This window comes from Elaeis guineensis, chromosome 11 (assembly GCF_000442705.2).
Source record: "Elaeis guineensis isolate ETL-2024a chromosome 11, EG11, whole genome shotgun sequence".
Taxonomy (NCBI): domain Eukaryota; kingdom Viridiplantae; phylum Streptophyta; class Magnoliopsida; order Arecales; family Arecaceae; genus Elaeis; species Elaeis guineensis.
The window spans coordinates 118,582,766-118,654,243 of record NC_026003.2 but is presented as its reverse complement, the minus strand read 5'-3'; the positions used below and the strand labels follow the sequence as shown (position 1 = coordinate 118,654,243).

The 71,478-nt window shown below is 42.7% G+C and overlaps 5 protein-coding genes and 1 non-coding gene across 8 annotated transcripts in view; 2 read left to right on the top strand and 4 right to left on the bottom strand.

Moving 5' to 3' along the window:
* Positions 1-18,582: 18,582 nt before the first annotated feature.
* On the bottom strand, positions 18,583-27,677 carry LOC105053844 (uncharacterized). 2 transcript variants are annotated; one of them, XM_010935157.2, is made up of 7 exons: positions 27,389-27,677; positions 27,196-27,297; positions 26,999-27,113; positions 25,272-25,387; positions 24,164-24,349; positions 21,949-22,091; positions 18,583-19,005 (listed from the first exon to the last, which is right to left on the bottom strand). In XM_010935157.2, exons 1-7 carry the CDS (start codon positions 27,511-27,513, stop codon positions 18,824-18,826), a joined length of 969 nt encoding a protein of 322 aa, XP_010933459.1. In that variant the 5' UTR covers positions 27,514-27,677; the 3' UTR covers positions 18,583-18,823. The 2 variants fall into 2 exon arrangements, with proteins under 2 accessions (XP_010933459.1, XP_029123142.1); XM_029267309.2 differs by having other exon boundaries at positions 18,779-19,001; positions 27,389-27,662.
* Positions 27,678-34,719: 7,042 nt separating this feature from the next.
* On the bottom strand, positions 34,720-36,587 carry LOC105054312 (protein HAIKU1). Its single transcript, XM_073245554.1, has one exon. It carries the CDS (start codon positions 36,001-36,003, stop codon positions 35,104-35,106), a length of 900 nt encoding a protein of 299 aa, XP_073101655.1. The 5' UTR covers positions 36,004-36,587; the 3' UTR covers positions 34,720-35,103.
* Positions 36,588-42,732: 6,145 nt separating this feature from the next.
* TRNAM-CAU (transfer RNA methionine (anticodon CAU)) lies at positions 42,733-42,817 on the bottom strand. Its single transcript is given in 2 exon segments — positions 42,733-42,768; positions 42,780-42,817. It is a non-coding gene; the product is annotated as a tRNA-Met (tRNA).
* Positions 42,818-42,925: 108 nt separating this feature from the next.
* LOC105053845 (uncharacterized) lies at positions 42,926-46,989 on the top strand. Its single transcript, XM_010935159.3, has 3 exons — positions 42,926-43,116; positions 45,735-45,895; positions 46,183-46,989. The coding sequence occupies exons 2-3, from the start codon at positions 45,836-45,838 to the stop codon at positions 46,663-46,665; spliced, it is 543 nt and encodes a 180-aa protein (XP_010933461.1). The 5' UTR covers positions 42,926-43,116; positions 45,735-45,835; the 3' UTR covers positions 46,666-46,989.
* A 1,811-nt stretch (positions 46,990-48,800) lies between these two features.
* On the bottom strand, positions 48,801-51,391 carry LOC105053846 (transcription factor MYC2). The gene has a single exon (XM_010935160.4). The coding sequence runs from the start codon at positions 51,140-51,142 to the stop codon at positions 49,109-49,111; it is 2,034 nt and encodes a 677-aa protein (XP_010933462.1). The 5' UTR covers positions 51,143-51,391; the 3' UTR covers positions 48,801-49,108.
* A 10,309-nt stretch (positions 51,392-61,700) lies between these two features.
* Positions 61,701-71,478, top strand: part of LOC105053848 (exosome complex exonuclease RRP46 homolog) — a 14,974-nt gene continuing 5,196 nt past the window's right edge. The window contains exons 1-5 of one of the 2 annotated variants that reach the window (XM_010935162.4): positions 61,701-61,946; positions 62,049-62,181; positions 65,003-65,116; positions 66,437-66,537; positions 70,500-70,520. In XM_010935162.4, the coding sequence (XP_010933464.1) occupies positions 62,076-62,181; positions 65,003-65,116; positions 66,437-66,537; positions 70,500-70,520 (342 nt within the window). In that variant the 5' untranslated portion in view covers positions 61,701-61,946; positions 62,049-62,075. The remainder of the gene's footprint in view (positions 61,947-62,048; positions 62,182-65,002; positions 65,117-66,436; positions 66,538-70,499; positions 70,521-71,478) is intronic. The other variant, XM_010935161.3, reaches the window with a different exon arrangement.

Here is a 71,478-nt window from a genome sequence, read left to right as displayed (position 1 = left end):
CTTGAGGTTTTAAATGACCGATCGATTTCGTGCTTGCATCAGAATCACGACAATACTGTGCGGAGTCGATTCATTGCCAATTCTGAAATCTAGCAAGCCCATGACATTTGAACGTCTGCATGTGTGGAATTGACGACAAAGTCCACGAAGTTTATGATGGCATGCACCTGACGTGTTTCTCACGAGCAATTGATGTGAGATATCCCGGTTCATGCACCTCTATTCCCTTTGGGTTGGTTGTCCATTGTGAGGCGCCACCATACATCCTGGTAGGAACTGGTAACCGTCAGCCCAAAAATGAAGGTCAGGCCAGTAACCTCGAGGGACCGGTAGTGAAATGATTCTCAAATACGTGGAAAGAAGAATAATATTCCAATAGGATTAATATTCTAATACCTGCAAGGAAGAATAATATGTGCAACCTTCTGATAATTCGATACATCCTGATGCATTATTGGAACGGGAATAAGCGGGACAGAAGAAAGCCAATGATTCAAAAAGAGCAGAAATTTTTGAATCAACCTCAATAGGCCGCTTAATGTTGGGTTGAATGAGAACCATCAATTGGCACAGCTCCTTCTCTCTCTCTCTCTCTCTTTTTTTTTTGATACGTACCGACGACCATACCACTCTAGTATGAGTACAGCTCAAAAATTTGCATACCTCTTTCAAGTGCTGGAATATTAATCCTTTGGCACCGTTGGTTGAGACGGGGATCGAGTTGGAGAATCCATACTTGGCATGCACCACGGATATCCAAAAAGATTAATAGGTTGTAAGATGACTTGAGAGGAATTCTCGCCAGTAGCTAATTAAGAATCAAATGACGTGCACCATATGTACTTCTCTTCACTCTGGACTAGATGGGGATCTAAATCGGATCTTGAGTGGAGAGGATGACATCATCCAAGCAAGTGATTGGTGATTTTTCTGAGAAAATGGTGGTTATTCATCGCCACTCGAGTTTGAGCATGAGATTTATTACTTACAAAGAGAGATACCAATGCGCTAAGCTAACCTATCTTGGTAGCAAGCACTTAGGTGGCAACCTTTAGTTCTCTTTTTAGTTTTAGCCACATGAATTTCAATGAAAAAGTTGACTTTTAAGCACAAAGAGAATCTTTCATGGAAACTATTTTTTTGGATAGTAAAAGAAAATTCATATTTGCCAAAAACTTTTTATAGACTAGGTTGCATCAATATTAGTTGTAAACTACTTCCATTTAAGACCATAAAGTAATTAGTTGATTCAAGTTAAGCTCTAGTTAGAAGCAGGGCCATAGAGCCAACCTAAATTGGCTTTGGGTTTAAGATTTACGCCGTCATGCATGGATCAAATATGTCACTTGATTCGGATTTGGATCAGGTTGTCTTTAAATTAGATTTTAGATTTAATGCTATGTTTGATTTTTTTTTTTTTGATGGAATGTAAAGGAAGTAAGATATTTTTTTCACTTAATTTAATTGATTTAAAATAAGTTGTTGGATGGATGTCTGACCAAGACACCACCTCCCAAGATTCTTTCAGTACCACGCGATGCAGCAGGAAGAAAGAAGAAACAAAACAAAAGGAAAAAACAATCAAAATACGTGGATCAGCCACAAAAGGGCTCGCCTCCACGGGGCATGCAAACTTTACTATGAAAAAAAAATTTTACAAGAGGAGACCTCACCCTCAACCCTTGTACACCCAATTCTCTCTCTTCTCGGATTCGTACGGCTCCGTACGATGCGAAAAAACCGAACCACACACACCTCTGTTTCGTCACAGGCCTTTTTAAATGCTTAAACAGAGTTTAAACCTAATCTAATTAGGTTTAAGAGTCCTAAACAAGCCAAATCAGCGTCCCAGACCGTCGGATCAAACCCGGGAGCCACCTGGGCCGTTGGATCGCGCTCCGGTCCACGGAATAGTGCCGTGGACCGCGAGAAACGCGTGGGAAACGCCCACGCGGTCCACAGGCAGCGCCGTGGACCGCCCGGTCCACGGTGGACCGGGGCAAGGGGGCCAGTAGGCCATGGGCCTGGGCCGGCCCGCGCCTGCGCGCGCCTGGGCCGCGCGCCCGACTGGGCTACGCGCCCGCCTGGGCCGCGCGCCCCGCTGGGCCGCGCGCCCACCTGGGCCGTGGGCCTGGGTCGCGCGTCCCGCGCACCGCCGCCTGCGGCCACGCCGCTGCCGCCCGCCGCCGGTTGCCGGCGGTCCTCCACCGCTTCGATTCTCGTGCCAACTTCAAAAGCTCGTATCTCCTCCATCCGAGCTCCGTTTCGAGTGATCTTGGTCTCGTTGGACTCCGTTTTTCGCCGCAAACCTCGCTGTGGGCTCAATATGGGCTGAATCTCGAGGCATCAAATCCTAACAATCTCCACCTCGACTCGATATTCGGCCTCCTCCAAACTCCGAGAGCTTCTGGATCTCCTCGCCCCCATGCCCTGGGGCAATCGCCTGCTGATCATGGATGGGCAAAAATGGGAGTCGAGCCAGGCTGCTCGATCCCATCTCCATCGTATGCTGTGCTCCTCCTGACCTGAGACCTGCTCGGGGCATCATCCTGCGGCAATAGGAATCTCACCTTGCGACGTCGCCTCTCATCCTCCCGAGTCTCCTGTCTCGTGCCCGATCCGCCTCCTGGAGCTCCATCTCGCTCTGGGCTCCACCTGGCTCCCGATGCTCCACCTCGCACTGGGCTCCCTGCCAGATAATAATGTCCTCTGCTCCCCTTCTTCCCCTCCAGCACAATCCTATCGCCGCGTAACACCCTCAGGATTCCTCCACCAGCTACCGTCCCGTAGCCTCTCGAATCCAGTCTGCTAAGTGAGATAAGATTCTGCCTGAAATCGGGTATGTATCGGACCTCCCCCAATCTCTTCACTGCACCGTCATGTGTCCTCCAGCTGACCGTCCCAATGCCTCTGATCGCACAGCTCGATCCATCCGGCAGATATACAGTGCCCTCACTGTTCTCCAGGGAGTCAAACTGCTCCTCTCTGCAACATACATGATAGGGGCATGCAGAATCTAATATCCACTGCTGGGAAGAAGTAGATACCTCGTCAGATATCTCCAGGACATCTCCATCTGAATCGCTGCCGGCCGTCGCTACAGCAGCCACCGTCCGATTTTTCAGTTGAGGGCAATCTCTGGCTAGATGCCCCAACTCTTCACACCGGTAACATCTGGTTTTGCTTAAGTCCCTCCTGGACTTGGACCGCCCTCGTTACGATCTCCTGTCGCTCTGTCTACCGCCTTCTGCTCCTCCAGAAGCCACCAAAGCTGAGCTACCGCCACCTGAGCTTGAAGCTGGATTCTCCCTCCTGAGAACCTCGTTCTGGAGTATCGCCGCGGTGACCTCGTCCATCTTGATAGTGCTCTTCCCCACTAGAAGAGCAGTCACCAAGGACTCGTACGAAGGGGGAAGCGACGCCAGCAAAACCAGCGCCCTGATCTTCTCCTCAACGTTCTCGCCAACGCTGAGAAGGTCGGTGAGGATCTTCTGGAAGTGGCTGAGATGCTCCTGCACGCTTTGTCCCTTAGTCATACGTAGTTGGTAAAACTGCCTCCAGAGGAAAAGAGTGTTGGTGAGAGACTTCGCCATGTACAACTCCTCGAGCTTCGACCACAGCACCGTCGGAAAAGTCTCGCTCAGCACATGGATCACTACCTCATCCGCCAGGTACATGCGGATGGTACTCACCGCCTGCATCTGTAGCCGTTTTCAATCCCGCACCTCCATGGTGGTCGGCTTCTCATCGCACAAGAGAGCATCGATCAACCCCTGTTGGATGAGCACGCCCTTCACCCTTGCCTGCCACAAGGAGAAATTGCTCTTACCATCGAACTTGTTGATCTCCATCTTGATTGTTCCTGTTTTCTCCATCTTCAGTCTTGCTCACCACCACTGCAATCTGCGTCCTTGTACCAATCTGGCTCTGATACCACTTGTTGGGTGGATGTCTGGCCAGGACACCACCTCCCAAGATCCTTTCAGTACCACGCGATGCAGCAGGAAGAAAGAAGAAACAAAACAAAAGGAAAAAACAATCAAAATACGTGGATCAGCCACAAAAGGGCTCGCCTCCACGGGGCATGCAAACTTCACTATGAAAAAAAAATTTTACAAGAGGAGACCTTACCTTCAACCCTTGTACACCCAATTCTCTCTCATCTGAAGTTTCCCTCACAAAAGCTCTCTCTCTCTTGGAAACCCCCCTGAACCCCTGAAGAGCCTGGCGACCGCTGTCCAGGAGCCTCCTGCTCCTTCTCTCACAGCGCTCTCGCCTCTCTCTCTCTTCTCGGATTCGTACGGCGCGAGAAACCAACCCTCTGCCTTCTCTGTTCGTCTCAGGTAAAGGGTTAAACAGAGCTTAAAACCTGTTTAGAGAGGGATTAGGAGTCCTAAACAAGCCAAATCAGCGTCCCAGACCGTCGGATCAAGACCGGGAGCCACCTGGGCCGTTGGATCGCGCTCCGATCCACGGAATAGTGCCGTGGACCACGAGAAATGCGTGGGAAATGCCCACGCGGTCCACAGGCCGCGCCGTGGACCGCCCGGTCCACGGTGGATCGGGGCAAGGGGCCAGCAGGCCATGGGCTTGGGCCGGCCTGTGCCTGCGCGCGGGCCCGCGCGCCCCGCTGGGCCGCGCGCCCGCCTGGGCTGCGGGCCTGGGTCGCGCGTCCCGTGCGGTCTTGGGTCACGCGTCCCGCGCGCCGCCGCCTGCGGCCGCGCCGCTGCCGCCCGCCGCCGGTCGCCGGCGGTCCTCCGCCGCATCGATTCTCGTGGCGACTTCAAAAGCTCGTATCTCCTCCATCCGAGCTCCGTTTCGGGTGATCTTGGTCTCGTTGGACTCCGTTTTTCGCCGCGAACCTCGTTGTGGGCTCAATGTGGGCTGAATATCAAGGCGTCAAATCCTAACATAAGTATATGCACAAAAGCAAAAAAAATTTGAAATAAGAGAAGAGAAAAAGAAATTAAGATGAAGCTAAAAAGATATATAAGTCCAAATACGGCGATATCCTTCAATCAAGATGTTTTCATAGATGAAAAGAGTGGATAGTCCTTTGCAAAATCAAAAAAATAAATATTTGTCGATGAAGAAAGATTCTTTTGTTCTTCTCGAACAAAATATATAAACATAGAAGCATCAATAATTAGTTTCATGCTTTGCATGAGCTTGGTTGAATATATTTTTTTCTCTAAGACATTCACAAGATGTGAAGATTAGATAGCCATTCCCTAACATTTAGATAAGATCTCAAAATATTTTAAAAATTCTTAATGAATGGATATCTAATGAGAAGATGAGAGATAGATCCTGCATTACAATTATATTACTGTAGTCAACGTTGCTTTGTTAGAAAATAGAAATAACAAAAGGATCTCAGTGTTTTGATTATTTGTTTCTGTTAAATAAATCTATCAGTCAAATAAATTCTAATAATTACAGCGTCGGCTTGCTCGTAGCCTCGTACGTGAAAAACGCGACAACGAAGGGTGGCTTGATCAGCCTATTCCTGACCAGTGTATTTGGCCTATTTGACTGTCCTTTTCGGAAAGGAAGGCTGAGGGGAGAAGTAATACCCTTGCACAACGTCTGGTGCCGCGCGTACCGTCCCGCATCACACTATAAGTACACCCTCCAGGAATTCAGTCAAAGGCCATCAGATGTATCGATCTACTCGTAATTTTCTTCTTCTTCCTCCTCCTCTTCTTCTTCTTCCAAGCTGTGCTTCTGGAAGGCATGGATGAGTCATTGCAATGCCTCGTCGAGAGGGTTAAGGAACGGGTTTTCTTTCCCTCCTCTGACGTGCACGCCTTCTTGCCATCGTCTGCCTACGAGACTGCATGGGTAGCCATGATCCCCATCCTGAACGCCGTCGTCGTCCAATGTTCCCAAACTGTTTAGTTTGGGTGCTCCACAACCAGAACCATGGCGGGTCATGGGGAGACCTTGATCTCACCATAGACCACCTCACCGCCACTCTGGCCTGTGTTATTACGCTTAAGACCTGGAACGTTGGGTCCATAAATATAGATGAAGGTAACACTATGTCGCGCGTCTTCGTTGCTTTCATTCTTCAATGGTTCGGACTGACATTCATTGACAGAAAAAGTGCAAAAATTGAAAAAGAAATATAGTCTAATTCCCACCCCTCCTCCACGTATACGGAGGTTCGCTCCTCAAAAGTAAATAATTAAATAAATAAAGGATCTTCGGAGTTGGATCAAATGTTATTGTTTTCTATTTACTCTACATAATTCTATTAGCTGATGCTCCCATTGTTATTATTCTCATAAGATGAAAAACTGTCACATCATTTCACTTTTTCAGAATTTGAATTTCTTGTTGCTACGGTGAATACAAAAATTACACGCACACACATATATGTTGCGGCCAATCGCCTCGTCGCCCGATCGCCGGGAAGCGTGCACCTGCAAAAAAAGTCCGCACTGACCGGAGGCGGCTCCGGCGGGGACCCTCCGACGGTCAAGTCAGAGAGGTGACTGGGCAACAGTGAAATGCAGACAGAGAGCTCTGAGAAAGAGAGAGGGAGAGAGAGAGAGAGAGGAGCGAGCCTGCGTATGTGGGAGAGACGGGCGGATCGATCCCTTGCACTGTTGCCTTCCCCGGTATATATAGTGGAGCACGGTATGGCGCCATCATTAATGGCGCGGACAAGTGAGGAACTGTCAACTCACTGTAGACTGTCAGAGCCGCCGTGAAAATGTCATGTCGCCGTGTAGCCGTCTAATCACCAGGGTTGACCCGGCTCTCGACGGGACAATGCCCCTAGGTAACTGTGCCGCATGTCCGTGTCAGAGCTGACAACGTCTGGCGGCCGTACGGTGGTTGGTGGAGTCTGCCGACCCAAGGTCGGTGGCCAGCAGAGTGGCGTCGGACTCCTCCGTCGGTCGGCGAGCTTTATGTGGGTCGGCTACCGGACCTCTGGGTTTAGTCGGTCGGGAATGGACCGTGGAATGGCCGCAGTTAGCCGCTGATGGCGTCCGTCGGCCTGTCGCCCGACTTACGATCGGCCAGTCAGAGTCGTCCGTCGGGCCGTTGGTTAGTCGGTCGGGCTGCCAGCCGGTCGGGTCCTCCGATAGTCGGTCGGTCGATCGGGCCGCCAGCCGGTCGGGCCCTCCGATAGTCAGTCGGTCGGTCGGGCCGCCAGCCGGTCGGGCCCTCCGATAGTCGGTCGGTCGGTCGGTGGGTATCCCCCAACAGTTGCCCCCCTCCACTCCTAAGTCGGGTGGAGAGCTGGCCGATGCCTTCATTCGGGTAGCAAGACCGGGCGACTGGGAGTGGATTTGTCGCATGTGCAGATCCGACCGTACCGCCGGACTGATCCGTTGTCTGACACCTCACGAATCCCAAGTGATCCGAACGTCTAGTCGATGCCAGAAGTCGCGCCGGCGTCAGGTGTCAGATGCCACGTCTTGTCGTCGTCATCGTCACGTCGGTGTCAGAAGATCGGGCGCCGGACGATACGGCGTCAGTCGATCGGATATTCGGCGTCGATCGTGGGTGAGGCGTCCCATCGGGAACGCGGACCGGCGCGGGCGGCCGACTGCGGAGCCAACCCCCGCGCGCCGCGTGTCATGGTAGTTGGCCGACGTCCGCTCCGGCATTTAATGAGGGCGGTGCGGGCGTCCCGGGACGAAGTGCGCCGAATCCTCAGCCAACCGGCGGGCGCCACGCGTCGCGCATCTGGAGGTCTTTGGTCGGCGCGGGAGCATCTCGGCCGTCGGTCGGCCCTATATATATAGGACCTCCCGGACCCGACCCACACTCGCCATTTGCTGGGGAAACTCTGTCCGGGCGATTTCTGGTCGTCGCGGGCAGAGCTCTTCTCTACTTCCGGAGGGTCCATCGGGTTCGTGGTCCCCTCTTCTCCTTCCTCTTCCCTTTCTGCTCTTTTGGTTCCTGCATAATGACCAGGAAACCGACCCAAGGAGCTCGGTCGGGGAACCCGACCGACGACTCCCGATCGGCTCCGGAAGATGAGGCTTCCTCGCTTTCGGGGCCGAATGTCGATCAGCTTCGGGAGCACTATCGCATCCCGGAGCAGTTTCGGCTCTCCGCTCCAGGGGCCGGCGGTCGGGTCAACAACCCTCCGCCTGGCGACCTGGCGCTATATGTCGAAGACCTTCGCGCGGGTCTTCGGCTCCGATTCCGGAGTTCGTCCGGAATCTGCTTGATTACTACGGACTCTGTCCGGCGCAGCTGGCGCCGAACTCTGTCCGTCTGATAATCTCCTTCGCGCTGTTGTGTCAGCTTTGCCGACCAACCCTCGCGTTTCCCTCTTCCGGGTTCTTTGTGCTCCGACCCCACCCTAAAGCCCGAGGGTGGTGGCTCTTCAACCCCCGGAAGGGTCTTGCTTCATAACCGGTCTTCCATCGTCCATTCATGGATGGAAGAACCAGTTTTTTCATTTCTTCTCTTCTTCTTGGGGCTTTCCTTCCGCTGGGGTGTACCCCGAACTGAGGCCAACGACAACAGTCGGGTCGACGTGGACGACCGGGAGGACTTCCACCGACTCAAAGACATGTCGGTCCCGAAGCAGAGGGAGCTTGTTACCGAGCAAGCTCTCTATGATGCCGGCCTGAGTCTGGTCCCCCGAATAGGTATCGCCCGATCCCCAGCTTTTCTTTTTGTTCGGCTTTAGGGTAGTTCTGGTCCGGCCTTTGACACTGGTCGGTTTTGCAGGGACACCGCCGAGGATGAGGCCGACCGATGCCGAGATTCGTCAGTTTGCCGCCGCGAGGAAGAGGCCAGCGTCGGGGGCTGGCCCTTCGCGCCCTTCCAAGAGACCAGCCCCAGTCCCGCCGACCGTGGAAGCGTCGGCGACCGAGGGGTCGGAGCCGATCATAGCCCTCGCGGCTCCGACTGTCCGAGTCGAGGAGAGGCCGACCGAGGAAGTGGCCGAAGGAGTGTCAGCGGTTTCGCCGCCGCGGGTGGAGCCGGATGTCGTTCGGGAAGCCGAACATCGTCCGGAGGCGTCCGCTGGCGCAACGGGGGGCGCCGGGTCGAACTCCAGCATCCCATCCTGCCAGCCCCTCGGTCGGGGCAGCTGATCGGGGGAAAGCCCCGATGGAGCCCTCGGAGGAGGAGAGATCAATGCCCCCCAGCGCATACTACCCTGAGGGTGCATCGGCCTTAGCCGACCACAACCTTGCGAGGAGGTTGTGCCAGGGGATCCTCCTCCCTACCGACGTTCAGTCGTTGCGGTCTCGGCAGGTGACCGAGATGCTGTCGCGGTTCTACCCGACAATGGTGGAGGTAAGCTTCGCGTCACCTTTTTCCTTAGAAGAATTTTTGCTTGCCACATAATTCTGACAAAGCTTTTTTCCGTCGGCAGCTGATCTTCACCATGTCCGAGTTGGAGGCCGGATACCGAAGGTTCGGCGACGTTCGGGCAGCCTTCAAGGAAAGGTCGGCGGCGGCCGAGGCCGAAAGAGCGAGGCTGGTCGACCAACTGCAGGAGTCGGTCGACCGGGAGGCCAAGTTGACGGACGAGGTCTCCCGGCTTATGGCCGAACTGAAGTCGGCCAAGAAGGAGGCCAAGCACAAAGGTCGGGTCGTGCGTCGTCTTCGACGCGAACGGGACGGTGCCACCTCCGAACTCCAAGGGGAACGCGAGCAACTTCGGGCCAGCCTGGGGAAGCTCGCGGAAGCCGAAGAGGATTGTCCATCGCCCAGATCGACGCCGAAATTGCTAGGGCCGAGGCGGAGTTGGCGAGGGAGGAGCTGGCCCACACTGAGGACGAGGCACGGTCGGCGAGGGAGTCGGCCGATCGTGCGGTTGAGGACTTCCGGGCCTCCGACCGGTACAAGGAGGAGATGCTCGAGTCGGGCTTCGCCTCCTACCGGGTCGGGTTCGAGGACGGTCGGGATGCCGTCCATGCCTTGTACCCGGAGGTGGACGTCAGCCGAGTCGTCCCGCTACTCGCCGAAGAGGAGGGAACCGAAGAGGAGGCCGACCATCTGTCGGGAGGCGTCATCCCAGCGGAGGAAGCCGTCCCGGAGCAGGAGCCGACCGAAGGTCCCTTGCCGACTGAAGGACATCCTTCTGCCGTTGACCCAGCGCCGCTCACGGTCGAGACGCCGATTCTTCCCGATCCTCCGTCGGTCGAAGAGATAACCAGGACGAATGATCGGTCCAGCCGACCGTCTTCCTTTTGTTTCTTCTTGAAATACATGTAATCGGGCTTCGGCCCGACTTTGTAATTTCCTTTGATCAATGAATGAAATTGTCTTTTCTTGTGTCTTTTGTTTGAAATGTTTCTTATCGCTATAATGTCGAACCCTAGTCACCAACTTAGAGAAGTCGCCAACTCGGGTAAGTCGGTAGGACTTAACCGGCTTGCACAGCTCCGAAGTAGCTTGTGTCCCGACTTTAGGTCGGTTTCCAATAATTGTAGTCGCCGTTCGGGCGCATCTGTTAAGTCGGGAGCCGACCGAACCTGGTAAAGGTTCGGCAGCCGGACCTCCGTAGATGCACTTAGTCGATCATCGTCCGGCGAGTGTCGGGGGCATGATAGTAAGTCGGGTCCCCATGCTCTTGCGTCGGGTTTCATGTCCTTTGACAGACGGTGGCAAGCCGAGTGTCGTTCAGCCGGCCGTAGGTCGGTCGGCGAGTAGTGGGTGCGACTAAGGTCGCATCATGTGATAGACGGTGGTAAGCCGAATATCCCTCGACCGGCCGTAGCCTGGTCGGAAGTCGCGGCAATAGCCGCGTGGGCTTTTAGCCTTTCTTCGGTCGGGGCCCGATCGGCCAGTCGGCCGATGGATTCTGCCCGAAAATTCGACCGTAGAAGGAGTATGAACTCCCGTCATCGTAGATGCATCGGTCCGTGTAAGGGGCCGATGTGTCGTCGGTGCCAGGTCCGCGTCGATGCGTCGGGGCTGAGCGCCGATCAGTAGTCGAAGAGTTAGAACTCCGATTTTTCAAACTGAACTTGTATTCCGACGATTGAATTACAGAATTCACTGGTAATACAGCTTCAAGTTGTCGGCGTTCCAAGTCCGGGGAATGGGTTTCCCCTCAAGGGTCTCCAGCCGGTAGGCCCTCGGCCCGAAGGTGTCAGCAACCTTGTAGGGTCCTTCCCAGTTGGGAGTCAGCTTCCCTGGTCCAAGGGCTTCGACACTTCTGCCTTCCTCAAGACTAGGTCGCCAGGCTTAAAGAGCTTTGGTCTGACCTTGGCGTTGTAATACCGGGCGACCCTCTGTCGGTATGAGGCCATTCGGATTTGAGCCTCATCTCGCAGTTCGGGGAGAAGGTCTAGGTCGCCCTCCGGCTTTCGGAGTTGTCCGGCTCGCGGTACTGCTCGACCCTTGAAGATGGCAGGCCAATCTCGAGCGGGATCATGGCTTCTGTCCCGTAGGCCAAACTGAACGGCGACTCTCCGGTTGGGACGCGGGGGGTCGTTCGGTAAGCCCACAGGACGGAGCCCAGCTCGTCGACCCAGAGGCCTTTGGCTTCGTTCAGTCGGGTCTTGAGTCCATGGAGCAGGGTTCGGTTCGTCACCTCAACCTCGCCGTTGGATTGTGGGTGCCCGACTGAAGTTAGTCGATGACGGATGTGGAACCTGGCGCAGAAGTCCTTGAAGTCTTGGTTGTCGAATTGCCGTCCGTTGTCGGTGATGATGGTGTGCGGCAATCCGAACCTGAAGATGATGGACTTTTGGACGAAGTCCTCCATCTTCCGCTCGGTGATCTGCGCCAAGGGCTCGGCCTCGACCCACTTCGTGAAGTAGTCGATGGCGACAACGATGAACTTCCTTTGGCCCGACGCCGGTGGGAAGGGGCCGAGAATATCGACTCCCCACTGAGCGAAGGGCCATGGAGCGACAATGGGAGCGATTTGGCTGGCCGGTTGGTGCTGAATATTGGCATACTTCTGGCATGGCTCGCACCTTCGGACCAACTCTGCCGCATCCTTCCTCATGGTCGGCCAGTAGTAGCCCTGTCGTAAGACCTTGAAGGCTAAGGACTTGCCCCCCAAGTGATTCCCACAAATTCCTTCGTGAACCTCTCGGAGGGCGTAGTCAGCGTCGGTCAGTCCCAAGCACCTGAGCAGAGGGAGGGAGAACGACCTCTTGTAGAGTCGGCCGTCCATGATCACATATTGCGACGCCGACCATCGGAGTCGCTTGGCCTCCGCGGGATCTTCGGGACTGGTCCCGTCGGACAGGTACCGGACGATCGGGTCCATCCAACTTGGTTCAGACGTTAGCTGCTGTACTTCTTCGACCCGATCGATGCTCGGCTGTTGGAGGTTTTCGACAAACGTCCGACCCAAAGAATCATAGGCCGACGTTGCCAATCTGGAGAGAGCGTCGGCACGGGCGTTCTCCGTCCTGGGGATGTGGGAGATCTCGAAATGCCCGAGCGGGCCACGAGATCCTTTACCTTCTGAAGATACTTGATCATGGTCGGATCTCGCGCCTCGAAGTCGCCCTTGACCTGCCCCACGATCAGCTGAGAGTCGGAGAATGCCCGGAGGCTGTCGACGCCCAGTTCCTTCGCCATCCTCAAGCCCGCGAGGAGTGCCTCGTATTCGGCTTGATTGTTGGAGGCCTTGAAGTCGAACCGGAGGGCGTATTCGGTGACTACCCCATCCGAGTTCGTGAGCAGGAGCCCGGCCCCGCTTCCCTGAGCGTTGGAGGCTCCGTCGATGTGAAGTACCCAGGTGGAGATCGGGTCTGGCTCAGAGGCCGAATCTCGTCCCGGGCCTTCAGCTCCCGACCTTCGGTCGATCGTCGGGCATTCAGCGATGAAGTCGGCCAAGACCTGAGCCTTCAAGGCAGGCCTCGGTCGGTACTGAATGTCAAACTCGCTAAGCTTCATCGCCCACTTAGCGAGTCGTCCGGATGTGTCGGGTCGGCGCAGTACGGCCCTCAGGGGCTGGTTGGTGAGTACCACGATGGCGTGGGCCTGGAAGTATGGTCGGAGCCGCTGCGCGGAGACGGTCAGGGCGAAAACCATCTTTTCCGTCTCTGAGTATCTGGCTTCGGCGCCGTGGAGCACTTTGCTGGTGTAGTAGATGGGCTGATGGGTTCGGCACTCGTTTTTCCGAACGAGCACCGAACTGATCGCCTCAGAAGATGTGGCCAAGTAGAGATACAAGGTCTCCCCGACCTGCGGCTTTACGAGCAGCGGCGGGGAAGCCAGGTACCTTTTCAGGTCTTCAAAGGCCTGTTCGCATTCATCCGACCAAGAGAAACCGTTCGCCTGGCGCAGGGTCTTGAAGAACGGGAGGCACCTTTCAGCTGATCGGGAAATGAATCGGCTAAGAGCGATGATTCTTCCGTTCAGTTGTTGGACCTCCTTCTTGGTGTTCGGATGACGCATGTCGAGGATCGCCTTTATCTTCTCAGGGTTGGCCTCGATCCCTCTCTGAGAAACGAGGAATCCGAGGAACTTCCCCGAGGTCACCTCGAAGGCGCATTTGGTCAGGTTGAGCTTCATTCGGTGTCGTCGAAGGGTGTGGAAGGTCTCCTCGAGATCCTGAACATGGTCCGGGATCTGCGTGCTCTTTACCAGCATGTCGTCCACGTATACCTCCATGTTGCGCCCGATCTGGTCTTTGAAGACCTTATTGACGAGTCGCTGGTAGGTGGCGCCGGCATTCTTCAATCCAAAGGGCATCACCCGATAACAGTAGAGGCCCTTGGGGGTCACGAACGCGGTGTGCTCCTCATCTTCAGGCGCCATCCGGATCTGATTGTACCCGGCGAAGGCGTCCATGAAGCTGAGCAGTCGAAATCCGGACGTCGCATCCACCAGCTGGTCGATCTTCGGGAGTGGAAAGCTATCCTTCGGGCATGCTCGGTTGAGGTCGGTATAGTCGATGCAGATCCTCCACTTCCCGTTGGCTTTCTTGACCATGACGACATTGGCGAGCCAATCGGGATACGTGGATTCCCGAATGAAGCCTGCTTCGAGCAGCTTGTCCACTTCTTCGTCAATGGCCTTCTGCCTTTCTGGGGCGAAGGACCTTTTCTTCTGCCTCACCGGCTTCATTGTCGGGTCGATGTTGAGTCGGTGAGTAATTGTTTCTGGAGGGATGCCCGACATATCTGCTGCCGACCATGCGAATATGTCGGCGTTGGCCGTCAGCAGCTCTGCCAGTCGGTGGCGTTCGGTGTCGGGCAATTGAGACCCGATCCAAACTTTTCTGTCGGGATTTTCTCCTATCGGGATCGCCTCGAGCTGCTCGGCCGGCGAACCCCGCTCTTCCTCCTCCCGTTGATCCAGTTTGTCGATTGTCAGGGGATCCTTTGTCTCGTCGCTTTGGGCGGAGATTTGGAAGCATCGTTGGGCGAGCTGTTGACCTCCGCGCATCTCTCCGACTCCGTTTTTGGTCGGGAATCGAACAAGGAGATGGTACGTCGAGACGATCGCCCTGAGGGCGTTCAGTCCGGGTCGCCCGAGTATGGCATTGTAGGCCGAAGGAACTTGGACGACCGCGAAAATGAGGGAGACTGTGCTTTGCCGTGGTTCGGTACCGACCGTCACGGGCAGGGTGATTTCTCCTTCTGTCGTGACGGTGTCTCCGGCAAAGCCGATCAAGGGCGTGGAGACCCCACTAAGTCGATCAGTCGGTAGTCGCATTCGGGAGAAGGTCGAGTAAAACAAAACATTTGTCGAACTTCCATTATCAACAAAAATTCGTTTTACATCATAATTGGCTATTGTCGCCGACACAACAACAGCGTCGTCGTGGGGAGTCTGGATGCCCCGAACGTCGTCTTCTGAGAAGGTAATCACGTCGTCCGGGCGTGGCTTTTTCGTCGGCTCCCCCCCTGTAGACGTCCCCGATCCCAGCCGCTTGGAGATCATGTTGATGACTCCAGCCGTCGGCTGGTTAGTCGGCGCCCCTTCAGTCGGCTGGGGGCGTCGATCGGCAGTCGGTCGGGTCGGCGGACCCTTTCGAAATTTGCCGAGATACCCCCGACGGATGAGATTTTCGATCTCATCCTTCAACTGGATGCATCGCTCGGTGTCGTGGCCGTGGCTCCGATGGAACCGACAGTACTTCCGATGGTCGAGGCCCTTTGCCTTCAGAGGCGGAGGCCGTCGCAGGTATTCTTCCCCTTCGATCTCCATCAAGATCTGCGCACGGGGAGCGGAGAGAGGAGTGTAGGAGTCATACCTGGGACGCACCGACCTCGGAGTCTGTCGGCGGGGTGATTTTTGGATCTGTCGGGGGGGAGAAAGCCGACTATCGGCCGGGGGCCTGCTTGGTTCGGCGGGCTCCCGACCTTTTCTTCGCTTCTCCTTCGGACCCCTGGGCTCGACCAAGCATCGGTCGGACGCTCCTTCGTCCGCGCGCATATACTTGTATGCGCGCTCCAGTAGCTCGGCGTATGTTCAGGGGAGGGTCTTGTCCAGAGAATAAGTAAATCGGGACGACCTCAGGCCCCGCTTCATGGCTGAAACCGCCATGTCTTCGTTGAGGTCCCGGACCTCGAGCGTGGCCGCGTTGAATCGCGCCACGAAGTGTCGGAGCGTCTCGTTTTCCCCCTGCTTGAGGGAGAAAAGGCTATCCGACGTTCGCGGCGGCTTTCGGCTGGTGCTGAAATGGGCCACGAACGAGTGCTCGAGCTGCGCGAAGGAATGGATACTGCCCGATCGAAGACCGGAGTACCAAGCCTTGGCAGCCTTGCGAAGTGTAGCGGGGAAGTCGATGCAAAAAAGAGCGTCGGTTGCCCCTTGAATCGTCATGAGAGCTTTATAGCTCTCGAGGTGGTCGACTGGGTCGGTGGAGCCGTCGTATGGCTCCACGTTCGGCATTTTGAACCGACTGGGAATCGGCTCATCGAGGACCAGTCGAGAGAGAGGCTGGGCAGTCTGGAAGTCGACGTCGTTCGAAGACTTCTGGCCGTCCATCTGCAGTTGGGCGAGCCGGCGGTCGATCTCCTCAAACCGTCGCTCGTAGTCGTCCGCTCGTCGATGCTGGGAGACCCCAGGAGTGGAGCCTCCGGAGGATTCTGAAAGAGAGGCCGACGGTGTGCGCGGCCGCTTTTCCTTCCTCGCCCGTTCCAACGGGGAAGGAGAGGGCCGCTGAGACCGTCGGTCGTCGCGCCGTGGTCGCCCCTCCTCCTCTCCGTGGGAGCGCTGTTGAGAGCGCTCGCATGGAGGCGACAGGGGTCGGCGCGGCCGTCGGCGGCTGCTCCTGGAAGGCATAGGTCGGGCCGCCGGTTGTTGCTGGAGGCTTTTGACTGCGTCGGTCAGTACGGTCATCTGCCGTACGATGGCCGCAATCTGGGCCTCCGTGGTCACTGCAGGGTGCGGAGAGCTAGGCTCCGCCGCCGGTGGTGGTGGAGAGGCCTCTTCCCGGCGGGAAGAGCGCCTTGCCGACCCAGTGACTCTCGATCGTTGAGCTCTTGTCTTTGTCATGCTGTCCCCTACCTGGCGCGCCAATCTGTTGCGGCCAATCGCCTCGTCGCCCGATCGCCGGGAAGCGTGCACCTGCAAAAGGAAGTCCGCACTGACCGGAGGCGGCTCCGGCGGGGACCCTCCGACGGTCAAGTCAGAGAGGTGACTGGGCAACAGTGAAATGCAGACAGAGAGCTCTGAGAAGGAGAGAGGGAGAGGAAGAGAGGAGCGAGCCTGCGTATGTGGGAGAGACGGGCGGATCGATCCCTTGCACTGTTGCCTTCCCCGGTATATATAGTGGAGCGCGGTATGGCGCCATCATTAATGGCGCGGACAAGTGAGGAACTGTCAACTCACTGTAGGCTGTCAGAGCTGCCGTGAGGATGTCACATCGCCGCGGGGGCTGTCAAATCATCAGGGTTGACAATGCCTCTGGCAGGACAATGCCCCAAAATGGTCATGCCGCATGTCCGTGTCAGAGCTGACAACGTCTGGCGGCCGTACGGTGGTTGGTGGAGTCGGCCGACCCAAGGTCGGTGGCCAGCAGAGTGGCGTCGGACTCCTCCGTCGGTCGGCGAGCTCCATGTGGGTCGGCTACCGGGCCTCTGGGTTTAGTCGGTCGGGAATGGACCGTGGAGTGGCCGCAGTTAGCCGCTGATGGCGTCCGTCGGCCTGTCGCCCGACTTACGATCGGCCAGTCAGAGTCGTCCGTCGGACCGTTGGTTAGTCGGTCGGGCTGCCAGCCGGTCGGGTCCTCCGATAGTCGGTCGGTCGGTCGGGCCGCCAGCCGGTCGGGCCCTCCGATAGTCGGTCGGTCGGTGGGTATCCCCCAACACAACCAATTCCAAGAACTTTGTGGTTGTGAAGTAGCCATAGAAAATAATGGCATTTTGAAGGACTGAAGCCCTAAGAGGAATCGTGTGGTAAGCTCGTGAAGCCAAACCCATCGACTCGCAGCCGGTTTCCTCACTTGGTTCCAAGTACGATCTTGATGAATTCTCTACTATGCATAAATTATGACTTGTGTTGGGATATACCGATCGATCTTGATGCCGACTCACCAACGTCGACTCACCGACGGATCACGATGCCGACTCATCCTCTCACGCCGACTCACTGTCGGGCCCGCCTGACCAACGTCCAACTCTGCCGACCGACGACTGTCGACACCGACCGACCGAGTATACGTCGGACGGACAAACCTCCTCCGCTCTCGACTGGTTGGACTGCGGAGCTCGGTATCCGACTTTTGCAAGACACCCGACTAGCCAGACTGGGGAGCCTAATATCCGACTCTCGCAAGGCGCCCGACTAGCCAGACTAGGGAGCCTAATATCCGACTCTCGCAGCACCCCCGATTATCCTTCGGAGGGCACCTGGGCTGTCACCCAGCATCCTTCGATCAGACCCCGACATACAGTCGGCCGACTCCTTCAAACGCCGTACGACCACCGGAGGCTGTCTGTCCTGACAGCAGCGTGCGGCTTAGCCGCCCTGGGGTGTTGCCCCACCTAAGACATGGATTAACCCTAGCGATTTGACAGCTCCACGGCGATTTGACAATCTTCGGCGATTTGATAATTCTCCTATTGCCGGCGCCATTAATGACGGTGCCATGCTGCGCCCCACTATAAAACGGGAAAGGCAACAGTGCTGAAGAGGTCCCTTCGAAACCCCTAACTCTCTCTCTCTCTCTTTTTCGCTGAGCTCCTTGATTCTTTTCTACTGTTGCCTAATTTTTTCTCTGACTTGATCGTCGGAAGATCCCCGCCGGAGATACTTCCGATCAGTGTGGACTTCTTTCGCAGGCGCTCGTTCCCGACGACCAGACGATGAGAAGATTGACCGCAACAACTTGCAAGTGGCTTGAACAACCAAGATAAAAAATTGACTGGGGAAATGTTTATCTGAAAGACGATCATTCTCAAGGCGATAATATTTAAGGGGCACCAACGAACGATCATCGCTTTTGCAAGTTGGTAGCTACAGAAGTATATGACGAACTGCAGTGCATCCGAACTCCACAGATAACAACAGTAAGAATTGGCACCGGCACCACGGGGAGAGTCGTTTCTTTTTCCAAGATGACCATACCACATGCACTCACAGGATCCCCTACGATGAATGTGATTATCGTGAAGTAGTAGTGCACTGTACTGCTTCTAATTAATTCAAAATATGCAATTTGCAGGAGAGACAAAATTATGCAAATTTTGGTCTTTTCTTACATGGAAAGTTTGCCTGATCCAATGATCCGTTGGAATCCAGGCTAGTTATGTTTTCAGATGGTATGATTGCTTGACATTCTGGAGCATGGAAAATGAAGCATTACACAGTTTTTGGGGATATGCATATACAGAAACAAGAGAAGCCGGGAAATTTAAGTTCATGGGGGTTGTCCAAACTAGCATGTTTTTTTTTAACTCCCAAAACTTTGACGGTACTAGGCACTGAGTGTCAATGAGACAGCACTTGAAAGCTTGAACTTCCGAGGTTTTTTGGAGTTCAGTGGCTGAAACAAAAACTCAGTATTTGGCTTCACAGCGACCTCCTTCCATTCTGAAGCTGAAGCCCCTTCACTCCGAAAATCACGGGGTGAATACAAGAGCTGGAGCCTTGATCTACCTGCCATATTATGATATAAGTTAAAGATGGTAAAAACAACAATAATACTAGCATCCAGTTCGCCTCTAACCTACAAATAAAATTTGATAACCATTGTCCATATTAAATTTGTGATTTGATTGGCATATTACATCTATAATATGAGCTTCATCTAATGAGATGTTCAGATACCTCTCAGAAGGTTGTCGCCTTTAATGGTGCCTCAAATTGTACCAAGAGAAATAGCTGAGGCTATGGATGGATCATCACTGCTTAATGTAGTTATTTATTATATATTTAAACTTCTCTTTGAATGTCATGAAGTGATTGAGGGTGCCAACTGGCTCAGTTGGTAAAGTTACTGGGTATTGATACCAGTGACCTGGATTTAGGGAGTGTTTCATTGGGGGGAATGGAGGTCTGGAATCAGAATCGGAATGGATGACTCCTATTTCAATCGTTTGGTTGGGAGGAGTTTCATTCCGATTCCGATTCTGGAGTAGAATGGGAATGGGTCAATCTATATAGAACTCAATCCTTACACTCCTCTATGGATTCAATTTTCCATTCCAATTCCGATTCCGATTCCGATCACAAACCAAACGCTTCAGGGGATTTGATCATTCCGATTCCGATTCCAAGCCATTCCAATTTCCATTTCCATTCTGATTCCAGTTACAAACCAAACGCCCTCTTAAATCCTACCCACATCCGATTTCAACTGGGCTTCCTCCTTTTTCAACAAATGAAAAAGGAGGAAAAAATCGATGGAGAGTAATGAAGTGATTCTATCAAAAAGAAAATCGCTACAAAAATCATAACACTAAATAACCTGGTCCACCAATCTAGAAGCAATAGTTCATGAATTTATGACTGCTGGTGACATTATAACTATGACCAGTGTAAGAAGCTATTTCAGAGGATTTCTCCATAAACATTCCCTCTAATCTTAATATAATTGTTATGTTACATGTTCTCCTAGGAAATTTGATCTGATGCCGAATCAAAATCTTTTCAGCTGTGTGCTGCTATTGAACATAAGCATGAAACTTGACCTGGTTGGACCATAATAATGATTTCATCTATCCAGTATTCTGCTTGTGAAGTAACCATTATTTGAACCTTTGAAAACTATGAGGCATTAAAGGCGAGGCTTGAAGTATCAGATGTAAGCACAATTCTAGTCAATGACTGCATGGTATGCATGTCTTACAAATCGTGCCAAGGCTAGACATGCACCAAAAGAAAAGGTAAACAAGATAGAAGAAAGTTGCACAACCCGATTATAATTTCATTAAAATTAGCATTTTGCTTGTGGAGGTATCATTCCTTGACCCTCTGAAAACTCTTAAGGTGTTAAAGACAAGACTTAAAATGTAAGATATTAATTCAGGTCAAGGGCTGCATGGTACATGTACCTTACAACATCATGCCAAGGTTTGATATGCATTGAAAGAAAAGATAAACAAATTGCAGAAAGACGCACCACAAACAGAGAAAGATGTCCAGGATTCCCAAACATGTTTCATAACTACCATAATCAAACTACTATCTTAAAACATGTTAAAGGCACCTATTGAGTGCTGATAGAAATGATATGTTTGACATAGGCCCATGAGAAGAGTCTTGTTTCTGTTCTGGACAAACCAAAGCTCCCTGAGTTACATAGGCCCAAGCAAGTGACACGTTACATGTCAACCAACTTCTAAAGCAAGACTAGCAACAACTGAAGGGGCTACCGGTTGCTTTCTTGAGAATTCGAACGCCCAAGTTATGTAATGGATGCAAAATTGTCATTGCATATTGGACCAAAAGCTAGATAAATCCATATTATCTCAATGCTTTATACACTTCAAAAATTAAATCATGCTTAACTTTAAAATCCAATTGCACTTGGAAATTGAATAAACAAATGCCATGAGAGGCATAAGGGGTCCAGGTTCTCAAGGTCTTCTGGAAGAAATTCAAAGAACACTCTACTATGAAGAGTCATTGGATGATTTAGATAAAATCAGATCTGTTAATAGTGACAAACTGCAAGATGCAATATGCAATAAGTTTTCCTACATTTCCACCATCATTTCATCATGGCTTTCTATAATCATGTGGTTTGCCATCCCATATAGATGGAGTCAAATCCAACATCCTTTGGATATGGATGGCTCTTTAAGGTTGAGTTTCAAAGCCTCGAGACTAGCATATGCTCAATGGATATGCATTAGCCTCATGCTGCTATGGCTACTGTTATTCATACAACACTCGTATTGTGGGGGTTGCCATACTTAAGTGGATGGTAGTGCTCCATAATCATCAAAAATGTTGTGAGCCAATGAAATCATGAGACAGTAACAAAATTGGTGACTATAAGAACTTCCCACAGTACTGACAAGTGAACTACCTGTGTATTGTTCATGAGAAACATATTGATATGGATGACTGTGAATTTAAAGCTTATTTGTATCATCAAGTGGCAAGAGTAGTTTCATACTGTTAGCACATGTCGAGTATCAATTAGCAGAGATTGTGAAAATGATTAACACATCATTGGTTTAAAATTTAGTTTATTTGTTATGCATAACAAGGTTATACATTATATCAAGCAGTTAATGGTGGTCTAAGCTAAAAAGACATTGAACAAAATAGTGTATCTTTTGACAAACATACATATATGTTTGCAGGAGTGCATTCAAAGTCTCATAAGTACAACATGGAATGTGCATCTTGCTGGCATGGGGAGGATATGTAGTGCTTTAATATTTTTTTTTCAATAATAGCTAGAAATGCAAACAGTTTCTAGTGAAAGTTATTACTTATAAAATATTTTTTGGCATTTTATTATGCCTTATTATTGGTACCGAGTAACCTAGATTATGCTTGCCAATTATGGTTGCATATGCCTTCTAACTGCCTGATATTCTAGTTCTTATAGAAATATAATGGCCAATGAGATGGTTGAGAAATTACCAAAACCTAACATAGTTGGCTTTTGGATGATGAATTGGCTAACTTTCGATCTCTTCAAATTGCTCAAAGCTAGCATGTCATCATGGTTTCCTTTGAATTCAATGAACTCACCAAGAATGTTTCTATCGCCTCTGAGTTCTAAGCTGCACAGCATGCAGAATATAATCTGATTAGAATTTTTCTCTTCAAGCATGGCATTGGCAGATAGAAAAAAACAAGATTTGTAAAAGTCATGTTACATGTCAACGGAATGAGAAATGGAAGTAAGATGAGACATTAAAAATTTCCCAAGGCTAGAAATTAAAGGACATCAGCTATGAATGCATATGTGGCAGCACAAATAAAAAATAAATGAATTGTCAGCACAAACTAAAGTATAAAGTAAATCTACAATAATAAATGATAAATTAGGTAATGCATAACCAGATATCCATTTGGAAAGTATGTTACAAAACTTCCAAGTGATATTTAAGCAAACTAAACATTTTGATGCACACCTAATATGCTCACACCAATAGGTTCTATACAGTGTGCAGGTAAACACTTGAAGTTAAGTTGTCATTTTCCTGAAAAAACATATGAATCTCTGATATAATGTTAGGCCCCACAGTCATGCTTCAATGACTACTAAATTTATTCGACTGGTCAGACAACAATGACTTTTAGAACAAAAACAGTGAAAAATGGTTGAGCAATCTCTGATGGCTAAATACCTTGAACACTAGTGGGAATTTTGTTTGATACAATTAAGGTACAAAATAAGATTGAATTAGATTAGGAATGAAGCAACAGATCTTATATGTCTTGATGTTCGTAAGCAATTCCAAATATGTTTTGTAAGTATAATTTCTCTTTGGTCTAAAAATTTGCTGAACAAGAAAACATATGAAGCATACATATACTAGAGCCTGAAATCTTATTGAGAAGATTAAGCTATAGATAAGTATGGGATTACCAAAACCTCTGAGTTGAGAAATTATAGTAGAAATTTCTTGGTTAGGTTAAAATCCTGCTAACTTACTGTAACTGACTTCTTTATCTAGATGAAAGAAACACGTGAAGACAGTCTTTCTAAGTACCTTGGTGCTTGCCATCTAAAGGAGATAAAACCTACTACAATTGATCTTTAGTTGTTAAATTATTGTCCATATGTTAACCTATCTTAGTTTGCCATAGACGGAAAAATTCCTACAAGCTCATTGCATTTTTTTAGCTGGGGTTTGGAGCCTCAGACCTAGTTGTGGCTGTGGGTTCAAGGTTTTGAAAACCTATCTCGATCAGTCCCTGCAATACCATCTTCTTGTGAGTGAGATAACGAATAAACAATTTACTTCATTATACTAAACTCAACTTCAATTGCCTGCAGTTTTAATACAATGTGGAGCAATGTCTTTGCTTGTTTAGCTCTTTCTTCTTTGTCTCAAGAAAGCAAGAACCCAGCCCTTGGATTCAAATCCAAAACATTTTATTAAGAAGAATGGGTACTAATAGCTCACTCAGCCAGTGACAAAATGCATGGGTATGAAGTAATCCTAAGTAAATCCATAGTTGTTTCCATGTGAAGCATGTCTACTATTAATAATCATGTATCTCTTGTTCATTCATTTAATTAGCTTTCTTGGATTCTTCCACAAATCAGTGTGGGTTATTATATAATTAGTGAAATAATTGCTGTTTCCCCTCCCTAAAAATCTGATCTTTGGCAATGATCAAACCGGCAGACCAAGATCTTTTCTGTCTCAGTGTTTAAATTGATATGTTTCAATCTGCACACTCCCAGAAATCTACCATTCGTACACTAACATGCATACTGCAGGCACACTTTTTTATGCAACCTTTATGCACTCACATAGTAGCATGTAATTGGAAGCAGTCTTCAAAATGAAGTGGTATCCAAACTCTGAGGACTGCTTCCAATCAAATGCTGTCCTGCCACCACATTAAGGAACTGTGCATGGGCAGGATATGCTTCATTACAAATACATGCAGTCAGACAAATTGAAAAAATTAAAGCATATTGACACACTGACATAAATTCTAAAGCTGAAATATGAACATAACTATAAAATATAACAATTAAAGCAAATAATTACGTAAAAATGCAACAGTACAAAAGACACGCAGAATAACCATCACCATACTCAGAAAAATAATCTCCAAGCTCCTTTGACAACATCAAATAAAAAATAGGAATAGACATGTCATAGAAATGTACCGGTCCCACATTGGCGATGAACCAAGAATAAAAATAAGCTTCTGATGGTCATCCTGCATCTCAGTCTTGCTTCCATGAATTGCATCTTTAATCCAACTAGACACTCCACCTTTTGATTCCGGCTTGAGCTCTCTCCATTTGTCAAAAGAAATGATCTCTGGTTGAACAGCAATAGAATAGGCAGGCCTAAAGAATGACACAACTTGAAGCATGAGCCTGAGTAAACTACAGGAGTAATATATAACACCAACTATTAATTATGATTGACTTGCTAACAGAGAAAATGTATACCAAGTAAATTTATTTCAATTTTTTACTCCTAATTCTCTCAGTTTTAAGTCATAAAATCATATTAAAATGAGAACCCATAAATTTAAGCAGCTTGTCACAAAGCATATATGCATTTCAAGAGTTCAACTGCACCCAATTACCCCAAAACAACAGCTACATACATCAAATCATATCATAAGCATTCAGTATCACACCAACCCAAGCATGGTTTTTAAAGCATTTTACTGACATCACATGGTTCCCCTGGAGGACACAAAACTGGTCAAACTCTGCAATATAAAACGATAATCAAAGTTGCCAGATAGGAAAATGCAAGACAAAAACTGAAAACTAGATCTGGGGTAAAAAAAGGTGCCTGAACAATCCAGGTGTAGAGAAAGGGGCATCCTTGAAGATATATGCAATAAAGCATATCTAAAATATTTGTGAAAGTTGTGGGAGAAAAGAAAATGCCTTAGTGTAGTGTTTAGTGGTCATTTTGACCTGATTTATGAACTTCTTGGCCAAGGACAATAATATGTGTGTACATGCTGGTACACATATTGGTAAGCTCGTCAGAGTAAGAAAGTATGTGCTGTAGAGTATATATACACAATCTTAGGTTGTTGCACTAGATTTTGAATATTTGGACATAACATGATCTAGAAAACAATAATTTATTTTCCTGAGATATATCATGTTAAAAAAAAGGTTCCAGTTCTGCTCAAAATAACAGAATCATATAAAAAAAAGATACATATGGAAAATAGAAAATATGCATGTGAGAACAGAACATGATGCCATCAAAACATCAGTGTTGATTCATGTTCATAAACACCTGCAATTTGGATTTGGGAGTACAACTTTGCCAATCATGTGGCCCTTGAGCAAAGGTACCCCTCTTTGCTCCAAGTATGATTGAAGAATTTCAGCTTGTCTGCCAACTTCAAGCACCTGAATACAGAGTTATTTTAATCTACTATGATCAACAAGAGTGAAGAAGAAAAGGTAATCAAAGAATAGTAATTTGCAATCTAATTTTCAATACTTGAACAAAGTTACAAACATGTAAATCGACCATGATCATGTGGAGCATGCAAGATTCCTATGATTTCATATCATTTGAAACTTAAATAGCATGCATACCAAAGGAAAAGCAGTGGACAAAAGCAAATATGTTCCAAACTTTTTGATTCCTCTTCAATTCTTAGTGTTAAGACAAGTTAGGAAATGGCAAATATTGCTTTTCAAGGTTCGAGTTTTTATCAATTCTAGATCAAAACCAATATATCTTGTTCATTTCATTGATCAAAAGGCCTGACAATATCCTAAAACCATTTCAAAAATGTTATTTCATGTATCCGGTGATTTTGGTTTTTTAATTTAGTTTGTTACTTGGTGGGTTTTATTTTTCCAAAAAGGAGTGAAAAGAAATAAATGGAAACATTTGGTGTAATGTTCATAGCAAAAGGGTTTTCCAATTAAGTGTGGTTGCAATAATGCTGGACCTAAATGGAGTTTGGAAACAATTGAAATTTAGTAGAAATTAGATTTCATATTAGGTGTACCATTCTAGTTAGGTGACATTAGCTACTAATAGGCAAAACGGTGAAGCTAAAGATGTTGTTTAATGTGGATGGTCGATTATATGTTGATACCAGTCACATTGAGAATCTCAAATTCTGAAATAGGCCCTTGAAATTATGATAACAGAGGATGGCAGAAAAAGCATCTAGGATGGTAGTGCCATATGCAGCAAATAAGTGAGAAGCCATCAGCAAGGATAAAGCATAGGCTTTTGTGAAAGGGTAGAAAAAAAGTTGAGGGTGAGTTGAGATGACATAGATGGAAGTTGTGCAAAAGGATTTGTGAAAAGTTTGTGCAGACAGAGGATGTAGCACTTCAATGAATGTTGCAAAGAAGAAATCGGCTAGTAGATCACGATAGCTAGGATAAGGATGGTCAATGACTATAAAGTTAAGCTAACCATCCTTTTGGACTCACTTCACTTGGATTTTCCAATTATGAAATTAATTGAAATGTAACTATTCATCTATTGCCTTGCGCTTCATCTCACTTTAAGGTCTAGGGAAGCAGGCACTGATGTTCAACCAATATCCATGCAACCTAGCTTACGAGCACGAAAGCAGGGTCAGCAAGTAAAAACCTCTTTAGCTATCACCAGAGTTCATTGGCCACTGAAATTTCTTTCCAGTTTATAACTGCCATCAACATAGGATTCTGAAATGCTTCCATTGGAGTTGTAAAATTATAGCAATCAAGTTTACTTCTTTCAGTGAAGCAACTGAATGGGAAAGTGTTCGGAGTAATGTTAGATATGATCTAGCAGCTCTAAATTCCAGCATACATATAGATTGAAATTTGAAATCTTAAGACTTAGAACATGACATAGTGCCTGTTCATACAGATTTCAGATGTGTTTGGTGCATAACTTTTAGAAAACCAAACGAAAATTCAAGAATCCCTCCAAGACACAAGCCCAGCTCCCATCCAAGAAACGAATGCACAAGATGATGCAAAAATTCAAGAAACGAGAATGCATACAGGATCCGGATAGGTTTCCGCCTTATGTTTCTTGTCGCCAATACAAACCCAGCTCCCATCCTTCCCAACCTCCACAAACCCAGAAAAGTTCCTCACCGCCACCACCATCACTTCCCTGCAGCCATAAGTTTAGCCTCTTTCCTTCCTCCACCAAAGAAATTAGAAGTTATAAATAGCAACAAAGAGCCGGAACTAACCTTTTGGTGACAAGAACTACGTCAATGTGCTGCCGGAAGCCGGCGTCAGGATCGGGGATTCGAAGCCCCACGAATGCCTTCCCACCATAGAGCTTCTCCAACCTGGAAGAAGTCAAAGATCAAATGAGCTATTCGGCTACGTTAGGGTTAGGTTTTCGAAGGGGGTGAGCGAAAGATGAGAAGAGTTGGGGACCTGGCGGCGACGGCGAAGCACGCGTTGGAATCGGAGCTTTCGACGTCCGGTACGGCGTCGTCGCCGTAGAAGAGTATCCAGAGAAGCGTGAAGACGACCAGGCCGCAGATGATCTCCAACCACATGGCGATCGCCGGCTCTTCTCCGCAGATTTTTGGGCTCCGGTTGGATCGTTTTGTTGATGCTGGGAGTCGGAAACCGGAAGCGAGTCTGGAAAGATCAACTGAGGAGGAGAATTCGATGCCGACTTCCTAATCGCGGTTCACAGACGAAGTACTTGTGCTGGGTCCTTAACCAAGAAGCAAAATAAATTTGTAACAAATTTAATATATTTCTTGTTTTAATTCGTATAAAATTTAATAATCAATTTATTTGAAAACCTACGGATGGTGTAAAAGGACAGTATATTTTCTTATCAAAAAGGAGAGTATATTTATGATAGCATCTAAAGAATGCGTATCACGGGATCATGGGCCAGAATTCCCAGTTTCATGGTGGCTTTGGATTTTGTAATGGGTTGGGCTAAGTAAGGTTTGGGTTGCTTGGTGAATATAGCATTATGAGGCAGTCTAGCTCACTGATTAGTTTGATTGATGGGCTAAAGCAGTAGTAAATACTATGATGTTGGTTTGTGTTGATGGATTCCGCTAAAGAAAAGTTGTCATTCTCCTGCTGTGGGTGATTAATGTGGTTCTGAAGGATGTTAATTTGTTGGATCTGAAAATTTTCTAGGGAAGCCTTTCTGACAGGATTTTCATAAAATGAAGATTTTTCGGGAGGTATGAAAGGAAATCCTTACAGTTGCTTTTAACCCTAATTTATCGCTTCCATCAAGGTGATCAAGTCATTACATGATGAATTTAAGATGCTTATGAAGACTTTGTTTCAATTATGAGATCCCAATGGAGTCAAGTTGGATGGGCATTGTTTTACTCGGTCTTGTAAGTAATGTGTGTCGAGCCTGTGCTTCAGAACTAGAGCATTCACACAAATCTGATATGTATACAACAAAAAAGATCAGAAAACAAAATATTACCGTATGGTCATCTCATTCAATTCCAAAGAGGTTTATTACAACTAGTGGCACATATGAATTTCAACTTATAATTTATATGTGATTGTGATGTAGATTATACATTTTAAATTTTTTTAACATAGCTAGGTCCTATTAACATTCCTTTTTTTTTTTTTTTTCCCTCAAGAAGAAAGGCTCCATATCCATCCTAACGAGTTGGTCTGGACTTCGATCCTTCCACCAAGTAACATAATGTCAGCAGTTATGCACCTGGCATAGCAAAGCAGCATGGTAAGAGATCCAAGATGTCCATCCATGTCCTGCCCATGGGAGGCCAATGTACAAGGATGGGAGTGAAGCATGTCAGGTCATCGGCCTGCATGATTTTGGTCCTCAAAGCAGCTGCAAAATTCTTCCTCTGGAGATGGTAGAGATTTTTCTCCGGTTAATCATGACGCAGACTTTTTCAAAGCAATGCATGGGTGCTCAAGAATCGTAAACAGAAGCAGTAGCAATGGCCATACACAATCACGATATTGCTGCGTATGTGCTAAATTAAGCTGCCGATTACTATAGCATTTTAGGCTTGTGGGATCGTGATGAGATTCTGCTGACTTAATCTGGGGATTTTATTGTCTGTGTGATATAGAAGGCCAGAAAGGAGATCAAAGTGCTGTGGGGTGGCAAGTCAAGGAGGCAACATCAGGTGACGTGGTAGAATTTGTGGATGATTTGTTGAGAGACATCCCTGGTTGCATGGACGCGTCAGTTTGATGCTCCTCGCAAAGATAGTCTCGCTATGTTCAGGCGAGAGGTGGTAAGAGGTGGTTTTCTGAGTCACTGACATTCAAATAGTTCCCTTATTCATGTGATTTTGCTTTTAGAATCCTAATTGTGATGTAGGGTACATGAAGTACGATATAATCTTCTTAAGTCAGCATTATACTTGTTCTTTAGGATATATGTTAAAAGGTGCAAAGCTTGACCTTCGCAGTTTTCTCCTTGTTGATCTGTGTCCAAATGATACTATTTTTAACAAAAATCTGATCCTGTTATGTTTTGTTTTGTTTTAACATAACCCATATAGTAAAAAATTAGTCTTTTTATATAAGCAAGTCAATGGTCTCCTCCAAGAACATATTTTACTCACGAGTCTCGTAAAAAATTTTTGGAAAAAGCCTACAGTCCTATCCACACCAGAATGTCAAATTCACCTGATGTTTCCACAGGCTTCCAAGCATGTGGGATGGAAGTCTTGGTTGCGGGATACTGTTTGTACGATCTAAATTAGATGTGATAATTGAATCAGATCGAATCATAAATAGATCGAATTATAAATAGATTGGATTAAAAAATCGTCGATCCAAATCCGATCTGTTTATTAAACGGATCAAAAATTCAAATCTAAATCCGTCCTGTTTATTAAACAGGTAATCCAATCCATTTAATCTATTTATTAAATAGATCAAATTAAGTTAAACAGATTAAATAGATTAAATAGATCGAATTATATGGATCAAAAATATGTTAAACAAATTTTAAACAGATTAAACGGATCTTGAATAGATTAAACAGGTCAGGTTAAATGGATCAGAAATAAGTTAAACAGATTAAATAAGTTAAATAAAATATCTGACTCAATTTGATTTGAATATTAAATAAATTAAATAAATTAATCTATTTATGATCTAAATTTATTTAATTTAAATTTAAATTTATTTATAATAAATTAAATATAAATTAAATTAATGAATCGAATCATATTTTGTTAGCTTTAGGCCTAATAGATAGTGATGCAGCGCAATGGTTCGAGAAAATGGTGATGCATGGGAATTGGGGTCTTTGCCTGGGTTTTACGCCAAACCTCGTCCCCCTAAAGAGACGTTTCTGTGCCTAGCGGTACGTTCTTGGCTAGAGATGGTCCGGTCACAAGTACAACAGCGGAATAACATGTCAGTAGGTTCGATGATAGAGTCAAATATTTTTAATCACTATTAGGTTGGTTGACGTTTTAATGACATAAGTTGGAAGGTAGAAAAGTGCTGTTTGGGAATTACAGATTACAAAAAACGATTTTTCCAAACAGGCTTTGCCCCTCCCTTTCAATAATTTTTTTATTAAAAAAAAAAAGATTTTTCCAAACAGAGAAATCCTGTTATATGTTCACTGTAAGATACAAGAGGCTGCTTGTGTATTTCATTATCTCGATAAACTCATGGTGGGATTCTTACCAACAAAAAGAAAAAAAAAACTCATGGTGGGATTCCCCCTCCATTTCATTTCAAAATATTTGCATGACGACGGTCCCCATTATCTTTCAGCATTATGCTGAATGAGCTCTTTTCCACAACTTCTGCAAATATAAGTTAACAAACATAACCAGCAGACCCATTGTAAACAATATCAACCTCTTTTGTCACAATCTGCCCATCAGCTATATATTTGCAAGTTGGGACAGTATGGGTTCTTTTACGCCATGATAATTTTATTTAGAAAAGCCCCCTATACCATAATAGAGTGAGCCAAGCAATCGACACTTAGACCAGTATGACAGGTTCTTGTCCGAATGTGTTTTCATTTCAAACAACCAGCCAATATCATAGTATCTTTTCTTTCGGTTAATGTCAAATACTTAAGATTCATAATCCAGGCCAGAGTCACCCCAAAACGATCTGGATCTCATCCTTGGATCAAGAACAGTTAGGATTGTAAGATCCAATTTATATTACATGTCACACAATGATCACAAGATCCAACTCGATCCAATAACGGCCAATAACTTTTCATGAAATAAAATTGTTACATATTTTTTCTCAATAGACCTAACTCCAAATTTCTTTCAAAAGCAAGACATATATCAAATAAGTCTACCCCAAATCTCAGTAGCCGGAATCTTCTACCTAGGGTGATGCACCAACTTCGAAACCTTCTCAGAATCTCGAAAGCAGACCTACTTCCTAAGCACTTCCTTGCTAAAAGCATTTCTAATGTATCCACTCCACGCCTGCTCGCCCAACCCCACCCAAACCCGCTCCTAACCCCGGCAACTAATTCCCAAACAACAAATATCCAAATATTCCCCGAGAAACATCTTTAAAAGCTTGAACAAATTTACAAATTAATACAAATGAAAAATAATCAATAATGGAAAGAAAGATGTGATACCACTCATGCTATTGCTTATGAAGCATGTTATACTTGCAAGTGTTTTTGGATGCCCCGTTTATCCAAAGGATATCTTGCATCTTCATGGGAGAAACATTTAAGGGCATCATATTTAAGTTAAAGTTATTGTCATGGATTACATCCGTACATGGAATATAATCCATTTAAAGGTGATCTTTGATATCTCAAAAGTTTTGGCCTAAGGAATCAAAGACAGTGCCAATCTCTCTTCTCCTTGGCAAAATGGAAAGCTCTATGTTGTATCATATGGAAACAATCATCAAGCATCTAACAACCCCATAAGGTGTTCCCATGTACCTTCATAAACATGTATCACTACTTAAAGTCTAGCACGCTGATAATGATATTCAAAAAAAAAAAAAAAAAAAAAAAAAAAAAATCAATTCACCATGAGAATGGAATCACATCATCTAATGCATACAAAGAATGGCATATGCTCAACCCTCCTCCCCTTTAGAAGCAAGAAGACCTACATTCAGAACCCGTCCTGCAATTTACCCTTGACACCTTTAACAGATACAAAATTTGTTCTCATGACATCTTCCAAGTAGTAAACTGCAAATTTTTCACCGTGATGCACAAAAAAAAAAGTCCTAGTAACACACCTTAAAATAGTTAATACCCAAACCACATATCATCTTCAATCTCCCCACCCAGTCACCTACCCACAAACTGAAAACACCCCCAAGATACAAAGTTTGCACACTTCCTCATTTTGCAACCGGTACCATAGCCTCTTTAAACACTACGTGCCTCCACCTTCCATGGAGAAAAGTAAAGGCATCAAATTTGTTACTTTTAAATCCTATTCTTTTCATAGATATATGTTCTTTTCCATCCAAAAATAACCCTTTCGTTATCCAGTTATTGCTTGCAAATCTGAGACTTTCCAAGGCATCCAGTGGTCTCTATGACATGTCACCACCATATCTAATCTTATAACGAACCTTAAATTTATCTTATTAGGTTGTCAAATCTAATCTAGTTTAAAATATTTGCCATCAAATCCAACCCAGTTTGCAATATTTGCTGCAACATATAATCGGCCATCTGTGAGGGGTATTTCCACCTTCTAGTTACCTACCAAAAGCTGACTCACTGATCATTGAGGATGGACCGCATTATAGTGTGCACATTCTCCACATATTGTTCCTCTTTCCTTTTTCACCCTCTCAACTTTTTCCCTGCTTTTACTTCTTCCAGTAGAATCTTAATCATATCTTCCATTATTCTTTGCATTTGCAAATATTGAAAACAACCAGTAATAATTAATAACCACAACTAGCAAGCTTAATGGTCATCCACATGTATTTCCCAGTGCTCAAAGAAAAACCAAAACTCATCCATCTCAAATTTCAATTAGAGATTTAGAGAATATATATATATATATATATATTCCAAATAATTGAAAGTCAAATCCATATTTTATGTCTTCTGGGTTCCTAAAAGTTCGTGTTGGCATGCAGCTGAGCTAGTTTAGCATTCTTAGCTTTCTTCTGCTTGTTAGCTAACATGACCTTACCTTTATTATGTAAAATGATTTTCAGGAGCTCCACTAATTAACATAACACTTCTCTTCTTCCATTTTAAACAGCACAAAATGACTCCCAACTATATATATATATATATTCCAAATAATTGAAAGTCAAATCCATATTTTATGTCTTCTAGGTTCCTAAAAGTTCGTGTTGGCATGCAGCTGAGCTAGTTTAGCATTCTTAGCTTTCTTCTGCTTGTTAGCTAACATGACCTTACCTTTATTATGTAAAATGATTTTCAGGAGCTCCACTAATTAACATAACACTTCTCTTCTTCCATTTTAAACAGCACAAAATGACTCCCAACTATGTTGTACAGGCTCATATTAGTCACTACCTATTTATTTATAAAAGACTTCAGGAAAAGACTGGCAATTTAAGCAGATATTGAAGTATCACAAGACTGTTGCATCCCCACCTACAGGGACCTATCATGAGCAACCAATCTGCACTACAGATCTTAAAAGTCCCTTCTTGTTATGATGCCATCATAATAAGAAAAGAACAGGCGCTCCTCATGCATCAAAACTATGCCTTTTTGCACAAATGGCCTTCCAACTGGATATAGAAAGACATCAAGCACCTGCAGTTTATTTGAAGAAAACCCCTAGAACATAAAAACCAAGTATTTCTAGAAAAATACTAATAGACCTACATTTGATACTCCATGAAACTGGAAACTAAAATACTGAGCACCAATGTGTATAATAATAATGGTCACATATACTTCAATTTGTTAGTGAACCTGGTCACATACACCTCAATTTCTTACTAACAGCACATTTCTCAAACAGCATCAAAATATATGTTTGTTTAGGAGCATGCTCCAATCATAAATTCATAAAATCATTATAATTTAAATTCACTGACTAATAATAACCACCAGGCAAAACTTATCTATGTCATAGATACACCAAAAGATATTAATAACAAAACAAGGTGAGCATGCGCGCATCTAAGTTCTAAGATGATACATGAATCACTACAAAGTTCATTAGTACCAAATTTATGGTTTACCATTATCATAAATTCCAACTATACTGTATTACCCCAAGCACCTCCTTAGTCAAGCTACTCCAAGTAATCAGTCAATGCTAGAAGAAAAGATATAGCAACAGATTCCAAAGCAAGCTCCATAGCAGGTTATTAATTAGTTATCTAAAGCTAACCACAATTAGCACCCTGAAATGTATTAAACAAAAAATGCCTGTACCAACACTTGCATATCTCAAGTAAGGATGAAGCTGCATCAAAACAAAAATTCCCATCAATGGTCATCCACGAAAAAGAGAAAGCAGATTCACTCTGCAATTATTACCACAAATCAAAACAACAATTGCTACCTTGACATCTATTTCAGGTGATCACGAAGAATGTGAAATCAACAAAACCAGACTGAGTGAAGGTTTCTCCTTCATGTCATTTAGATTAAATACAAAAACAACAAAACCGGTGTTTTATCACTTTCTTCGCATGCCAATAGCCATTTTCTAATTTAAAGAACAGTTCTATGTCAAGTAGCAGTGGACTCAGCATCGTTGCAATCAAAATGACGACCATAAATAACCTGATCCCAGACATTATGGAAAGGATAGACAAGTGAAAATCACATTACAACATTTATGGTCTTCAAGTGAATGAAATCAATATATCCAGGAACAGAGTTACATACAAGCATTTAGCGACAGACTTCAGAAATTAAAAGGAACTAAACGTATACAGCACGGCACCTACCTCGATTCCCGCTGTACCTCCATGGAACTGAACACCCAGAAGGCCACCTACTACTCCAGAGAGAGAGAGAGAAATGAACACCTGCTTTCGTAAACAAATAGTTACCTTCTATCTTTGTTTCATAATTTTTCTTGGGATATTAGTCAAAGCATAAGACACTTGTATTGTTACACCATCCACAATTGGATACAGGAAGGAAGTCTTGCTATCGTAACAGAGGGAGGAGAGAAGTCTGTCAACTGCTACATGTCCCTCCATCTCGGGCTCAGGATGGGGAGGAACCCCGAGGGCGACTGCGGGAAAAAGAGCCCTGGAGATGGCGGTGGCTGCGGCCCGGGCCCCAATATCCCCGCCTGGCCCATGGGCGAGAACGCGAAGTTGGGGGTCAGCAGTGGAGGGTACTGGAACCCGGGGGACAGCAGCGGGTAGGGCGACTTGGGCGACAGCATGTTCAGGAAAGCGGTCGGCGACGGCGCTACGAACTGCGACCCCGGCGACGGCAGCAGGGGCGGCGGGGCGTTGGCTCTCGGGGATGGGAAGGCGGGGAAGGGCGGGGAAGGGAGGAGGCCAGGGGATGGGAAGGGAGGAGGCTGGGGCTGGGGCTGCCGGGGTGTGTCGGAGCTCTCGAGGTAGCGCATGTAGGCGGTGACCGGGGAGTCGGCCCAGGCGGGGCCGGCGCCGCTGGCGGAGGGGAATGGCCGAGGGAAGAAGGCGGGGTTATTGGGATTGGAATTGGGGTTGGGTTGGACCTGGGGGTTGTGGTAGGGAATTTGGGGGGCGAGATGCGGAGGAGGAGGACGGGCGATGGGGGTGAGGGGAGGGGGGCGGATCTTCTGGAGACGCGTGCTGGGGGGCTTGGGGTAGGGGGGCCGGGGGGGTGGGGGAGGGTTGGAGGGGGGAGCGGGGTTGCTACCGGCGGGGGGGTCGCGGGAGGGGGTGCCAGTGAGCTGCTGGACGATGCTGCGGAAGTCTTTCTTGCTGATGTTGTACACCTGGGGCTGCGGAGCGGGCGGCGCCTGCTGCTGCGGATATTGCGGCTTTGCGTTCGCGGCGAAGCTGGGCTGGTGGAGGGGGCTCTTGCGGATGTTCTTGCCCAGCTTGTTAACGCCCAGATGTTGACTGTGATTCTTCGAGTGATCCATTCTCCAACAGTATGGATTTAGATAGATATTGTTTTTCTTCCTTTTTTTTTTTTTTCTATTGAATTTTTCTTTCTGGAGAGGAAGGATGGGGAGAGGGATGGATGGGAATGGGTTGTTTCATGTCATCCCATGGTTAGCATGAGGTGGGATTTTGGAGATGGAGAGGGTGAATAAAGAAGGGGACTTTGAGGAGTATTGACTTCTGAGAGTGAGGGGATCTGGACACCGGAGCATGCGGAGGTGAGGATGGGAGGAATGGGAAAACCTAGGAGGCGAATCGTCAGACGGCCTGGAGGGCGTGGAATTTCTTTGTGGGCGGGGTGAGAGAGAGAGAGAGGGGAGGGAGGGCCAGTGATGGGATGCTTACGTGGGTTTAATTAGTTTCAGGGACTATTGCCTGGTTCCGGTGCCTGGCTACTTTGCTCGGCTTTGGTTTTGCTACAGCTACTTTGGGTACCAGACATGGTGGAGCTCGCTTGTCCGGTCCAAATGGGAAAAAGAGAAGGGAAAAGAGCACGGACAAAGTCTGCTGCACCTGCAACTGGAAACTTCGCTTGGAAATTTAAGAGAGAACGGAGCAATTGAGGAAAACGCTTCATCCTCCTATTTTTGTTTTTAAACTGATTTTTACTTGTTTGGACCAATTAATATTTTTTATTTTGGATTCTTCATATATTTATATATTTTTGATCAATCATATTTATTTTATTATTTGATATGATGGATATTTGATCGAAATAGAGCTATCTTCATAAAAAAATAAATAAAATAAAATTATATAGATACAGATTTGACGTAGGACAATATTATTATCTGCATCTAATCCAAATTATTTCAGATATTTTTTTTTTAATTCATATCTATCCCGAGTATTAATTGGATTGGATTATATTGGATATTTAATATGTTGGCTAAAATTGACATGCTTATTATTCGATCTCATTTATGTTAGATCTGGAAGAATGATAGTGTTAATCCAAGTTTTACGGTGGTGATTAACCCACTCAAATATTATGCTTAATTAAATCAGCCACAACTACAAAAATAACGTAAGTAATCATTACTGTATAATTAAGCATTATTATAGTTATTATTATGCCGTTACCGTATGTTCTATCCATCTTACTAATATACGTCGAATCTTCTCTATAAATAGGGACATACAGGGGATGCTCAAAAAAATCTCTTGCTATTTCTGTTCCTACTGTTTTCTGAATTTCAATTGACGCAAGATCCGAAGGGTCTCCTATGAAAAAATTTAACATAATAATTTTCTTCCAGATCTATCTATCAATCGAAGAGCTACAACAATATTTATGTAAATATTTCACAATCATATAATTTATGCTTATAAAATTCTGATCTCCGTGAATCAAATATTCTCTATTTTTTCCCTAACGACACTGCCACCGTCCTTCTCCGGTCGGCGTCTCCCTCTCCCTCTCCCTCTCCGACACACCCACCAGCGGCCCTCGCTGCCGCCAAGATGTTCCCCTATAGACCAAGCAGTCGGCCTTGGTTTGGGCACGGGCCACGTCTTCCCTCTTCTCCAAATACGGATTATATTCACGAATAGGTTAACTTTTAATCAGATACCTTTTTTTCCTCTCTCTTTTCCATTCTCCGGTTTCGAGTCAGAGACGTGGCTCTTGCCGAGTGAGTACAAGTGGGTCTCTCGAGCCTAGCTCAGGGGCCTAAAGAACCACCTCACACTGGCACGAAATCTTCTTTTTATTTTTCTTCTACTACTGCTCTCAACGTCTCAACGCTAACAGAACAGAACCGGCCACTTCCCTTTTTGCTTCCTTTCCTCCCAATAAACTCTTGTCATCTTTGTTTTGTTTTCTTTTCCAATACTGAGAGTCATGACATTGGGTTGGTGGTGGGATGGCGGAACGTGACGTTGACGACGGCGCTGCCGTCGCCGAGGATGGAGAGCCCCCACCCACCGGCGGTGGGCGAAGACGAAGACGCTGTCCGGCACGTCACAGCCGAAGGCAACCTCCAAAACCATCGGTTCCTCGCTCTCCCGAGTCATCATACCGGCAATACGCATTGGAAAAGTATATAGTCTATAGATGGGACGAGGGGCTAAAAGTGCCTAAAAAAACTAGAATTGTAGTGTTCTTGAAACAACAATATCTGAAATGACGAAAACGACAGCAGAATAAATCACTTTCTATAAGATTATTTAATATACCCATGGTAAATAGAATGAGAGGTAGATATGGAATTATTAGTTTTCATATAAGATGCATATTTAGGGAAGGAAATTTTGTGCAAACCTGACAACCTTCCTGCTTAATTAAAACATTTTTGACTTCAAAGCTAACTGGTGGTGTTTACAAGGGAAGCAAGATATAGAGCTAGAACCAACAAATTGAATCAACATTTTTTTTTGGTAATTGGATTTATGAAACCAATATAGAATAAATATATCCAGAGCTGTCAAAATGTAAAATATCTAACAAATTAGAGGAAATATTTATTGTAGACATCCACAAAATAGACTCCAGATGATTGGCAATATCTGGTGCCATTCAGTCTACAATATTATTAGTTTCTCTGTAGACATGTTTCATCTCATAAGACTGAAGAGTTGCTCATATTATCCAATAATCTTATCTCAAAGGATGGAAGTTAGTGCCTGAAGTTGTTGATCCATAAAGCTATCTAATAATTACTATCAAGAAGTCCCCTTCCAGGATAATATGAGGAGTTTTTATAATTTTAATTGAATTAACTTTAAAAGTCTGGAGTTTTTCTCTTCTTAAAATGTAAGGCTTATATCTTAAGTTGCAAATCTATGCATACATATTCTTTATGCAGACCACGTCTCCTTGTGTTATGTAATTTTTAACTAAAGTAGATTGACTACCACATTAGAAATCTTCAGCATTGCTAAAGGCAAATTTAGCTACCACTTAACTGAGTAGCTTGAAGTAGATCTTGCCTATAGCTTTCATTAGAGTTGATTCCAATTTTGATAGTGCTTACGAATTTTAAAAAGAAAACTATCTAACATCAACATCAACTAGTCATGTATTGTCAATATAATTGGTCTATTTTAATGGGCAAAGCTGTCAAAACATATTCCCACGATGCAAAGTTGAGTTGATGTATTCTTTAAGGCTTTCTATAATATTACACCGCTAAATGATATATAATGTATACTTAGAATCACTAACAAAGGTCGGAAACTTTCATTGAATTTATACTAACATTCATGTTAAAAAATTATTTGATTGTGATGATATTGTAACAATTTAGGACTTCACTCAAAAAGGCTAATCGGAAGATGTTATTTATGTATTTTGGCCCAATATAAGTATTTAAGGTCTTCCCAATAAATAACCGATGTGGAACTATATATATATATATATATATATATCTACACAGGTCCTTATAAACTCACTCCGTTTAAGCCCTAATATCCTTACCATATTAAGGGTCCAAATACATACATCCATTCATGAAATACTATGATCGGCCCATGGTCAGTCCTAATAAATCCATGCTATTGTATCTCTTGGTCCATATGAACGATGAGCCAGATTGGCTCTGATATAATTTGTGACAATCCGAGATCTTATCCAAAAAGATGAGTCAGAAGGTATTATTTGAATTTTTTGACCCTGTATAAATATTCAAGATCTTTTCAGTGAATAATCACTGCATGATTAAATCATATCTATATGAATCCTCACGTACTCTCTCTATTTAATCCTGGATGTTCTCATTAGACTAAGGACCCATATCCATATGTCCATTCATAAATATCACGATTGATCCATGATTAACTCAATGAATCTATGCTATAGTATCCCCTATTCCATATGAATTATGGGTTAGGTTACATCTAATGTCATTTCTAACAAACCAAGATCTCACTCATAAAGACTAGATAGAAGATTTTATTTGGATTCTTTGGTCCTGTGTAAGTATTCAAGATGCTTCCGGTAAATAATCAATGTAGGACTAAATAGACCGTCATATAAAATCTTCACATACTCCTTCCATTTAAGCTCTAACTTCCTCGCTAGGCTAAGAATCCAAATCCATGCATCCATTTATAAATGTCATGGTCAATTTGTGGTCAACTCCAATGAATCCATGCTGCAGTATCTCCTAATCCACATAAGCTATAGACCGGATCAATTCTGATACTATTTATAATAACTCAAGACCTCATTCAAAAAAATTATGCAGAAGATATTATTTGGATTCTTTAGTCTTCTTTAAGTATCTAAGAAGAAAGCATTAGTTAGATTCTTTAGTCTCATATAAATATCCAAGAATTTTTCAGTAAATATTAAATACATACCCACATGCATCCTCATAGATATTCTCTCTAATCATTGTTCAACATTATAATATCTATCAATACAAGTAATCTATACTAAGATTTAGTTGGATAAAACTCAAGACTTTTCATAAAATTTTTAAAGATGTTTTACTATTTTTTTAAAAAAATCAGAGCTCATATCTGAAATTTGTGATAAAAAAATAAATTTAAAATTTTAGATAAATCGGCATTTAAAAGTCAGGAGTTTTTCTCTTCATAGAATACAAGTTTATTTTTCAAGTTGCAAATCTGTGCTTGCATAATTTTCATGCAAACCACATTTTCTTGTATTATCTAATTTTAATTAAAGTAGTTTGATTATCATATTACAAATCATCAGCATTGCTAAAGCCAAATTTAGCTATGACTTAGTTGAGTACCTTGAATTAGATCCTGTCTATATTTTTCTTTGGAGTTGATTCCAACTTTGACGGTGCTTGAAAATTCTAATGAAAAACTATTCAACGTCAATAAGTTATGCATTGCCAATATGACTAATCTATTTTAATGTGCAAAGCTGGGAAGATATATTTTCCTAATGCAAAGTTGACATATTCTCTCAGATCGTCTATAATATTGCACTATGGAATGGTATATAATGTATACTTAGAATCACTAACAAAGGCTGGGAACTTCCATTGAATTTATACTAACATTTATGTTAAAAAATTATTAATTGCTATGACATTTTCTCCAATCATATTGCTTAATATTATAATATCTACGAATATATGCAATTTATATTGAGATTTAGTTGGGCAAAACTCAAGACTTTTCATATCTTTCTTAAAGATGTTTTACTTAAAAATAAAAGAAAAAACAGAGGTCACATTCTGAATTTGTGATAAAAAATAACTTTAAAATTTAAATAAATCAGTATTTAACGGTTATGAGTTTTTCTCTTCCTAAAATGCAATGCTTTTCCCAAGTTGCAAATCTGTGCTTGCATATTTTTCATGCAAACCACATCTCCTTGAACTATCTAATTTTAATTAAAGTAGTTTGATTATCATATTACAAATTTAACTCTGACTTAGTTGAGTACCTTGAATTAGATCCTGTCTATATTTTTCTTTGGAGTTGATTCTAGCTTTGACGGTGCTTGAAAATTCTAATGAAAAACTATCCAACATCAACATCTATCAATTATGCATTTCCAATATGACCGGCCTATTTTAATATGTAGAGCTGGAAAGATATATTCTCCTAATGCAAAGTTGACATATTCTCTCAAATCGTCTGTAATATTGCACTATTGAATGGTATATAATGCATACTTGGAATCACTAACAAAGACCAAGAACTTTCATTGAATTTATATTAACATTCATATTAAAAAATTATTTAATTATGATGACATTTTCTCCAATCATATTGCTCAATATTATAATATCTACCAATATATGCAATTTATATTGAGATTCACTTGGACAAGGCTCAAGACTTTTCAAATAATTCTTAAAGATATTTTATCTTTAAAAAAAAAAAAACAGAGCTCACATTCTGAATTTGTGATAAAAAATAAATTTAAAATTTAAATGAATCGGCATATAACTAATCTAGGGTTTTTCTCTTCCTAAAATGCAAGGCTTATTTCTCAAGTTGCAAATCTGTACATGCATATACCACATCTCCTTGCGTTAGGTAATTTTTAATTAAAGTAGTTTGATTATCATATTATAACTCATCAGTATTGCTAAAGACAAATTTAGCTACCACCTAGTCAAGTAGTTTGAATTAGATCCTATCTATATTTTCCATTGGAGCTGCTTCCAACTTGGGCCGTGCTCAAAAATTTTATTAAAAAACTACCTGACATCGACAACAATCAACCATGCATTATCTACATGACCGATCTATTTTAACATGCAAAGCTACGAAAATATATTTTCTTAATGCAAAATTGACATATTCTCTCAAATTTTCTCGTTGAATGATATTGTGGTCCTAATAACATGGAAGGCATCAATAGTCCCGCATCGATTATGAGTCAAGAGAGACTCACGCTTATAAGAAAAGAAATAATTTTTTGACATTTTTTAAAAGATAAAATCGTGAAGTCCATGAACTGTACACATCAAAATCCTCTTTGATCGAAGCCTCTATATATTGTATACTTACAATCATCAGCAAACATCCAAAATTCTTTTTGAATTTATACTAACATTCATGTTAAAAAATTATGATGATATTCTCTCCGATCGTTGATCACATCGAGATTTAGTGGGTGAGACACGAGACGTTTCATAAAATTTTTAAAATATTTTATTTTTAAAAAAATCAGAGCTCACGCTCTTGATTCATGATGAATGTAATATCCAATTTAATGTTTTGTTTTAAAAAAAATCCGAACTTGCACTCTTAATTGTGATGAAAAACAAATTTGGGGTGAGAGAGGCTCGAACTCTCGACCTCAGGATTACTCAGAAGCTATGAGACCTACGCGCTAGCCAACTGCGCCACCACCCCAGGGGCGTCCTTTAGCTGACCGTATCACATATATGCCGAGAATACTATAATTTGTTCAAACATCGCGGGACTCGCCGTGAAACTTCGAAGCTCGATTCGAGCGCGGCTGCCACGCTCCCTTCGAGCCGGCATTTCCGCTGCCTTTTTCTCTCCTTACCCCTTCTTCCCTTCCTTTGCCCGCCCCCTCTCTCTCTCTTCATGTTTCCAAACTTACGAGCTCCATCCCCCCCAAGACCCAGCCACCCTCGCAAGCGTCCAAACCTTCCATCGTCATCACGTTCCATTCCAATTTTATATCGGTAAGAGTCCTCCATTAAGCCTTTTTTTTTCCCCCTTCTATGCTTCCCTTTTTTTCGATAATATCACATCTATGTACACCCTGCAAAATGGTATCCTCGCTTCACTTTTTCGTCAATCTTTCTTAATCTTCGAGACGCGTTTATTTCTGTGTTTCTAATCCATTTTAACCTTTGTTGCATAGAGTTTCGTAATGATTTTGCACTTTCTTATCAAATATCATTCGGATATTCGTTGTCTTTTTAGATTGTAGCGGGAAAAAAAAAGGATTTGTATTGAAGACGAAATTTGAATGTCTCTGTTTTTGTTATCCACATGCGTGCTAATTCCAAGAGTATTATTCGCATTGACAATATCTTGTTGAAGGAACTTGAAGATTGTTGTGGAAATAATAAAGGAATCTCAATAAGTAAATTGTGATTCAATTTTATTGCAAGAGGAATGTGTTGCTGGATGACATGTAGCTATTGATAGTAATGAATGATGAAGAATCTTCAAATGGTGGCATATAGATTCGTTTGATTGTTACCTGCTTTTGGAGACCTATCTATTAGAATATTGCAAATCTCTTAATTTAATATAATTATTCTTCCTTTGTTATTAAATTAATGGCTTTCTGCACATATTGAATAAATAAATTAAGTTTGGATGTTGCCCTATTTGTCCACACTGTTGTGAATGCATCTCTTCATTCAATGCTGACCCATTCAAAAATTCTAGTTATTTGGGTATCTAAGATAAGGTATTATACTTATTATAGGTTTATATTTTATTAAATATCCAATGTGGGATTATTCCAGAAAAAACAAAATTTTGAATTAAATATATTGTTAATAAGCCAACACCTACCACATAGATTGCTGCCTTGATGTTCATCATTATGGTTATCAATCGGCATGGACTTGATCTTAGTGTCATTTCATTACCTGCAAACAACTGCCACCTCCAAGTTGCATTTTGACTTGGTTGAGAGTTTGAAACTTGGTGTGATTTTCCCTTTTTAATAGGCAGTGCAGTGGTAATGCAAAATGGGATATCATGTTAATAATATGTAGAGCTGCTGAGCAACCTTGATGTAGGAAACGTTAAGTCCGGTCCCAGATGATCAGCACTCTTTTATGGCAGCTTGTGCACCTAATTTCCTTTATTTCAACAAATATCTTACTTGTGGTATCACATCCAGGGTTGTGCTCAGGCTGCACATAGACTGAATCACCTAACCGTGCTGGTTGGGTTTGGTATGCAAAAAAACATGTTTTTATGTCTGTTTTGCAACTCCTAATTTATTAGGTAGTCTACCCAGAAGGTCCCATGTGAAAGCAATGTGTGTGCAAGATTCTTGTTTTAGTCTGAAACAATTTGCTATGTTGCACTAAGTGACAAAACTATATGAATGATTGGGAAGAAGATTTTAACTGAAGCTCTTGCTTTTTTGCCCTCAATAATCATGACTGTGTGAGAATTACATTAGTCATGTTTGACAAACTAGAGGACGTTGAGACTGTCTCAGAACTGTCACTCTATGTATTGTTGCATGATGGTTCACCAGAGTTTCAATCCATGCTTTCTAGATTTAACCAAGAAATTCTGAAGAGGTGTTGAAACCGACATCCATCCTTTTTGACATAGTGATCAGGGTGAACTGTTGTAACCCATTGGGTTGGCAAGAGGGTTACAATTGGGTGGGTGGGTGGTTTGAAAAGTCAAAATTAAGCGTCTCTTTAATAGGTAATTCCCTATTACTACAGTACTTAAGCAGTCTACTTTGTGTGTGGCAATAAAAAATGAATAATTCTTTAAATTATCGAAGAAAGTATTAACTGATTGGTACAGTTTTTGCCAAAGAGTTTTCCCCCTATTTTATCATGATTAAAATAGGCAACTTTTTTTTTTTTAACTATTACATATTTTCTGAATATTGCAACAACCCTCAGTATGAATACACTAGATTTTGGACTTTTAACCTTTTTTTTGCCCATTTACTGGCATATGACTCACCTGTAATTTATTTTCCATTTGAGGATTGTTGATTGCCCAACCTCATTAGCTTCTCAGTCCTTATTAACCTCAGTATTGCACTGTGATTATGGTGCTGACTGGCTTCAGTCCCTGCATGACATATTCATCATATATCAACAGAACTCCAAATGGAACTCCATACAGTTGGCATCTGCTGTGAAATCGTCACTCATTTTTTCCGTTTTTCTGAAGAACATGCATTTCAGATTTTCTGATGTTGAATAATGGCTGCATTTGCCCTCTTCTTCAATACTTTAATGCATTCTTCTGGTCTCTTGCTTAACTCTTAGTTTCTATTGCTTTCATTTGAATGCCAACTTATTGGTACCATATGCTCTTGGTCTTTAATTTTCTGCTTTTGATTTCCTTTATTCTCCAAAAGGAAGTATGATCGTGAGAACTTTTATTGTCAGCATGTGTTTGGGTGCTTATGCGTCGGAAAGATTACAGATGCAGAGAAACACATGATTGACTGCTGTCTGGTTTTGGAACATGTGAAATCTATGGGCCTAATTGGGTTGTAATGCGCTTTGGTGGCAAGGCATTGTAGCTTAAATTGTGTTTTTTGTTCTTTTAATGTCAGTATCCCTTTTGATTGAAGGTTTATTTATTGAAGAAGGGCAATCAAGTGCTGTTTCAGGCAACTTATTTGACTTCAAAATCAAGCCAAGACATCAAAACTTCCAGTAGCAGGTATACGGAATGATTGCAGGGAATGCAGAAAGCAACCCTGGTGACCGTCCTCCATATGGTGAACCAAAGGTGAGTATTTACATATGATTTAGCCTCTCCTGTTAACCTCATTAAGAAAACACACTATTTAATATTCTGGTTATCTGTGACAGCAAGCTAGCAACATAAAACCTCTTCATAAAGCCAATTGGAATAGATCTAGAAATAGGGAAGTAAATGTACCAAAGATCATGCCACATGAAACTTAATGATGGGTAAAGCTCAAATGCACTAATGGAAATGCAAACTGCATGAAAACTTCACAGTTGTTGCCGGTGATTCTTTTAGATAATCTATCTATATCTTGATTCCTGCAGATGATCCAGTCATCACCAGTCATCACAGATGACCTAATTGCCCGACGCCTGAAGAACAGGGAGCGGCAGCGAAGGTACAGAGCAAGGAAGCGCCTTGAAGCAGATATGAAGAGGTCATGTTTGCCAGGCCAACATGCATTGCTGCCAAGTGAAGCACAATCAAATGGAATCTCTATTAATGTTAATACCCACCAAGCTGTACTGCCACTTGAATCTCACACAGCTGGACCCACTATTGCATATGAAGCTCGTGTATATTCTGGTCGAAAGTGGAAGAGGGATGCAAGAAAAGCACATTTATTCAAAGAGCTAATGGACCCATCAAATGTACCCATTGTGCCTCTGTCCATAAAGCCATCATTAGAAGCTGGATTCCATTTAGAGGACCATACAAACCCAACTGGAAAAAGAGAATGGAAAGCAGATGCAAGAAACAAGGCGGATGTGGATGTGGGGACACATGAGGATGATCCCACTAAGTAATTCTCTCCAGGATTCTTCATTTCATGCGACACAAGGGTGGAGAAGACACTGTTCATCAGCTTCCAGATAAACTTGACGTGTAGATATTAGGCTGGGTTGCTGGGCATTCTGCTATATCCAAGATTGAGTCCAGGAATTTGGGCTCTTTACGTCAACTTTTTTGTAGCCTATAATTTGCGTTATAGTTTGACGCCGCAACAGGTTTTTGCCAAACATCTCAAGCTGTTGGGACTTTCTACTTGCATGATTGGTATTCTAGCTGGTCGTGATATTTCATCTTGTAATAGAACAGAACAAACTCTGGTTGGAAATTGATCGCCTCACTCACAGGTATCTGAGCAATTCTTCTTTTTGCTTTTATAGAACTTTCTTCGAAAACTTTAATAGTCATGTTTTAAAATAATTAAAAATTTGCTAACATTACAATTTTTTTTAAAGAAAAATCAGTGGATGTGCATGGATTGGGAGAAATTATACCCTACATCAGGTGTATGGTGTCAGTGGTGCACTAGGCCAATCAGATTTTTCATTAATATAGGACTTATTCATCATGTGGCTGGTCTTGGATTGCCGCCTCCCTTACATCCTCTTAGATCATTCCTACGGTGCACCTGGTGTAGGGTATAATTTCCCTTGAATTGGAGGTGCGGTGGGCATTACTTATAAGCAAGATTGTCTCTCTTTATGCCGACCCAAGGTGTATGTCCCCATAAATCTAGACATACCCTCTGGTTCGTCACCTTGCCGAGGGCTGGGAAAGATGAGCCAGAGGCTGGACTGGTCTACCCTGGGACCTACCTAGTGATGCGATATTGATATTGAGCCCTGGCCCGGCCCGGTCCGGCCCGATGGATGCACAGGTCTACATCGAATGAGTCATTATCTCATCGAAGCAAACCATTTGGCGCTGGAGAAACCGTACATGGTTCAGCTCATCGTGACAATGAAATACAACAGTTGGCATAGGATGGTACTAAGATCGCGGGAGCTTGGCAACTTAATCAGGAAGGACTGTTGGCAGCAAGGAACGTCTTCAGAGCATCTATGTCACGGTTGGAAGAAGGCTTTTATTATGGTTATGAATTAGTTGATGGTTCATACAGTGACCATGCACTTAACCCGCCAGTCCGATTCCTTGTGTAGGCTATCACGGAACCTTTTGTTGTTCTTCAAAGCCACAAATATATTGCCACAAGGGAATCAGCTGACATTAGATTCTAAATCCTTGCTCTGCCCTGAAAGGCTTCATGGTTGTGGGCAGCAACTTTTGGAATTCACGTTGTTTAATTCTTGATTAAAAAGAAATCTAGATCAAACTTATGACTTGGGCAGGATCCTCTGTTTTGGTCTTTTTCCTGCAAACTTTGTGAAAATAATTCATTGCTATGATTCAATTCCCATTTTATTAAAAACAGAAGTAGAAGGTGTTTCTGCCCCTTGAGAGAGTTATTTCTTTATATGGTCTTGCTTAATTCTTTCCCCACAGCACAAAAAATTAATCACTTCTTCTGAAGCCCTGAAACAGGCATTCCTAGCATTACCAGGAATGACATTTTTTCTTTTTCTTCTTCTGTTTTTTTTTTTTTTTTTCCGAAGAGGAAAGGATGGGGAAGCGTCCGGTCCAAATGTTTGATTCTGAATTTAGAATTTCATGGCAGTTGGATTAATCTTCTCGACTATTTTAAGAAACAAATCCCTACGGCTGTCTTCACAATCTGCCGCTGAAATAGCCGCACCTTCACCATGAGGCCTGTGTTACAGAATGAAGCGCGGTTGTAGTTGCTACAGAATGAAGAACAGATAGAGTAGCAACCTCCAAAATTTTGCAACAAATTGGAGAAATTAGCATGCAATTTTTATTCTTTTTTCTCTCTCTTTCTTTCTTTTTTGCTTTTCTCTGAGAAAGAGTTAGGCAGCCCTAACCAACTCGCCACTGCATTAAAAGTTGTCGACCACTCTCACCAATCATTGGTGGTAAAATATTGGTAGCAGACTTGAATAAAGACCCACGTCAAGACACGGATAAAGTCACCAGCAAATCAACCATTACACGTGCCATTTCATTCAGGCAAACCATCACCAAACATGGAACCAGCAAATTAAAAAAAAAAAAAAGCTCACAAGGCAAACGAGTCTTTGCAAGTCAAAAAGCCATTAACAACGGTTACCACTTGTTATTTGATCGACCACCAGACTCTTCACACTAAACATGCACTACCTATGTACAGACTAACCAAACCACTTGATGAAAGAGCCACCACATTCTAGCGTCCAACAACAATCCTCTCCATCCTCTCCGAGCACCGGCAAATCCATGTGAACTATAAGCACAATACAGAGTTACCAACTAGGCCGAGGTCTAAAAACTCCTCCCACCGCCATTATTAGCCACCAAGCCGAGGAATCCTCGCAAGAACCACCCAAGGTTATTAGGGAACCAGAATTACCTATTATTGCTCGTGGGATCAGCCACTCTGGCAAAGAGCCCAGCACTGAGCTGCTCCTGGGTGTATACCCTACCTGACATCTTCACCGTCGCCTGCTGGATCATGAGATCTTTGACGACGGACACACTCGCATAATGGACGTCGAGATCGAGGTCTTTTAATGCCGCCATCAGCCTCGCCGCCGGGTGATTCGTCTTATGGCACTGCACCCGGATCATCGCCTCCAGCCCCAGGGTCTTTACCTCGATCTCCACTCCATGGCACCGCCCACCGTTCATCAGTCTCGTATCTGGATCGGGCGGCTGCGAGGGCCGTGCTGGGGCGGAATCGCGCTCTGTCTTGAGGGTCTCGATCTGGGCCTGAAGCCCCTCCTTATCCGACTCCAAGGTCTCCAGCTTGGATGTTAGCTCCTTGATGTAGGAAATGGCGTCCCCTAGAAGGGAGGCCTTGTCCATCTTGGACACGTTGGGCACCACGGCGCGGAGGGCGTAGAACCTCTGGTTCAGCTTCTCCCGGCGCTGCCGCTCGGCCTCCACGTGATTGAGTGGTTCACTCCGGCCGTTGGCTGGCTTCCGCCCGCGCTTCCTCGGCCGCTTCTCCGGCTCGACCACCCGGCCGCTCTCCACCTCCCGCACCGACGCCTCGAGATCCGAGTGGTCGGAGTCGCCCCCGCCGAGGATCCCTCCACCGGATTTCACCGGACCGGCGGACGAGGGACGGGCGGGAGCCGACGAGAAGGACAGCATCCCCTCGTCGATACTTCCTCTCGATGTGGCCCCCGTCGATCGCTTGTTCTTCTTGTCGTCCGGGGCGGTCTGGTGGTGGGGGAAGAGGCCGCTACCAGGGGTGGGAGAGGAATTCCTCTTGCTATTGCCAAAATTTAGAATCTCTCCGGTTTCCGGCTTGAAGGATGAGGGAGCGGCAGAGCCGTTCATCACGAACTCGGAGAAATTAAACCCTTTGTTGCCGAATGATTGGGTCTGGAAGTTGCTATTGCCGTTGCTGTTCTGATTTTGTTGCTGCTGCTGGTTGTGGCGCTGTTGCATCGGAACCGAGCTAGGGCTTTCCGTAATGGTACTGGAGCTAGGATTGTCGAACTGGATGGGGGGTTTGGTGACGGAGATCTCAGCCGTGGCGGAGACGGGGGAGACGGAGTCCTTGATCTCGACCATGGATGGATCTGCAAGCCAGAGTACCGAAGGATCGGTCTCCCCATGGTCGGCCACGGCCGGCGTCGCCGCTGGCGGCAGGAGCCAGGATCCTGAGGGGACATCCAGGCCGTTGAAGTTGAAGAGGACCCTGATCTTGTTCATGAGCTCGAAGTTCTGGTAGATGAGATCCGTGGATCCGAGTTCCAGCACGCCGCTCCCCACCGGGACGCAGACCATGGTCTGGAGGCCGAACACCTGCGCCTGCCTCGCCCGCTCGCAGGGCGCCATCGCTAGCAGGTTCGCGCCGGTGATCCAGGTCGGCGATTCGGAGAAGAGGGCCTGGCCAGGCAGGCCGGCGCCGTCGACAAACGACTGCGTCATGGACACCAGAAAAAACCACTCCGTGTCGGTGACCTCCTCCTCCACGGCCTCATCGGGCGAGGATCCGGCGGCGCCACCGGAGATGAGGGAGTTAAGCTCCCTGAGCACCCGCTTCCGGTGCTCCTGTTCCTCCGCGGAGGCGTTGGCCTTCTGCTTCCGCTTGTCCTCCTCGCATCCCTTGTAGTAGCCATCGCCCCAGCCGAGCAGCGAAGCGCCGGAGGCCACGTCCACCGATGACTGCCAGAAGATGGCGTAAGTCCAGGTCTCCCTCGCGCCCTCGATCACCGTCAGGAGCCGCCGCTGGAGCGTCTCCTGGTTAAAATACGCCGGCGGTGCCGCCGGCGCGGATGACGTGACGGCGGACTGAGGGGAAGGCACTTGGCCCCCTCCAGCCGCCGCTGCGGCGGGCGGCGGCGCCCAGGGGAAGCCCTGGAGGTCGGTGGTAGAGGCCATGAAGGCCTCCATCATAGAGGCGTTGTCGTCGGCCCACAGGTTCATCTAGGGGGCGGCGGTGCTCGGGCTCCGTCACATCAACGGGATCGTGCCGGCAGGGTAACCGTGGTAACTCTCGGCTCCGGGATGGGACCAGAGCTGCACTCCACTATGATTAGGATTGTGGCACGCGGCTTTAGGGCTTCTAAAACGAGGGTTCGGCGGCGAGGAAGGGACCGGGAAAGAGAGGGCGAGGAGGAGGAGAGAGAGGATCGGGACGCTGAAAGGGGACGTGGGGTTTGTTGGACCATGAGGACAAGAGACGCGAGTCTTTCATATTTGGTATGGGTGTGGGCGTAATTTGGCGTTCATTTAATTTGAGTTTAGAATTTCCATTCCTATTTTGACCTTTTTCTTCCATTTTGATGGCTGCTTGGCTTTTTCACTCGGTATTCTCACCCGGCGATTCTCTCGACCGCACTAATGTGCTGTCACCGTAGACAATATTACGAATCTGCCACTAATGGGACACAGATAGCACTATGTGCGGCTCTTAGATCCGCCGGATCTCGCGGCCCTAATTAGATCTTCCTCACGTGGTATTAGCGTCCGCGCAGCGTCCGGATAACGGCGGCGTTTGCTGGGAGGCCTTGCGGTAAGAAATTCCCCGGAATTCCGGGAAACGGGAGATTGAAACACCGTGGTTTATTCCCGTTAAAAAAAATAATTATATTTTAATTTTTTATAATTTTGTCGTTTTCTATTTACGCATGCAGCCATGTGATTGGCTTCTCCTACGACCTCCAGGAAGGAAATCGCCGGTTTCATTGACCATAGGTTGGCCCACGCGCACAAGGGGAAGATAAGACCGGGAAGGAATCAAAGACCCCTTGCAAAAAGAAAAGAATCAAAGACCAGAAAAATTAGGGCAAAATAAGCTAATTGGCAATAAAAGAATAAAGCAACGTTTTTTTTTATTTTTTTATATATATATGGACGAAACCAGAGAACTTGAAGCGGCCGCCAACCATTACCGTGGTGCGTGAAAAATTATATATATAGCTATAGATATAGGTAAATAGGTCGAGATTTTATATTTTAGTAGCGTAGAAATATTTTTTTAATAATAATAGCAAAGAAAATTCGCAGCACGTTCTGCTCTCCCTGTCCGCATGAAAACAACGCTTTATCTGTTCTCATCGCCACGTGCCCAAAGAGCAATAAAGTTTGCTCGTCTTTTACGGTCACCATTATAGCTTCCTGGATTGACATTGAAAATAAAATATATATATATATACATAGAGAGAGAGAGAGCCCCGTCGGAGGAGCCATCATAGAGTTATTGCTTTGGATCGAGATGGCGAGAAATGATTCGTCGGCACACGCGTCGCTCCCGGTGCGGGGCCCGCGGAGGGAGGGTTGGTGCAATGAGATGGACCCCAATGGTGGCATTGCGGAGACTCTACCGTGCGTTTGCTGCTGTGCTCTGCTCTCATTAAAATTAACAAGTGATGTGGGTATGTGCAGCCCAAAGCGAGATGGATTGATTAATATATGAAGGGGGTCGTGATGATGAACGGTGATTATTGAAATCCACCAGGTGAATGAATGGGATAAAAGCTGCTTTAAGGTCAAGGTTTAAGAATTTATAAGAGCGGAGAAAGATTTTCTTCTTGGTCTTTGTTTTTGGGGAGAAAGTAAGCTGACCATGTTCTCCACAAAAGAGAACAGGGTAATTAATTTATACCTTCATACCAAACGTGTTAACTAGATTAAATTCTGAGATAGGTGCTGCATTAATCTGGATTAGGAGGCAGGGGACAATGCACCCTGTTCCTCCCGAGGGGTGGGTGGGTTACACCGCTGCAATTATTAGAGTTTCACCACTCCATCCTTGACTTATATAAAGAATTTCTTTTTCACCAAAAAAAATATATAAAGAATTTCTTTTATGAACTTGTACGAACTCAGTAAACCATAAAAATTTCATGATTCCTCCGCATGGAAAGAATTTGTCTTTAGGAGTTTTCTTTTAAAGTGATCTTTTTGCATAAATCTCACGAATTCATATAAACCATGGACAACCATGTATGGAGTGTGTACCATATCGAACCAAGACCGAATGATGATATGGAGAATATTCCCTTTAGTCTTGGTACATACCAAGGGGAGACCAACTCGGGACAGGCTGATCTAGTCACCTTGGTTGTAGGTGACCTAAAGCAACAGTCTCCTTGGTCCATGATACTCGATGGTAGTTACGTTCAAGATCAACATCCGATCATTATAGCACAAACACGGTGCCCAAAACTGTTGGAGTATTGCTTATCCTGTCGAAAAACCACCAGCATGTGACCTTTTTTGGCAAATCCGACCTTTAATTCAAGAGTCTCAGCTACTCCACCCGCCACAGTTTGCGTTAACTCCTAATCCCAAACCACTTCGAGAAGTCGGCAACAATAAATAGCATCAACGGATACTTTATATTGATAGATGACTGTTGCAGTTAGAATTTTTTCTGGATCAGAGGTGCTGTAGTGAGGCGACGTCCAATGAATCAGTAATGATCGAACTTAAAAAGAAAAGCTTCTACCAGATGTAGCTCCGACGAGAATCCTCCGATGTTCAAGTCATATTTTCTGCAACAGATGAGAAAGAATAAACGTTTATAAGAAAAAGATGAGGCTAAAAGACCTTTTTGCCCTTCATTATGTCTTTGAGCGGTGCCATATCTTGGTCCTTTGACTTTCTTAAATACTATCACTTCACAGCAAGGCCGCTGCCTTCAGGACAAGAGTCACCTGACAAGAGCCATCTGCCTTATTTGAAGGGATGACACGATTGAACGGCAGGAAGGTCTCCAAGAGTTATCATGATAAGCCGTTGTCTTCAATGACTCAATTTGGCAGCTGCTTGAAGACTTCGGATAAAGGCTATCAGGCATGATAGCCGAACCATAAATTAGGAGAAATAAGCCTTGAACTGATCGTGCACCAGCAGGCGGCGAGCTTAGCGTGAATGTTGGAGTCGGGGCCAGGGGCTGAAGTCCGATGGTTTGGATCAGATGCCAAAGTGACTTGATGCCATATGAGGTGACACAATCCGATGGGATCGTGTGAGGGCCGATATCTCCAGAATAATAAGTTTTAATAGTGAATGGCTTCGAGGCCGATTAGAAGTAAGGATCAGCCAAAGATCTCCAGGGAAGATGCTAAAATTAGGGCTTCTCTTGGCTCGATGCCCAATATCCGAATGTCACATGTGAACCGATAGCTAAGGACTCGACTGAGGTAAGCATTAGCCATCCGAATTGAGATCATCTGTCGAAGTTTCGTTTGATGGACGAAATCAGGTGGTCGAAGTAGGAAGTCCGTTTGTCCGAAAAATCAAAGTCAGCAGTCGAGGTGGGGTCGGACGCATGCGGGGAATGCGGGCAACTGCGGACCGAAGCTGGAAGCATGAGCGTATCCTCTCTTTTTTCTTCTTTTACACTTTTTCTCTGTCCTTCATCCCTTCCTCTCTTTCTTTTGTCTTGTTGTGATTCTCATGAGAGAATGGGATGAGAGAAAGAATGACAATCAATGCCTCTATCAAGTTCAAATGATCCAAGATAATTCTCATAACATATGCACAGTAGATGATACACAATTGTGAATTAACGAAATACATGGGGCAGCATGGTCAAAGGAGATCTTTTAGTGCTGTGGTGGGCAGATCAGATCAGATTGGTAATATGCTGGATCTCCGATCTCTTCTTATCTTCGATCCAGATAAAATTTTTCTCAACAATGACAAAGCTTGGCTAAGTTGATTTAATTTACTCATTTGGCTTTCTTTTCCCACCATCACCGTGTATGCTAATCATAAATTATTATATAATTTGCTTCTCTAGCCAATCTTCAAAAGCATATTGTTTTGGCCTCTAAGACCACTGGACTTGTAACTCCGCAGTCAACTAGGTAGTCAGTCGCCGCACGCTTTAACATAGATGTCCAAATATTTATGATTCATGGCCATTTTTCTCTCTTGTGATACGGTGTTCAACTCCATATTTTGTTATCTAGTCATTCTTAGTTTACTCGCACCGCAAACAATCCAGGAACTATAATATCCAAACGTAAATAAAAATTTAAAAATTTTGATGCAAACTTAACTAATCCTCCTCTAATATTGATCAAAAGTTTGCAACTTATATGAGCAAAAAAATATTACAAAATGTATGATAATTTTTTTTATATTTTCTAAAAAATTTTTTCTTCTATTTTTCATGATCATTCTTCTCTCCTCTTCCTACTCATCTTTCCTCCTTTCTACCACTAATGGCAATCATTATCTAGATGATGTATCGACAATATTATAAAAAAAAATTATTGATAAAAATTATTCTTCCATATGTATTCTAGATCTCTAGCAAAAAATTATCATATCATTTATTATTAAAAAAATAACATGTTATCCAAATTTAATTAAAAAAATTAAATAAAAAAATTATTTTAATTATTGACTGATAATTTTTGTTGACTTGAAAAAAAATATATATATATATATATTACAACTTGTTACCAGGTAGTTCAGGTTATAGATTGTACGATAGTTCTAACCAATAATCTTTCGGTGGTAGGGAGTCCGTGGAAAATAAAGAAAGATAGTTCTTTCCTGCAAACCAATTCAATGGGACATCGGTGTCGTGGGACCACGTCATCTGTCCAATGTCCATGTCATCACACCATCACACAACAGCCATTCGAGCATGCCTCTTCCACGGACGGATGTAGTTAGCAGTGCACTTTCAATTCTCGCGGTCATTCATCATCATTACCATCATTTCTCTCACCTCATATTTATTGAGGATGCGATAAGCGAAACGTGCTGGTGGGCTCGTCCTTGGTGGAAAGCAGGTTCGGTGAACGTGAGCCGCGAATCATTTTCCAGCAGAATAAGAATACGATGCGCCAGCCTACGCACACAGGACGTCCTTCCACACGTGGCACTAGGTGACTGGAACGGATCTCGGATGGTCGAATTATGACTTGCCAGGTCAGTCGTTTCGTGGGCCATACCATCTGTTAATTCTGCGGGGCTGTTACTGTTGAAACGTGGCTGTCGTTTGCTGGGACATGGGAGTACAGTTGTCGGCAGCCTGGAAGAACGTGCCGCGGTAGGTCATCGGTGCTCCACCGTCCACGTGGCGGTCTTACTTGGCCTTTCATGGACCGTCCTGCTAGAGCGCTGGGGTGGGTCCAAGGGTCCTTTCGCGAGAAGGACGGAACCCCCGTCCGGTGCGCGGGCAGGACGAAGCGTCCCCACGATCGCGAGAAATTATTGCCCGGACCACGCCTAGGTAGACCAGCGCGCATCTCGGAGCACGCGCACGGTGGATAACGCGCAATCTGGAATTCGTGAAAATACAGGGGTGTATGTGGCGTGTTAACCACCGTGGGATCTGGGTGGTCTACCTAGACCACCCCCAGGCAATAATTTTTCCACGATCACCGCCTCGAGCACGTGCTGAGATGCGACTTGCGTCCGCCAAGTTGGGATGTTCCGCCGGCACGAAGCGGGTAATAATATTCCTCAAGGAATAGGGTTGAAAAATGACAAAAAAGTAAAACAATATCTTACCGAAAAAAAAAAGAGTAAAAAAATAATGAACATTATTTTAATTGACCAAAAAAAAAAAAAAGTTTCATTCGACAAATAGAGGTTTGAGAAAAATATTATCATCCTTTTATTTCTTATATTTGATATTGATTGTTGTTATTTTCAAGTTTTAAATAGTGAATAGGTACTGCAATAGAGATTCTTTATTATTCAGTTTATTTTATATTAATTTTCTTGTTACAGCCAGCGCAGCAAGGAATCCAAACGAAGTTGCAATGGGAAAAGGATTGAGCCTAAATTATTGACATATAATATCTAATGGTTTTATTGGTTTAATTAGTTGGTATTTTTGAATTTTATTAAGTCGATCCAAATGGATATTCTTTTTTCCAGGACATCAACATGACCCAAACCTTAAAATAAATTTTATTGGAGCAGTGAACGCTCTATCAAGCTGATTTATCCAGGACATATCATTACAAGCATCCAACAGGCTGGGCCATGCCATTTGACCTGCTTGATTTGATGGCTAGGAATGGGTGGATGCATGGCTTGCATGACGACACAGCATGCAGGAGATAAATAGAGAATGAGAGAGACATAGTGAGACCTAAAATGGCTCAGTATTATTGAAAGGTCCAAACTTCCATTTCAGAGACAAGATAGAGGGAAGGTGGCCCGATGAATGCGGAGTCATATTCCAATCATCAAATCAGATATATGTTCTACTCTATATAGTCATCTTTCAAACAATATAATGAAAACGACTAGATGAGGACACATGACTATTTCATAGGTTGTCGGCAAATGCACGTATAATGTTTGTGATGAGCAAAGTGGAACGAGTCTTCGATGAGTGGCTGTGATTAAAAAACAGAGAAATTGATAGATGATTAATTTAAGAGACATAGATATATGGAATGGTTATAATGCTCCTTGCTCGATCAAGTTGAAACATGTGTTTCAGCTGCTTGAGAAACTGTGGTGGAATATCTTAGAGTGGCTAATTCTGTAATAGGTTAAATATTTGATGGGCCGGGAGGAAGGAGTACTTCTAGACTCGGAGGTAGAAGTACAATGAGTCATCTCAGCAACTGGGAAATTTTAGCACCTACACTAGAAGTTGTTCGATTGAAGTAAAAGCAAGATTGGAGGAAACGTGATATTAAATAACCTAAGAAGCAGGTCTACCTTCATTACTCTACCCTTCAAAAAATAAAAATAAAAGGTCCCTGTATGTTGTCCCTGAAAGTGGCACCAGATATGGATGGGAAGAGTGTTTTTCGTAGAGATTTTCACGATTAGGATGAAAAAGAGTAACACCATGCTGATGCAAAGTTTTCTATGTTTTCAAAGAAATTATATATATATATATATATATATATTGCGTCAAAGCTCTGGGACAAGCTGATGTGATGGAAGAATGATGTCAGTTGAGAGACTAGGACATTACAAAAGACCTGCAAAAAAAATTCACTCACACCAGAGGGGGTACTCCGATAGGAGACCCTCCGATATCTAAGAGAGTGAAAGAATGCTCGAAATGGCATAGTCTTCTACGTGCACAAGTATCGGCTTCTCTTTTAGGGTTCTCCTTCTTACCTTTAAATAGGGAAGTGCCTAGATTTGTTAGGTCTGAATCCATAGGTTGTCAAGATAGGAAATCTATCCACTAATCAAGTTGTTAGTCGTGAGTATTTATTATATGATATGGTTATATTTTTGGAGTTTGCTAAAAGATTCTAACTGATTATCCACGTGGTACAATAAGTTGATTGGCTGAGGTTAGCCCGTAGCCGAAATGCCGCCTCGATCAAATCCATGCTAGGGTAGATCGTGGGATCTTATCATTTGTGATCAGCAAGATACTGACCCAGAGGTTGGTGGGAGCCTAAATTGGCATTGATCAGAGCCTAGGGGACTTCGCTCTTATTATCGATGAGATGTTGATTTGGAAGTCAGTAGCACTTCGATTTGAGGGTTAGAAGAATGCCATTGAGATTGCTCCATCATGGTGCTCCATGATAGGTTCGATGGTGCATGCCATCACGATTTACATCCATATTTCTACTAGTCTGAATGAGCCATAAGTACATTGGCTGAGGTGTCATGTCTCCATAAGTATGTGTGTGTGTATATATATATGTTTAATTTCAAAAATTACTTTCAATCAAATATTAAACAATAATTCTAGGGCTGAAATCGAATCAGATAGCAGTATATCCATATCAATATTTGTTTCATCTAATGAATATAAATATGGATATAGATATTTTTCGGATGCAAAAATTCGAATCCATATTTGTTTTAAATATATATGGATATAATTCGGATGCTGAAAGTATGGATATAATTACAGATATAAGTTGGATGATTAAACTTTATGGCTATAGAATCAAAGATATTATTAAATAAATAATAAATCAAATTAATAGCATAGTTATATGATTGTATATTTTTTTTAAAAAAATTAATAAATATTTTATAAAATTATATAAGATTACAGATAGATTTGAATATTCGAATACGAATTAGATAGTTATCTGTCCATGTCCGAAATTTAACCCATGGGCCATGTGAGGCTGCACATAGGTTTTAGTATATAAAAATAAAAAAATTAATTATCTACCACAAACTAAGGGATCTTAAAATCAACACTCTTTTGTATGATGTGATTATTCTATAGAAAATAACATTTTTGGTTGATAAGTGCTATTGGGGCAAAATTTTAGTTGGATCATCATTTGGAGTATTTCAAGTTATTTTTCCCAAAAAATATACACAGGTGACTACATGATTTTCGTGGCAAGAGAACAAACAAATACGTGACAACCATCATGCAGGTAATATTGCGCAGTCTTTTGCGATTGATGATGAGCAAAACTACGTCTAATGAGCAGCAAAATATTAAACGCCCTTGTCTCAGCTTAGCACCGCGTTAAAATTAACCAGGTGTCCACGCATCACGTCACCGTCGAGCCGTGAAAAACGAGCTTGCGTGGGGATCACTAGCCCAAAGCCTAAAAAGCCCGGCTAGGTCTGAAAGTATTTGCCTTCATTCAATACAGGTCCACTTGTATTAAATTATCTTATTTAATATTTTTCAAAAATATAAAGATTTAATATTTGATTTTTTTTAAAAAAATTATTATTCAAAATCATATTTCGCTTACTTGAGTTTCGGTCTAATCAAGTATCATTTGAAATTAATTTTAACTTAGAACTCTTGGATCAAACTTGGTTTGTTTAGTTTTGAAACCGGACAAAGACAAGGTCAATCGATCATGTTGATAATTCTATAGCAAGCTGAACTCAGAGGATATTTGATTGGAAGGAGTGGGGGTCTGGAATCGGAATGGGTGATTCTTATTCCAACCATTTGGTTGGGAGGAGTCTCATTCCGATTCCGATTTCGATTTCAGAATGGAATGTGAATGACTTAATCTATATAGAACCCAATTCTTACTCTTCTTTATGGATTCAATTTTTTTTTTTCAATTTCGATTCTGATTTCGATTCCGATCACAAACCAAACATTTTGAAGGATTTAGCCATTCCGATTCCGATTTCGATTCCAATTCCAAACCATTCCAATTCTCATTCCTATTTCGATTATGAATCAAACACCCCCTCAATTTAAGATTGAATATGACTTATTTCAGACTTGAATGATTGCTTGGTTTGAACATGGTTTAAAACTTGATTTAAGCCTGAATCAATATTTATTTCAATATTCAAATAAAAAAATATAATGACAAAAGTTTGTTGATTTGGATTTGGTCTTCTTTTGCTTTTGTTTTGATAATTTCCTATATGTTTAGATGCATCTTTTTTTTTTTTTATTCAAGTAATCAAAATTTTCTCCTTTTAATTAAAAGGGGTTAGACCTTATCCAACAATACATTATTTCCATATAAGTATTAATACATTTAATCCTTATTAAACTAAGTTGGATTATTTTTTTTATTCAATATGAAATTAATTTTGAGCATATTACATTCGTCCGAGCTTGATTTACTTTATTTTGATTTGAGCTAAATTTGAACCTTCCCGAATCACCTAGTTTGTTTAACAGCGCTGCATCCAATTTGGGTTCCCTCCGGTTCATCGGTCCAAGATCCATCCATGATACTCCCACTGCCATCCCTCATATATTAAATTAGGATTGTATCTTAATTTTTTTTCTAAAGCTAAAGTCAGCATTGCATTTGTATATTGCTTGAGAGTCTGCAATTAATTTTCCACAACGGTTCAAGCCTACCACACTCTCTGAGGTTGCAATTGGTACATCACCAAGTAATATTAGAAGATAATATAAATTACTATCAAGATAGATTGCTATCCTTAAATTACTAGTAATATTGATTATTATATTTGATACACGCAGATAATGTTACTGAAAATTTTGATTGACATATTTGGTATGACAATCAGATTATCAATAATATGAAATTAAAATTTTAAAATATTTTTATAAAATTTTATAAAATTTTAAATTAAAAAATAAAAATTTAATTTGATTTTTTAAATTTAAAATAAAATTTTTAAAATACGTCGAGCAAGAGGAAGGGGCGATGGTGATAGAGGTGAGGCCAATGCTGATGTAAAAATAGGAGCTATGACTGGAGAAGAGTAGGACATGATGCGGTAAGGATATGAGGGAGTTGCTAAAAGAGGAAGGTGGACGGATGGATTTTATATTTTTTTTAGGAATAATTTTATTCAATTTTTTTTATAATATTATAAAATAAATAATAATTTAGATAATTATTTTTTATAAAATTATTTAAATTTAAATTATCTTTTGAAGAGTAATCTAAATTATCAAGATAATTTAAATTAAATTATCATCAAAAAAAAAAAATATCAAATATAATAATTTAATCGGCTCACTTTAAATTACGAGTGGATTGCCAGCAACCAAACGCGATCTGACTTCCTCAGCAAATATGAAACCCTGTGAAGTGCTGATATCACTTGATTTTGGCACGCACGGTGCACGTGATTGTCCCGCAATGGAGACGATCAAAAACCCTATAATCCCGCTATCCCCGCCCTTTCCCTCTCCGGACTCGCCCCCCTTCACCGGCCTTCCTTCGCATCTTCCCTTTCCGAACGGGGGCTGCTGGTGAGCGCCGGACAACGGGAAGCATACGGTGCTTCGTGGCTCGATAGGTGGAGATTGGGAAACCGTCGACGGTGGGCTCCTCTCTCCCACCACCCCCCAACTCAGACCTTGTTTGGCGTCCATTCTTCTCTCTTTTCCTCTGTCCGTGGCTGGGTTTTTTTAGGGTTTCAGTGTCTTAAAGGGGACGAGCTGTAAGTTCTTCATTTGCCGGGGATATTTGAATTCCTCTCTTTCTTCGTTTAGGAATCCAGCAAGGGGGTCGTGGGAGAGATGGAGGTGGTTAGGGCGGACGGGCGTACCCCGAATCAACTGAGACCGCTCGCTTGTTCTCGGAATCTGCTCCACCGAGCTCATGGATCGGCTCGTTGGTCCCAAGGTAAAATCCAATCCACACAGACTGAGTAAAGTTTACATCTTTTTCGTCTTTGAAATTGGAGATTATTCTGTAATTTTTTCTCATTTTCTTTTTCTCTTTTTGCCCCCTTTTGTCAATAGCTGCCCATTCTCTTTTGGTAGATGACATCATGTAACTTGTTGCTTGCCCTTTATGTTTTGTTTGCTTCAATTGCTCTTGCTAAATTCTAATTTTGGCCATTACTTGTTGGTGTGTTTTTGTGTTTTTCTCGGATACGATGGATTTATTTTATTTTATTCTCTTTTATTTGCTTATCTCTTTTGTCTAATGGGTTGTCATTTTTGTATAATCTAATACTTGTCTTTGTTTTTATTGTGTTCCTATAATTAGTCATGCCACGAAGCATCTATTATCTTGGTTTTGTTTCTCCCTTTTGTTTTCAGGCTTCTTCAAAGCCCAAACTTATATAATTTCTTTTATTGCTTGTATTATTTGCTGGTGTGTGTTAAATGGGTAAATTGGATATGAATCCATGACATCAATGCTGCAACTATACTTCTCAAAGGTATGAGTTCAAACCAAGTTAGTTTTTACAAGGGATAGATGAAGCATGAAAGTTATATCAAACTAATGACCACTGAAAGTCAAAGGCAAGAACGAAAATCTATTAAAATTCCATAAATAACCCATTCGAGTATCTAACAATATGGTGGGATACCATCACAAACACCATTCAAGTATGCTTAGCAAGAAATCTATTTTAGATGCCAACGATCTTAGACATCAAACACATTACATGACCCTGTTGAGTGGGAACTTTGATTCACTCCTGCTTCTGCGAAAAAAAAAAAGAAGAAAAAAAGAAAGCCAAAAAAAAAAAAGAAGAAAAGAATGCAGTCATGGCGGTTATTTATTGGCCAGTCAAATATGTTAGATTGTTAGCAGCAATGTTGAATTTTTATTTTCATTTAATAATCATTCCTGAGGATATAGCAGACTATATAATTTTGTTGGCATCAATTGTTCATCACCATGTTGTTGTGGTACCAATAACCTTTTTACGATAGTGCGAGCAACGAAGAATTCAGTTGACAATTACTTCTGCCTATCACTTCTGAACATATGGCCACTCAAAGGTCATGAACAAATGCTCCAGACTCAAGAGCATAAATCCATTTTCCTTGTAGTTGGTGGCAGCAGCATATGTTGGCTCTCTTGGGTCTGGTGGTGGTACAAAATGAAATGAAAATGTGGATTTGCAAATAGGAATTGTATGCTGGCATGTCATTCGTTCTTAAGGAATCTTTATAAAGAATTGTATGAGGCAGCTTTGGAACAAATCATTAAAAACATCAAGATGATTGTCATAAGCCGAAAATAACCATGTTAAACAATAATGTTGTTCATGTTTTATTAAAAGCTTTTCTCTACTCTTATGGATAAAATGGTCTACTGAGAAAAATTTCTGGTGACTATAGCTTTGTGGATCTCAAATCATATCTTCTAATTGTCTTTCCTAAACAAGTTCATTGAATGGTTGGTTAAAATTATATATTTTCTATAATTAATAGTTGGTTAGTTGTTGATACCATTTGTCCTGCATCATGACCCTATCTTGTGCTATTGCTCTAATCAGTGGATTATACGCTTTTCATGCTTTGTTTCAACTCCTGCATCCAATTAAAACACATATTATGATTTATATGACTATATTTCCTCTAATATCAGTGCAATGAACTTTAAGTTTCAGAGTCCAGGAAAGGAAATAGGAGTTGAAGCAAGAATTTGAGTTGGTGGATGGAACAATAAAACCATGTTCATCATAGTTTGTAGCTGACACCTGGGTCATGATAGCCAGCTAGAGTGAGAGTGTCAATATAGGTGATCCTGCGTTGAAGCTTGGGCTTACAGGAACCTAGAAGCTTTGAGGACAGATAATTTCTGTTCATACACTCATAAAACTTGATTTCCAACAATCATATTAGTTGATTTGCCTTAATGCATATATGATGAATGTAATTTTGATTAATTTTGGAAACTATATAATGGAACTACCTGATGGCTGAGCTTTGTATCTAAGTACCTTTTATCTAGGAATGCTATTTTACTTACCAAGAAGTAGAATGGAGGATGCAACTTGAGAATTTTCTTGTGTTAATTGAAAATGCTAGGATGCTCTGAATGATTGTATTGTTTGGTACATTTAGTTGAATCTGTTTTTCTAATTTGGAGGGAGATTTATAAGTAGTTGTCACTGTTAGATGGTAAAATTTAGTACTTTGGTTGGTTGATTATGGAGATCAGCAAACAGTCATTTGTCTGCGTGCCTTATTTGTTTGGGAGAAAAGAAAACTTTGTATTTATTGGACATGTCTGCAATGGCACCTCAAAAGCTATGAGCAGGACTAGGAAGTGGAATCTTATCCTAATAAATTTTATGTTGCTCATAGTTTATAGTGACATAGGGAATGGGGGCAGAAGTTGGAGCAAAAACATGATGCCATAATGGGTTTGTCACCGTAGTTTAGTATTACTTCTGGAGTTAGTTAACAAAGATCATCCTCTGGGTCATTTTCAAATCATAAATTTACTTTTTGCTGAATTTTTCATTTTGGGTCTCTTTTTCTGTTATCATATTCTATAATAACTTATCATAGTTGGTAACTTCTCATTTGACCTCTTGAGTTTTAGGCTTATGCTCCTTTCTAAGAGCTGTGATGAGTTTATAAGATATGCTTGGCACTGGTTAAGTTGGTTGTAACTGACTTTCTATTGGGTCTTTTTATGAATTTTACTCTGGCAAGTATTCCAACATTTTTATAATTATTTTTTATATACACAGGTGATACAATTGTACTGGCTGCTGTTTACGGACCAAAAGCTGGAATTAGAAAGGGCGAGAACCCTGAGAAAGCCTCTATTGAAGTAATTTGGAAGCCCAAAACTGGGCAGACTGGTATTTACCTCCCTTATTTTTCTCTCTTAGCAGTTTGACATGTTGCAAATATGTATGCATTCATTCCGAAGTTTGCTTGGTTTCTTTGTCCGGTTATCGAACTGATTATTTTCTTATATTACTTAATATGCAATAGCGAGCATGTTATGTAGAGTTATTTTAAGGAAGTGGGACTAGCCTATCTAGAGGACTAGCTCATGAAAGATGGAAGTTTTGCTAAAAAAATTTTCCTCACAGCCATTAAAATCACAAACTAAATTTTAGTATTTTGCAAACCTAGATATATGGTGTTTTGGTTTTGAAGCTATCATGTAGACCTTGAATTGTTCTTTCTTTCTTGCCACATCACGAATCTCAAAAGTTCTTCTCTTTATTCAAAAAGGGGATCCATTTATGTCAGTCTCCAACAAATTTCTCGCAACAATTAAATTGATGCTTTTTTTTTAATAATTTATTTTTTTTGTGGTGTTTTTTAGCTCATCTGATGGTCCTTTTGTGAAACACCAGATTAACAAATTTAGTGTGTTATTTGTGAACTAACAAACAGCCCAAGAATTCTAAAAGAAGGTTTGTCTTCCTGCTTGATAACTGATGTACTGCGCCAATTGATAAGTTGATGAGTCCAGTTTAAACTACAATTGAGCTTATCAGAGTTTTCTTCTTTACAAGAAATTGTTAGATGAAAATATATGAGGATAGTCGGGTGGATAATGTCTTTGAAGAGTTGGCTTCTTATAGGAACATTATTGCTCAAAAGTCTAAGAAAGATCAGTTAGTGCTTTGGAGAGTTGCCGGACCTTACTAGTAAGAAACCTCTACCTAGGAAGGTGTATTTGCCTCATAATCTCCCTGAAATTCTATCTAGAATGATGTATCTGCTTCATAATCTCCCTCAAAATTCAAACCAGCACCCACCCACTTCCTAACTGCTCTCTCACTCTCTCCCAGTTCAAGTAACTAAGGTATGAACTGGTGCTGTTGAAGAATAGAAATGATATAGCCAATGATACGGAAGGATGGTGGGCAACATGGTTAAAATATAAGATTATGCAGACAATTGGTCTGCCATTACAACAGACATGATTTTATGAAAAATTGGCCTAACCTTTATGATATGTGAATAGACTGGTGGCATAGGTAGCAGGTAAATTGAAGGCTAAAGCAATGATACTATGGAAAGAACATAATCACATATACTTCAGTAGCTATTAGCAAAGGAAATGAAACATAATTAATTTTCAATTAAACATTTGGTTTACTGTGCATATCCTTTATCCAAATTCTTCTAAATTCTTAAGAGGTTCTCTCATTATTGTTTAGGCAAAGCAGAAAAAGAGTATGAGATGATCTTGAAGAGAACTTTGCAAAGCATCTGCCTGTTGGCAGTCCATCCAAATACTACAACCTCTATCATACTTCAGGTCAGGATGTTCCTTTTGTATGTTTTTCTTAAAGTCCATCTCTCTTTGCTGCTGCAGTTTTTACATATTCAAATTTTCTACATATTTTTTTTTCAAATATTTGAACTTCTAATATCTCCTATATATAGTGAGCATACACACTCCTATAAGCTAATGCTGCTAAACTTAAATGGTTCCAAAAGACAAAACCATAATATATAAAATCACAGTAGGTTACATTTTAGAGTTGCATTAACTTAATTTAATGTGAATCCTGGATATTCGCTCCACTGTTCCTGAAAAGACACTATTTTAAAATTTTGAAGCTTTTAATATGCTGTATTGAACGACATGTATATTTTAAATAAATGTTGTGCCGAGGTAAAGTTGGTTTGGAATTCATCTCTAGTGACAATCTAATGCTAGACCTTAGCTGTAGAGGATGGTAATATGGAATGTTTTGGTGTATGTGTGGAACATGATTTTAGTTTCTTTTGCTGTCATCATTATACGAGGACCATTGCACGAAACCCTAATGCCATCAAGCTAGAAAATTTCAAAAACCTACTTTCTAGATCCAAATGTGCTTCAATAATGTGACAATCTTTGATAGCCTTGTCTGCTATCATCTTTTTATTTGCTAGTTCCTTCTATGCATGCCACCATTAAAAGTCTTTTTTGCTTAACCTTTATCCTTTAGCAGCTTTCTCATTATTTCTGCATCTTAGACCTTTTTGTCACTTTCCTGATTTTGCTTTTGACCCTTTTACCAATTCTCAGGTTTATAATTGATCCTGTTGTATAAAACATTTTAAGACGTGCTGTTTTTAGGTCCATGTTTTGATATGTTATGCAACTGATGTCCTCAATAGTTGGGCACTGTACAGACCTCGAATTACTTAGATAACACTGAGTACTGCTGCATTATCGAGTTCTTATATGTGCCATTTTTGAGTCTGCTTTAACATTTGTTCTACAACTTATGATCTCAAGCCTCCCAACATTATTTTGTTATAGCACTCATGAGTCATGATTGCTGTATGGTCGATCAACTTACCAATCAATCTTCTCTCCACAGGTAACAAGCACCCTCGAATTTCAATTATTTGTTGTGGCCACCAACTCTTACCGTGAGATAAGGTCACATCAAGAGAGTGCTAGCATCCCTACTAGCAATGGCCTGTAGTTAAAGAGCCCTCTACATGTTAAAATCATGGAAAGTGCTCTCTCTGTTATTATGTACGGAGAAGAGCTATTTGTTAACTCCTCTTGTCCTTGTCAACCTCAGCATGTAAGCTCTCCTCATAATGTCCCATGTGGTCTGAAACAGGCTTTGGCATATAGTTTTTACAAATTCAGCCAATGGTTCTAGATGTTGGTTTTTTATATGGTGAGCAGCTGAGCATGATTATGCCATTTTGTTCACAAGCGTCTCTCAGATTCTCACCTACATGATGATGGCATGAGTATAACTAGGGATAATCTTATCTATTTCAATCTGTTAAGGAGCACTTTAGACTGGTTCAAGATGACTAGCTTAAACTATTTTTGCTTCTTTATTGTCCTCGGGTTTGCATATTCTATGCATTGACATATTATTTTCATAAATTTGCCCAACAGAAATAGAGTTAATGCTTTTGCCCATTAAGCACAATTTGAAGATTCACCTTGTGGTTTATCTCATCATCTCATGGCTGTATATGAACTGTGCTGTGTGCTTTGTTAGCCAATTGATTGCTGCTGCATCGTCTGTCCATTATGTTTCTGCTTTCTGGATTATTTTCTAATCTTGTAGCATTACAACTAAGCATATTTGCACAGTTGCTGCTTACTTTTTTGCTTCAACTTCAAGCATGTTCTGATGTTGGCTGGTCGGTGATGCATTGATCATTATTCAGCTGCAAGTTATGTTTTTCTCCTCAGAGATTTTCTAGTCTCTTGGTAAGCTAAGAGGCTAGGTCATTTTGTGCTTGAGTGTTGAGGTGGAGTATCATGCCATATTCAACAATCTGTTGCCCCCCATTTTTGGCTTCATTTCCTTATAATTTGCAATGCAACAGCTGGTGTGATTGTGTCAGTCAAAATGCTTTTCAAATACCAGCAATTCATTTATTTGACATTTCCTGAACACACCAAGCATATACAGTTTGACCATCAAATTTTCTCAATATAATCACCTTAATGGACCTCTTTCTTTACTATCCTATCATCCAGTCTAGAACTTGCTGATTTTTTTTTTTTTTTTTTTTTTTTTTTTTTAACGGTGCTCCACAATACCTGGTTCTTCACTTGCCAGCCAAACTCTTTATATGTTTTACCCCTTTTTTGTTTTTTGTCCTTTTTTTTTTTTCTGAGCTGGGCTGGGTGGGGAGTCAAGTGTCTATTATTACTTTTGGTATGTGCAATCTAGTATGCTTACTAATGAACTAGGCTGCTTTTCTGTAAACTATGAGCATATATGATACTATTGGACTCTTGCTTTCTCTAGTGGATTGCATTCATTTATTCATCTTACTTCTATTCTGCAAGCAAGAACCTTGCAAAATTGTGAAGTACTAGTGAAAATACTATGTAGAGATTAACTATTCTTAGTTTTGTGTCCCTTGAATTAGGTTGTAATGTCATGATTAGTATGAAACTCATTGCTTGCAGAATGATTTGATGCTTTCTGAAGTGGTTATCTTCTTATTATGCACTCAGATTTCCAACAAATTTCGTGAAGATATAGATTAGCATGAATATGTTGGACAATGTTGAAGAGAAAATGGTTATCATCGTTCTTCTTGAAGCTGTTTCCCTCATGTTTTAGTCTATATAGGCTTTTGTCCTAGTCGTACACATATTTTGAGCAATTTAGAGTGATTTCACTTGGGGATGAAGAGGAGTATGGTGTAGTAGACCATCTGTCTTATGAACTGGACCAGAGGAAAACTTGGGATGGGAAGCTGGTAAGTTCAATGTAGAACTTCTCAGGCAACTGGATGTGGAATTTACCAAGCAATGTGGAGAATGAGCCAAGTTCATATTATTAAGAGTAACATGATAGGTGTGTTTTTTCTTTTTTCTTCTCTCTCTCTTTTTTCTTTTGTATATGTGTGTTTGTGTTGTTTTTTTTTTTTGTTGGGGGGGGGGGGGAGTGTTGCAGAATCAATTAGTTATGTTTTTTAATCTACTGGAAGGGAAGACAGAATTTGTGGAAGATGGTCAGTTCTGCATGTTTCTCTAATTGTTGACCATTATGTCCGAACCTAATGCAAGGATGGGGAATCTGTTGGGATATCTTTTTGAAGGAATCTTGATCAGCAGCTCTGCAGGAGTGATAAAAGCCCTGTTGTTGTCCATCATGAGTGTGATGGAGGAGAATAGTAGAAAGAATGGGAAGCTGCAAAAGTCTTCCTTTTTTATTTTTATTTTTATTTTTTTTTTTGGGAGGGGGCAGGGTGGTGGGGGAGCAAGGTGGCGTGTTGCTTGTTTGATAATTTGCTTGTTTGAGAATTATCATTGTTGGATATTTTTTTTAAGGTATAAGCACTTCCTGCATGTGAAACCTGCATCTCTTGCATGATTGTCTTCCCAGTATGCAATGCCAGATGAGGTCTTATATGCCTGCTAAGACGAGTTGATTAGATTATAAGAGTAAGTGCCATAGCATGCCTGGGAATGCAAAGCAACCTATGAAGTGCAAAACTGCTGGAAAATGTTGGTAATATTATATAGTAATATTTTGAATCTTAAATTAATAACTATGTGATGAAATCCGATCATTTAACTTGTTAATGTTCTAGTTCTGAGCTGCCATTGCCATTTATACATAAGATTATGTTTTACAATTTCAATACTTGGTTGAAGTTCTTAATTCCCAAGGTTGGCACTTAACTGTTGTTTATATAATACAAGTCAATCCATATTTATGTATAATTTCAAACAGGTTATTTTGACTTTTGTTTCTTCTCCTGCTAACATTGTTTATTCTTGTAATACAGGTTGTTGGTGATGATGGTGCTGTATCCTTTATGTTTTCAGTATTGGGTACCTCTTTAGTGCTTATTTTCAAATGCTGATGAGTTTTGATTTTCTTAAAAAGAAAAAAAGCCAATGGTTAGATGTTGGGATGCAAATGACTATGCAAATATTGACATGATGCTAAAAAACCTATATCTACGTATCTATATGTAAGCTGCATACACACCAGTTCTTTACTATATAGTATTGTTGATAAAATATGTTGACATTCATTGCAAAATGAGCCACCCTTTGCAAAATTCTGAGATGCCTCTTCAATACTGTATTTAGCATCAATTATTTTATACTCACTTTGTTGAAGCTTTGGTTTTTTGAAGGTATTATTTGCTTAGAAAGATGTTAATCCATCAGAGGAGGAAGCAATGTCGCAGCGCCTCTCCAATGGACATCTGAAACCATATTAGAAAAGAAACACATAGAGAACACAATGCTTTAGGTGGAAAACTCCGTATATCTGCTCTCTAATTAGAATGCCTTTACAAGAGCCAATTGGACTCCTATTTATAGCCTTCCGAGCTTACAAAAAGATAAGAACAAAATACTTGAAAAACCACCTAACCTCCTTATCCTATTCTTATCCAAATTAGTTAAAACAATTTTGATCCTTCTTCCGATCTGCTGAAACAACCTCGATCCTTATCCCAACCGAAGTAGCTGGAACTGCCTCTGTCTTATCCGCAACGGTTGGAACTAACTCCACATTCTTTCGATCGTCCCAGATCAGATGTGGGGAAATTGGCCATAGTAACATACTTTTGATATTCCTAAAATTAAAAAACAAGCTAGGAGATCTCCACGAAAGTTATTTAGCTGCCCTAAAGAAGCCTGTTTCTCATTTGCATTGTAAGATACTTTCATTGAAGGTTATTGCAAAACTGGTGCTTGTACTAGGTTTTTGTTGGATTGGTATGGTGCTGGTCCATCTTGTATCCACACATG

Coding starts and splice junctions, on each gene's coding strand:
- LOC105053844 (XM_010935157.2), bottom strand. CDS start 27,513: ATGTGGTTGGAGATCATCTGCGGCCTGGTCGTCTTCACGCTTCTCTGG. Junction 27,114..27,195: donor GTAGTTCTTGTCACCAAAAG/GTTAGTTCCGGC, acceptor TTATGGCTGCAG/GGAAGTGATGGTGGTGGCGG. Junction 19,006..21,948: donor GCCAACTATGTTAGGTTTTG/GTAATTTCTCAA, acceptor ATAATATGGCAG/GTAGATCAAGGCTCCAGCTC.
- LOC105054312 (XM_073245554.1), bottom strand. CDS start 36,003: ATGGATCACTCGAAGAATCACAGTCAACATCTGGGCGTTAACAAGCTG.
- LOC105053846 (XM_010935160.4), bottom strand. CDS start 51,142: ATGAACCTGTGGGCCGACGACAACGCCTCTATGATGGAGGCCTTCATG.
- LOC105053845 (XM_010935159.3), top strand. CDS start 45,836: ATGATTGCAGGGAATGCAGAAAGCAACCCTGGTGACCGTCCTCCATAT. Junction 45,896..46,182: donor CTCCATATGGTGAACCAAAG/GTGAGTATTTAC, acceptor TGATTCCTGCAG/ATGATCCAGTCATCACCAGT.